Source organism: Falco peregrinus, chromosome 1 (genome assembly GCF_023634155.1).
Source record: "Falco peregrinus isolate bFalPer1 chromosome 1, bFalPer1.pri, whole genome shotgun sequence".
NCBI classification, from domain to species: Eukaryota; Metazoa; Chordata; class Aves; order Falconiformes; family Falconidae; genus Falco; species Falco peregrinus.
Genome location: NC_073721.1, coordinates 33,289,602 through 33,353,109, shown reverse-complemented (window position 1 = coordinate 33,353,109; position 63,508 = coordinate 33,289,602). Strand labels below are relative to the sequence as shown.

Sequence of the window (63,508 nt, the reverse complement as noted above, 5' to 3'; positions counted from 1 at the left end):
GCAATTCTACTATGCCGGAGCAATGCTATAGCTTTGTTTCAGCTGGGAAGCTTAAAACGAATTGCTTGAGGGAAGTGAGAAAAGAGCAAAGGTTTTTAATAGGCATTGGCATGCAGAAGAGTGAAATAGAGAAAACATTTTCTCCTGTTACTCCTCAGCAGAGTTCAGATTTCCTAATTTCAGGCATTAGTGTTCCAAAACCTTTGCAGTGGAAGCTCCAGAGGACTCCTGGGCCAACAGGAGACCCAAGCTGCAAAAAGTTAAGTCTGATAATCCTCACACAAAATTTCCATGCTGGAGTATTTAACATTGTAATTTCCAGCACACATGGATAAACCCCTGCTGGAAGGGTAACACAAAACAAACCCGTTCCCGCTGGATGGGCTGTTTCAGCTCTGGTTCCACATAATAGATTGCATAATACACTGAGGGAAGCTGTTTTTTCAGCATCTTCACTGAATACTCTAGAAGAATTTCAGTGGAAACTGTAATGCTAACAATATCCTATGCACAAAGACAATGGATGAGCAGGCCTACAAATTCCTGACAAACACCCCATCCAGCTGGAAGTGTGGCTATTCTTCCCTCAGGTTTTTATCAACCCATATTTACCCACCCACCTCCCAGACAGTTTTCCTGACAGGCTAAGCAGCAGGTGAGTGATCTTTTCCTCTGTCACCATCCCAGCTCAAGGACTACAAGACAAGATTTTCGCTGCTATAAACGGGACTCCTTTAAATGAACAATAAACAACTAGTCTTAAAACCTTTTTGAATCATCTATGATAAGATTTGTCATTAGGGCAGTTTGTAGTACTGTTGGAAGGGAATCAAATTTTGGTGGAAAGAAGGTTAAAACAAACAGAACAACCAAGTCCCAGACCCTAAGCTGTCTCAGATATACTCCAACAGGGATCCCACCAATGAACATGATTTATGGACCATGGATACAGTTAAAGCCTCACTATAGAGAAATGTTAACTGCTGTGAGTTATATTTGGCTTTAAAAGTGTGTTTTAAGGAGCTGGTCTTTTAGGTCATACAATATATGTGCAAATTTGGAAACAATTTAGCCTACACAGTGTTGGTTTTGATTTCTTACTCTCTTTCTCTGCAAATTCTACAATTAGATGGGTAAGATGGCACATTTTGTATGGATTATTACACTGATAGGGGTTGAAAGCACTTGGCCTACAGACTTGTATCTCACTGCATGCCCAAGGCTTCTGATAATCCTTCAGAAATACATTGTGCATCAAATCTTGTTGCTTCATTAGAGGCATACTTTCTCAGTCTGCTTTCCAAAAGTCTTTCAGGACATCCAGCAGTTACGGGGTAAGCCACTCACAGGTGGTGAGGGACTGATAAACCAGAACTGAACTAGACTTTACTGGCAAAACTCATGCATGTTTGCCTGCAGCTGATTGTTTAGCGCAACTGTTTTCCCTGTTTGGGGTTCCTTCCCTAAAAACCTATCACCCAAATCAACATGTGGAAAGTACAGAAGAGTTGAGCTTCCAATAGAACATTTAGACATTTCTTCCACAGCATTTACTGTGTGCTTTTATACCTAGTCTCCATTCTGTGGACACCAATAATTCTGTGGAAGGCATTTCTTCTGCCTTCTTAAGTATTTGTAAATGCTAAAATGTTGCCATACCATTTTCCCAGGTACCAATAACAACTGTAGATCAAATCTGCACAGGATATGTAATTGATACAATTAATATGGTAAAAATTGTTACTAAAAATTAAGTGTGGACTTACACAGGAAGTATCCTGGAGAATTTATCTCAAAACTGACTGCTGTAAGATATTTCAGTTTCTTACAAAAGCCACCTATAACCAGTCCTTACACATCAATCTCACTGAAAGATGAGACAAGATGAAGGATCAGCTCATGCAGCAGAGTGAACCCATCACTACAAACATCTTTGGAAATTGGTATGTTTTAGCAATCTCTCACCCAACTTGCAGTTAGGTCTCTCATTTATGAACGAGCACCTGAAGAACTGTCCTTCCCACTTCTGTTCTCAAAAAGGGACTGTATTTTTCCTAAATCCCAAATTTGCACAGAGAAAACACAAATTGCATCGTGGTATTTTCAAGGGTTTGTATAAAGAAGCATGAAAAATAGGTATTTTTCCGATTCTTTGTTAGGACAGGATTGTTATTTGAATATCTCATCTGAACTTTTCTTAAGTAAAATTATTTAAGAATTCATTTAACTCATTGTAACAGTACTAGTATTAAAAAAAAAAAAAATTAAAAATAAGCTCCTGCACTTTTGAGCCCTTAACACATGTAGTACAGACAGCAGAATTAACTGACTGTGCGTCCCAGGAAGTTCAACTTATGTCTCTATCACAGGTCACAGCATCAGCTTTTATACCCTTATCCAGGCATAATGCCACTCTCTTTTGCAGAAAAGTGACAGGAAAGCAGCTGTCAGCATTACAACCACATGTGACAATTTCCAATAAATTTCAAAATTAAATGAGCTGCTTTCCAGTGATTCTTTGATGTCATCTAATTTTCTGCCAGTTGGTAAAGTCAGAAGTATCAAAGCAATCTGAATGTTATGGTTCTAAACTTTTCTTCCCTACAAGGAACAAACCATTTTCTGCTTCAGACTTTGAGGGATTATTCAGACAGAGGAACTATTATAACAACAATGAAGGGAATGTTTGAGTTTTGTATCTACTCATAAACCAATCTCCGTTCTTGAAACTGAGATCCCTTAAGCTGTGGTATACACTGAGAACTGATCAAAAGTTGCCCAATCTCAAAGGCTCATTAACACTTCAAGACTAATAAAAGCACCAGGAAAACAGCTGAATTAAACATTTTATTAGTCACCCCACCACCAAGCCCCCTTTTCCTCACAATGAGTTCACATACAGTCTATTAATAATTTTCTTTTCCTCTGGGTCACTCCATAATAAGAAGTCCCATTAAAGTCACAAAAAGAGAGGCTTAAGGGTTTTTTAAGCAGGAAAAACTGAGGCTATATCTATGGTGCCTCCAATGGGAGGGCCAAGGCTCCCTTCATGGCAGATCCACTCACAGATCACACTGTGGTTCTACAAGTGCTTGTGAATGTAGGCTTTGGACCACATGTGAGGGGGTAGCACAGCATCCAACTCTGTGCAGCTGCTTTGTGTGCCAAGGTGGGCAAGCATGGGAACTCAGATACCTGTCACTGCTCTAAGACCAACTTTTTGGTGCAGCATAGGCAGGACCACATCTCACAGTAGCAGTCTCATCTGTTAATAGACAACCACAGTTGAGTATAGGCAGGCTCTGATCTTTAAAAGAGGCTAGACTCTTCTCAAGGAGTGAGAGCAGGTATTTGCATTTGCAGTTATCCTTCAGCTTCAACTTCTTCAGCTGCTTCACATACAGACAGGACTGCTTGGACCCACAAGACAGACCTCTGAACGCTGCAGCCAAAACAGGTGCAAAAACATGTACTTGAAACTAGCCAAGTGAAAAAAAGCTGAAAACTAACAACCCTTTGGAACTATTGGGCTAAACATATTGTGCACAGAATTTGCATAGCACTAGTCAATTTTTCTTTGTCAGAGGAAAAGATCTAGAATCACAAGAGAGTTACTTTTTTCCAGGCATCCTACATCTCCTCTGTCATCAGATGTGTTTTGATTACTTCCCATGCTTAGGGATTTCCCATTCTCCCTCACTGCTGATCAAATCCATTAAATCTCATTCCATCATTCCCTCCACTAGCTCAGTATCACCTCTTCCAAAGAGTGAATGCAGATCTCATGATGCTCTCCTCCATTTTTTAGCCCTACATGATGGAGTCATACCACTGCATGGGAATTTCAGGTTTCAATTAAAAACTCCTAGCTTTCCTGGATGTGCACAATCGCTTTGAAGTATGGTTTGCACGCACCTTTAAAGGCCAAAAGGGAAGCATCAAGCCAAAAGGACCTACCGCCTTCTATATAAGCCCCAAAATTTTCATACACTCTCACTTTTTTTTCTTTGTTGTTGTTACACTTCACTCCTCATATTGTAACAACACTGGCAATACTGCAGAAGTCCCCTCCCTGCAGAGCTGCCCAGGCACCCGTATATCCCTATGATGACTGCCAACAGCAGTAAACAAGCCTTCCAGTCTTACACTCATGCTAAAGATGTAGGTGTTTACTGAAAAGCTTCCCAAAGATTCCCCAAGTGCTTGCAGAGATCTTTACTGCTGCGAGCTGTTACATAAAGTCTTTCGTATCTATGCACTTAATCCAAAGCCCAATAAACTCAGCAGAAAAATTCCCATTAATCTCAGAAATTTTGGATCAAGTTCTACAGTTACTAACACTATGTTGGTTTATAGAGGTAAACCTTCACATCTGTTTGGCTTCTGACACTTATATCACTACCATGTATTTTTATTTCAGGCCAGGAACAAAATGGAATGATCCAAGACAAATTTACTTGGCTTTCTGTTTCTGTTTTATCAAAGCTTCCATTTGTCTCAACGATGTTTAAGTGCATCTGCATCTAACATTTTCAGATCTATGTTCAATTAATCTGATTTCAGGCATCACCTGCCTTTTTTGGTGCAAATCAGGAAGTGTCCCATTCATAGTTTGAAAAACTAGCCCACTCATTAACTTTAGGCATAAGGTATTCTTCAAGTATCAGCTACATGTGTGAAGGAAGTTCCTACTATCGCATTCTTAATGTTACTGTAAAGGGATCCCTCCTCCTTGCATGGCATCTCAGACCTGTGGGTGCATAACATACTGGAGAATTACCCTAGGAAAGTGAGGACTGAGCCACCGTGGTCTCAGCAGTGAAGGTCAAAGACCCAGGCTCCAGACCTTGACCTTGGCTGACTGTGCAGCAGTGCCAACATACCCAGAAAGAGGAGAGTGGGGGGAAGGGTCAGCAGACATTGGAGACAGATGGCCTAATTCATCATCCACCAGAAATAAAAAAAAAAAGCTGTTCCAAGCATTACACATACAGCAATGATTGTAAATTCCACAACTGTGGAGACCTGCCAAGCCATTATACGCATACCCATACTGCAGTTACTGCCCATAGCTCCTGAAAGGTGAAGTCAGGAGAGACCACATAGCATAAAGGGTGATCAGCTCTCAGGAAATTCCTGCATAAAATGATTATCCAAGCCCTGGTGGCATGAAAAGCATGTAGAAGTTAGGGACTGACAATATTACAGTTTATTCATAAACAATACATTTATGCAATGCATAGCTAAGTTACCACGGATGTGATTCTAGATATTATGTACCTAATTAGTTTCTTTCAACACTGGTTATTTTTTTTTTTAATTTTGCTCTTACATAGTTTCCCAATTGGAGCTGCTTGATTGTGTGTCCTGCTAAATAAAGTTCTCTAGTCACCAAGCAGAGTACCTCATAGGAACTGGCAATGCTGGTGACGCCGCCGGGGAGGGATGGCATGCAAACCAGAAGCAGGTTTCCCCAGACCACATTCTTCGGTTTCTCTGCAAAGAGAATGAAGGAGCATCCTGGATCCTGCCCTGGCTTTTTTCACACCTAGAAATTCACAGAGAGCAAGGAAACAGAGTGGCATCAGTAATGCTGTCTGTAGCTCAGGCTGAGTGCTCCAAGTGGTTTTGTGAGCACAGCTCTCCTACAGAGACAACAGCAGCCATTGAGTTGCTGAGTGTCACAAAGCAAGTGCCAGAGAGCTTGATCATGGCCTTTGTCCAGCTCTTTAGCTCTCTTTCTACACAGGCCAATATCTATGTACTACACAACAAAAGAGTTATTAATACAACCTCCACAATCAGCCAGTGTAAAAAGCCACACATAGATCCTAGGGCTCCATTCAGGGGGTCCTTAGGAGTGCATGGCATAAATAACTCCGCAAATTCCTGTCACCAATCTGAAGCTGCAACCCCCTGAGCAGGTCCTTCCTTTTTATTGCCGGGTGACCTTGGAAGGATCAGATAGGAGAAGGGACTTGCTCTGTGCAAGTAGGTTCAATAAGCAAACACACTTGACAATCCAAGTGTCCTTATCCGACGGCCAGTCTCCAAGTTCGTGATTCTGGGTTGTTGGTGTTATGTCAGAGAACCAGCACAACACAGCCTTCTGCTACCTCAGAGCCCCAGGGGCTCCCACGGTGAAGCCACTCCTCTTGAATCAGATGGTCAAGATAAAAACAACACCCTGAACGCCTGGCTGGCCTGGGAGCCTCCTCTCCAATTTTATTGTGCCAGCTGTATCCATCCATGCTTTCCCCTTGTCTCGCTGCACATTCCAGAAATTGGCCCAAGCCGCCTCACTCAGCAACTCAAAAACAAGGAGGAATTCAACAAACAAAGCAGAAGTGTACTGTGCTGAGTACTGCTAGCTGATCCCCGTTCTGACAGGGAACATTTTACTCACTGAAGAGCTACTCTACATCCAGAGAGTGCCTCAGCCTCCTGAGGAAGGGGGAGAAGAGGAAGAACTAAAAAGCAGAAAACAAGCTAGCATTCTCCAGTTTTCCCTGCTTACTCCAGCTACCCACCTGACTATTACTTCATGAAAATGAAGTCATCCTTCTCCGCCCAGTTTGTGGTCTCCCTGCTTTACCTTTACACTGGACACAGAATATTTACACGATCTACCTTGAGCATCTAATTTAAGTGTGATTCTCTTACGGCTTGGACTCTGATGTCTTATGTAGCAGATGGAGATGTCTCCCCCAGGTCATCAGGGGTTCATGTGACCCACACCTGTACAACTCCAGTCATTTTACTTCCTCACTTCTTCTGAAGGAGCATAGCTGTTTGGGTTCCCTTCTTTTATTCACCCTGAATTTTGCAAGAGACCTTTTACAGACTTAATCTAGATGCAAAGACCATTGTGCATGAAAGCTTTTCTGTATATTCCGTAAGTACAATTGTGAACACATCTTTTAGTGTCCTTACTAAACAAGAGATTTCAATGTTGCCATACTTCCGAGTAGTGCATCCATCTACTTACCTAAGTATCCATCTGAACCCCTTTAGCATCAGAGCCATCTTACAAGCCTCAGCAAAATTATTTTTGTGGGATAAAAGAGGATTCATGAAGGCAAAGGGAGGCCTAGTGATTTAAAACTTGGGCTCAGAAGCACTACCTGGTCCACCAGAGCATTTTTCTCTTGGAAATTTTTTCTCTGAATGAACTGGAGAAAAAAAAATTCCCAATAACGTCCAGGATGCAGCGCCCATCAAGGAAGATCAGCTTGAATGTCATCCTCAGTCTGTGTCACCTTCAGTATGACTCACAGAAAAACCTGGGGACCAAAAACACTGGGGCACTGACTGAAAAGCAGTCAAAGAATTATCACGCATAAAACAAAGAGGGCTGGCCAAAGACTTTTTTGAAAGGTGCTACAACCACAACGGTGATGGAATACTTAGCATCTTTGCAAGATAAATAATCAACACCACAACCCATCAAATACCCTAAAATGGTTATCTAGTGGCAAATCTACAGCACAGTATTGTAGGCAAGTGCAACTATGAAAAAAACATCAGGACTCCAGAACTGTCCCTCCCCTGTGTTTTTGAGCCTTTTATAAAAAACAAAATTTAAAAAAGGTGTTTTTTAAAACAGGTATTAGATACCCCCACTGCGCACAAGAACTATGTGTAAATATCTCCTCTACATTACAGTGCTTTTATCACCTCAGTAAGCAAAACCCATGCTGTTCAGTCCCAAATCAGACAAAATATTGAATATAGCACTAGGGTGAAGCAGAAAAGAATATTTCCTTCATATATGTTTTTATATATTCTAAATATATTCATATGTATTCCATATTATTAATATATTTAAATATGCAGTATTATACATAATATACATAGATATTAAAAAAATTATAAATCTCCCTAGCTGTTACAGCAGCTACATAGAGACCCTTAGAGTTTTGGTTTCTGCAGTATCTGTCAGTCTGCAGGTAATTACAAAGCCGTGAGAATGCACTCAGTGCTGTGAACTACAGCTGTACTTGAGGATTCCAGCTACTCAATATTTACAAGTTTGAATTCTAAAACTGACCAGAAATTTCTTCACAAGCTCCAACTTCCCCTCAGTGTAAACAAGGGGGTGAAGTGTTTTCCCCAGCACTATGAGGGCCTGCATCCAGCTGGGCAGACGCTGCTTGGGAACAATGGAAGTCATGGATGCATTTTTATCCTTAAAAGTAAAAAAAACTGAGCTCCATCCAGAGAGACAGAGGCAGATTTTCATTGTGCTCAAAGCTCCAACAGCATCTGCCTACAACCTTCAGCAATATCAACAGCAATTAGGCGTTGCACTTCTGACTCAAATACATGCTCTGTCTGGAATGCCTATTTAAAGCATAGTATACACAGATGCTGTATCACTGAGGTCCTGTAACCCAACAAACATCTTGCCAATACATCCTCTTGGGCATAGCTGCAGGACTGGATTCTAAATGCTGATCCTACGCGATGTAAATCTCATTTCTAGAATGGTGGTAACTATCAGGCATCAGAACCTGAGAACAGGCATGTCATTTCTCATCTTTACATTTCCACCCAGAGGAATAAAGCTATTCAAATGCAAGCCATGACTACGGTAAGAAATTGCCAGTTCTTCTTTGCCTTAGCAAATAGAAGGTTGGAGGTATTTCAGAAAAATAATGTAATTCTCCTAGAAGTGAAGTGCAACATGAAACAGCTGCTGATCCAGTACCACTGAAAACTGATGCTGGGCTCAGCATTGTTACAAACGCTCTTGGGCTAAACTATCCTCTCTGAATACAGTTAACACGTAGCTCAAAATGCAGCAACACAGGAATCCATGGACTACTGAGCAATGATTTTGTCCATCATTGTTACTGCATTACATAAGAAACATTTGTCTTAGACAAAATATGTAGGCAGAAAACTAAAATTAAAAAGCTGAACTTGAGGCAATCAAGGTTAGCAAAAACAAGAGATGCCCTCTCGTGGTTACCGTCAAAAGGTAGCAAACGAAAGACAAACTGAGAAGGGAAAAGTAAAAGACTCACTAAAGGAAGAGTAAGGCAGAATAACTAGAAACAAGGATCTCAGCCTAACTGGCTTCTCTTTGCACTTCACCTGACTGTAAGAAGGAGAAGAGAGACATCATGCCAGGACAGAGGTGAAAAATGCCTCCAGTTAAAATAACGCCCAAATATACTTGTAATTGCACTAAAAGGAAATGCTATGTATTTGTTTTTTTTTAAAACCAAATCCATGTTTTTATAACCCCCTTTGAAAAATAAGATAGTATCACCAGTGAAATGAACTTAAGTGCACGTGTGAAAAGATTTAGGTCTTGTTATTGGGAATGCTTTTACTGACTACTAGGGAAATACTGTAAGCATCCACTATGTCTAATGAGGAATGAGAGTAGATGCTGGAAATACAGGCCTTCCAGGCTCTAAGGTTACCTTTCCCTAGGAAAAAGTAGGAAATAATATCTGAAGACACTCAGCCTGTAAAATCAGCAGGGTTCCACTAACAGTCAACAAAAAAAATTGCCATTCCTCCCCCAGGTTAAGAGCTGTTGTGTATTAGAACCTGGTGCTCCAAAAGCAGAGCAGCTGTTCTTTAGAAGTGCTCATGTGCCTATGGATAAATACACTCAGACAGGACCAGCCCAGAGGACGCCAGCAGCTGCCAACTTCAACAGTCAGGGTAACTCACTTTGTGCCTCCAATATGAGGGAAGAATTTTAACACAAGCTCGTCCCCTCTATTCTGTTCATCCTTGCCTTGAGAGTGATCACCTCCCACACCCATAGGTTCAGCTGTAAAGAGAGAACGATTACTTCATTCACTAGAAAAGTATTACTGGCCATTTCTTATAGAGGAATTTCTTATACTTTGTGACAATTTTTCACCTTTTTTTTTCCTACTGTACCTGTATGATTTTTATATTTTTATTTTTTTTTTCACAAAAACATATGCATTCATTTTCCTGGAACAGCAGAGTTCTACCCAATAAGAACATTTTAGCAAATAAAAATCTGAAAGGCTTTTATAACTTTTTAAATGAAAAGTGTAATTTCCTACCATTTAATTATGTTCTTGTCCATGTAAAACTACTTATAGTTTGTATTTCTCTATTTGCCCAGGATCCTCATGACCATTACAACAATCCCTGGAATTAGGAAAACTTCATATAAAAGCTTTCATTTTACCCTCAACTTTAACAATAAAGTTTTCTTTCTACATTTAGTCCGGTTTGGCTCCATCTCCTGCCCAGAGTTACAAACTACATCTTGTAACGTTTACGCAAGATTAAAAACGCAAAACTTGGAAGTGCAATATTAACATCCATACTAATATTACACAGTACTTGAAGAATGCTTGCTAGAGATGAAAACTATATGAATGATTCAGCTGATAAGTTTCACGTATTGAGAATTATGAAAATGAACAGTTGAACACCTGTATCGTTCAGCAGTTACGTTAACACTGGTATTTCCCAGGTGACTTTCAAGCTTGCAGTAGAAAACACAGCCCCAGGTAGACAGCCAAAACCCAGTTGTGTTTCCCTGGAAGGACAAGCATGACAATAAAAATGAAAATTAAGTGGTAACATTCTCAAATTTCATGTTTCTGGATCATACCACCTGTGATTCTTTTTTTCCAGTGCACGAGGGCAGTAGAAGCTATACTCCTGATACTGACCCAGAATACGACCACCAGCCTTGTATTGCCCTGTTTCTGAGAAACAGCTACTAGAGCCACTATGCAGATCCTGCAGCCTATTATGTCTAAGCCCAGGCGCCCTGGGCATAAAAACTAGGCGCACCGTGCGGCACCCAGGATTTCTACAATTTCTGGGACATCCTACAGTTCAGAACAAGTGTACCGTTTCACTGAATTCTGCCTTAAACTTCCAGGGGGAAAAAACAGTACACTGTGTCCTTGAGTTTCTTCACAGGTAACTCTCGACAAACATTATTTTTAAGACTCTAGGATGAATTTAAAGCACTGGCAGATAGAAAAGGCAACTTGTAAAGTAGGACATTGAGTGGACCAGATATAAACCATCACAAAAAACCCACAACACACACACACACACCTGGGGGGGGCTATCACTCCGATCACTGCATTTTGCAGCAGCTGCATCACATCCTCAGATTTATGCAGCGATCTGATGCAAATTATTAGGGGACAGACAGTAAAGAAAACTTTTCTGTTATTCCTGACATTAACCATGGCCAAAACAAGGTTGGGAAAAACCAGAAACCTCCTTTAGGTTGTACATACTGTCATTTTTTCAAAGCAATTCTTTCTCCTCTGTACAAGGTCTTCCCTTAAAACAACCAAGGGAGATAATTCTGTTTTTCCTGTTTTCATCACTTCTCTCACACAATTTATCTTCCACTACAGTGAGCTGGTATGGAGTTTGCTAAATAACCTACCTTACTCCACCCCTCTTTGAGGCCCTCTTCAATTCTAACTTTATCTTCTAACATAACAACCTAAGCTTGCTGTAGGGCATCCGCAGCACTACACAAAGGCTGTGCTTTGACACCTGGAAATTATTTGAGCCTTCCCCATTCCAGTCCCATGCATGCCAGCATTACTGGTAAAGCACTCACTCAGTGAACCACATTGAAGAATTGACGGCACTAAGATTTTCACTCCTGCAGTAGGTGGCTGCACAAGAGAGGCATCACAGCACTGAGAATGAGTGTGTGGGATGGAGTATCCTCACAGGAAAACAAGGTGTCAACTTAGAAAGTAACCTCTTTAGAAGTGCCACTTCTAAAGGACAGAATGTTTAGTAGACATTTAGTTTTAAACAAAAAATAAACCCCACCCTCCCAAACTTACCTTGAAGAGGGATTCCGACCATCTTGATAATGCCTAAGTTTTGTGCAAGTAGTTCTAAACCTTGGTCTTTAGCAGACAAGAAATTGAAGTGACAGCTAAAGGCTTGTCTATTCACCCTGCGTGGTATTCAGTTGTGTTTCCAATAGTTTGCTAGCTACCTGTTTTCCTACTGTGCTTGAAATGCTAGACTCAACTCACAGGAAAATTCTTAACACAGCTGAAATTCAAGTTATTCAGCTGCATTTAGGCTCTATTATGCTGAGCACTGTACAAAAAACCCCACCTCTGCTCTACTAATCTACTTCCACTTTAACAAGATTATTTGATAAAATTCATTATCAGCCTTAGACGGATTTAGTGACACTTCTTAATAAGCACTGTAATTAGCTTCATGGCCTATGAACTACTTATCTCTTCCAAAATTCAAACTATCAACTGTCAAGTTGATGCCTTAGCAGTGGCAAGCCTGAGTCAGCTGGGAGTGCAGCCTGCTACTACCACAGACAAGTTATGTATCTGCCAGGCACAGATTACCGACACTTTAAGTGTGTCCTTACATGCACTGGATCAAAGAATATGAAACCAGTAACCTGAAGTCTGAATCTGTGGCTATGTTCTTCAGGTCCTTCCTCTGGACTTTGAACACACTTGTTTCACCTGTAATTCAGGAATGCTTTGCTCTGTAGCCACCCTAAATGCATATTCAGAGCTCTGTATGCAAAGGACAAATTTTAATTCCTCAGGGTTTTGAAATACAAAGTCTATTCGCCTGCTAAAAATGTTGGGAGCACTGGGGTTACTTTGGCTTCAATAGTTTCAGGTTTTGTACCCTACTCTCTCTTCACTGAGGAAAGTCTACTATGAAGCTAGTGACTCCCTAGGACTATAGAAAGCTTTGTTACATCACATAAAACATCCTCCTCCTCCTCCTGGCTTAAGACTTACTGCAGGCAGCATCTCCTACACAGTTCATACCAGCTTTAGTATTCTTCTCTTACCCCGCTGTGTGCGGCAACTGTACGTACTTCTCAGCTCAGGAGATCTTTAATCAGTTCACACCCTTCTTCCCTGCACTTCCTGAAGTTAGTGGGGAGCAAGGCTGCTTGCAGATGAAAACCTATTACAGAGCTTTATTCTTCTGCTTTGCTGAGAGTGCCCTACAGAGTAAATGCAATATACTAAGTTCACTGTTTCTTGCTGTACAATTTAACATTACATAAGGTACTTTGAAGGTTATTTTATTTTTACATATATATGCTATTGTAAAAACAAGATCAGTTGTTGCTGCAACTGCTTTGATATCTAAGAAATATATGGCTCATAGTAAAACCTTAGGTTTTCCAGAATACCACATAAATTATTCAATACCACTTTGCCAAAAGGCTAGACAATATGAAGAGATTCACATTTTGACTGGTGACTGCCACTTGGCTCAAGTTATGTTGGTGTCTCGGGCTAAAGGGACACAATGGAGGAATTTTTACACTGGTCAGGGGAAAAAAAAAAGGCGGGGGGGGGGAGGGGGGGAATTGTGGACTGATTTGTCTTGTTACAGTTCCGTGGTGTTTTCAGACTTCTCCGTATCTTCTGATAATTACATTTTTTTCAGCTCAATAATCAGAATGCTATGTATTTGGACAAGCACAGATTTGGCGTGGTTTTCTGCTAGCATTGGAAATGTGCAAAAAAACCCCCACAACGTTGAAACAACAAAGGGGGAGTGAGGTGGGGGAGAAGTAAGAATGACTTGAAAGAATTGCTTTGTCTTATATTTCTGAAATATGCAGCTCCTACATGACCAAACAGTATTTACTCCATCTCAGTGGAAACCTCTAAAGAGAGACAATATAAACAAAAAATTCAATGTATACCCGTTACAGCGATAAAACCAATCATTTTAATTGAAGCCATTAAAAAAAAACCATGTGAGGCAATATAAATGATAAAAGTTATACTTAAGAAGGAATAGCTAGCACTTTCTGAAAAGCTTTAAAACAGCAACAGACACTTTACAAAAGATTTGAGGGAAGAGAGTAAAACTTCCGAACTACGGGTACTGTATAAAGGTAACATTAACAATTATCTTATAAAATACAGCAACAGAGACAAAATGGATACTCAAGCTTCTTGAAACTAAGCCTTCTGGGGTCTTGGTTAAAACGTATGTTCAAAAACTATTTTAAACAAGGACTAAATACTTGTATTTTAAAATTTACAGGTCCCTAGCAATAAACATAGCACTATACACATCTTCCAAACAAGCAGTAAGTACAGTTTTGTTTAGCCATGCGTAGTGTCATCTTCTACAAAGTCTTTGGCCATTTCTGCTGTGATCACATCAATATGACTAACCTGGTGGAAAAAAAGAAGTATACAATCATTACAGTATTCCCTGCAGAACAAAACAGACTTATTTCTGAAGGCTCCAGCAGTCAGCAACAGGCCTATAAGCAATTTCTAATTTCCTTTAAAGAACATGACAAGGGACATCTATAGATATCACAATTCTTTTGGGGGAAGGAGAAAACTTTTACACAAGACTGTAATATAACTAGAAATCTATGACTGAAATAAGATTGATTCACTTTGAACTCTTAAGCCTCAAATGCACGACTTGATAAGGTTCTCAGTAAATGTTGTTAACTAAAACATTGTTTACCTTGTTTCTGAATTTTACACCATAGAACTTGTCAGCTGACTCAAGCAGTTCAGGTCTAAATGTTGTTGTAATAAACTGAGCATGTTCAGCTAGTTCCATAATCATATCTAAAAAAGAACACAGGAATTATTCATTAATGTAATCTTCTCAATAACACAGGACACGTTTTAATATGAGACAGGCAAAGAGTTTGCTATTCCTTATTCAAAATGAGATTTTGGTCAATAAAAAAACCCACACCCACAAATCAATAAAAGGATCCATACCAGGTTTTTATCTATTATAATTAGTTTCACTATCAACTCTGACAAATGCAGCCACTCAGCAAAATCAGTGGGTTATCAGAACTCTGAAGAAAGACAGAGTAAGTAATTTTCCAACAACGCAATGAGTCAGAAGTTACTTTTAAAAAAATCAAACTACACTTCAAAACAGGACTATCTCTACCACACTGAAGTGTAGTAGACACCCCCTTTAGACGCAGTAGATAACACAGCTTCTACCTAAAATCAAGTTCAGGAAAGCTTCAGGAAACACAATGTTAAATTCTAACACACATGTTGGGATATTCAAAAATGTGCTTTTATGATTAAAAGCTTTTGTCTTAAACATCAGGGATGAGAAGACAGACTATCACCTTCAACCACAATGAAGATAAATAAAGGCAGACAGTTACCCGAAACAGCTTTTCTGTGCTGAGCATCCAAGGCTTGGTCAATTTCATCAAACAAGTAAAATGGAGCTGGATCACATTTCTGGATAGCAAATATCAGGGCTAGGGCCACTAAAGATTTCTGTCCACCTGAAAGTTGCTGCATTTCTCTCATTTCACCCTGCTTTCCTGTGAACGATACCTAAGAAAACAATGCCACAGTAAAATGATTTCAAAATATTAAATCACAACATCACTTGCTATTAAGTAAACAGGACCAAGTAAAACACTGTTTTTATAAAAAATAATTAAAAGATAATCTAGGAGTACTGAAACACAAATAATTTTCTTTACCCTTATGCCAACTCCAGTGAATTGGTCTACAGATGGAACACTGCTCTGGGATCCAGATCCCCTTTCACTCTCGGTGCTGCCTTCACCTTCATCCTGGGACTGACTGCCCTCCACATCTCCCTTCTTCATCACTAATGTAGCCTTGCCACCAGGGACTAACTTCTGGAATACTTCACTGAAATTTTTTGACACCTGAAAAAGAAAGTCAATACACCAGGTCATTTTCACATAGTGAAATCAAATGAAGCAAAGCTGTTGTCTGTTGTTTTTTTTGTTTTGTTGGGGGTTTTTTTTGGTTGGTGTTTTTTTTTGTTTTTTTTTTTTTTTTTTTTTTTTTTTAAAACACAACCACACTAAGTATCTGCTTCAAACTGGAGATCCCCATTCATGTGATAAACATGCTATACAGAGCCACCTAAAACACCTAAGCCAACTGTTCTTGTAGTGTGAATATATTCACAAATTTTTTTCAAGGAAATGATAGAACTAAAACATAAAAAAAAGCAGCAAAAGCAAGTATGATTTATTTCAGTAAACTTCAGATGAGATCTCAGCTAAGCAAATGACCTTTTAAGAGAAGACTTTGCACACTTCACAATGAAAACCTTTTGTTAACATTAGGAATTACTTTCACCAAATCTGGAAAACTGATTTGGTGAAGTTTTTTTACTAGACATTTCCCAGTTTGTACGTAGTACAAAGATTCACCAGAAAGGAAGTCTTTTAAGAGGTTTAAAGCAAAGCTAGAGTTGTAATAACAACCAAGATCAGCACCTATTTAAAATGCTAGTCTATTTCTTTGTCAGTATTTAAAAAAAACCAAAACCCACAAACCTCAATATACTGTCTTCTGTTATTATAGAATAGATGTACTTAGTATCTGCTTCTTCCCATATAGCTGCTACATAATGGGACAATTTGATTTCAGTACCAGTGTCTTTACAATTGTTGCCACTTTGTTACCTGCTTGAAAGTCAGCTGAATGGCCTCATATTTCCTGAGCTCAAGGACATTCATCAGCTCCATGATGGATTTGTAGCCCCTGTCCAGTTCCTCTTGTCTTTTTATCAGTTTTTCCTTCTGCTCTGAGAAATTCACAAACTGATCTAAAGCTTTTTTATTAACATGACTGTATTTCTTCAGTTCCGTATTGCACTGCTCCAGTTTGCGGAATAACTGTAAATGGAAAATAATACTGTATTAAAGCGGTTTGCAATTCCAGCCACATTTGACACTCAAGACACTAATATTTCAGGTCGTGAAACCAATCACACTTATTACCTGCTTTAAACTTAAAGTCTGATATTTTTCAAAAGCCTCCTGTGGAAGTGAACCCAACTCCCGAATTTTCTTCATACATTCCTCTTTCTTCTTAAGGAGCATGCCTTGCCTGTTAGTCATTTTTTCAAGTTCTTTTGTATCATGGTTAATGGCATCCATATGCTCCTTCTCCATGTTCTTCCAGCGTTCCATGCTCTTTTGAAGCTCTTTAATTCCTGCTTCTGTTTTGTCAATAGAATTATCCAGATCTGAGATAGGGTGAAAGCACAAAACCCAAAGTGGTAAGACTTACGTGCCTGCATAAAATCAGCAATTACCCAATGAAGTATTTATGAAACAAAAAGATAATCTAAAGAAAGATCTATTAAGTAGTAGAAAGTTAATAAGCTGAAAATCCTTCTCTCTTCTTCCCCATGAGTATATGAATTAAAACAACCCTAACATATATACTAAGGTCGTTTTGTTAAAAGTTTAGAAAGAGAAGCAAAAAAAAAGTTTGAGCCATACAGCTGGTATTTCCTATTTGACAGCAACTTGGTTCTAGATAGGTTAGACAAAATTCAAGAACAACTAAACAAGATCACGCTTGTATGAATATTGCTTCAAAAGTACTATGCTCTGAAGCCAGAAGTCTGTTATAACCAACACATCCTTATTGGTATTACAGTGTCAGTTGTGGATGCTTTCTTTTATGTATAACATGCACAAAATCTTGTTTCACTTGTCTTTTGAAGTTCAAAAAAAATCCATTACACACCAACTACTATAGTGTATTTGAAACTAATGATTACTTCTCATATTATAGTCTATTTCTCAACCAAAATATGGTATATGTGAACTCCCAAAACCATGGAGAACTTTCTTTCCAAAAACCGATGCTACCAACCATCTGACCGTGCCAGTGTATCTTTCACTCGTTTGTTGATAGCCTCAAGTTCCGATGTCGTGGCAGTAAGAACTGTGCCACCTTCTGTTTCTCGAAGCTCATTCAGTTCCTATCAGACAAAGGAAATGCCACTAAGCTTCAGCATGGAGGGCAACAAAAGTGTAAGTCAGACAAACAAGTTATCTTCTGCTACTCTACATATAACCGCATTAAATATTTTAGTAAAGGTTTAGAGAATAGTCAGTTTTCAAACAAATCTGTAACTACAATGGTCCTGTTTATACATACACTGTGAATTTAGAGTAAGATTTGTCAAAAGTTACATGCCTAAAATACTGTGCTGAAATTTAAGTAAGACACTTCGCTGTATAAAGGGAAGCAAAACCCACCACAGATAATGCAGGGTAATGAGTATTTATCAAATTACTAACACATGAAAGCCCTGGAAATAAGTCAGAAACAGACGGCAAAAGTAAATTTAAGAGAAAATCTTTACTTGTTCCACTTGGTCCAAGCGTTTTCTTAGATTCTCATTGAGATATGTTTCAACTCTTGTGATAATGCCTTCTAGTTTAATCCTCTCATTCAAAAGCTGTCTGTTTTCCTGGAGACAAAAAAAAAAATATTTATGTTAATTGCCCTGGCTGACTCCTAAACAACTATTTTTTTACCTTGTTAAAAAAAAAAAAAGACAAAAAGACCCCACTTCACACAATTCTGAGCATTAAAATATCACACAATTTTTCAGACTGTTGCTTTAATTTTAACAGGTAGAAGGAACCAAATGGTAAGCATTTTTGCAGCCATCTACTGTAAAAGTCAACCATACAAATCAGCAGATTTCTTAAACTGTACAGCACCTGAATTCAATTCTTAAACCCAGAAGAGCTTTAGAGAGTCTACTTACAAGGTAGTGGTTTTCTAACAATATGGGCATCTACTACGTGCTTAAAGGCATTGTTTTACTTTCCCACACTGTACATCATTCCTTTCAGGTAACTACTTGTACTTAGTATTGTACGTCCAACTGCAGCAGCAAGGAAACTGATTATTCCAACAGAAATAGCCATAATTCTCACACAATACAGCTGGTAAAATTCACCCAGCATTTGAGAAAAGCATGCAAATACACCTTGCAGATAAAAAAACTCCAAACATGCCTGCCTACTGCTGATGAAACTACTTTAATAACATTATATTCATATGTGACTTTTCATACAAAAGGACAAAAATAAGTTTATTGGAAAGGTACCACATTTAATAGCAAGACGTTTTCATTTCCTTACTTGCTGTAGTTGTCGAATTTCATCATTAAGAGCATCCACACGTTTCTGATCTTCAAGACTGAGTTGAGACAACAAATCAGTCCCCAGTTCTGCTTTTAATGATTCTCTAGTTGACTCCATAGCATGTAAACTTGCCTCCAAGCTCTGCAAACTGCGTTGCTATGGAACAGATATTACACAATCATTCAAACAATCTGTAGATTTGTATGAATTTAACTTTTCTGTTTACATGAACATATTTGTGTATCATATCTCTATTTTATCTCTTCCTATTTCATATTACGATGTTAACCACAGAGGAATGCAAGTTTATCAGTAATATTAATAAAACATTTAATATAAAGCCAGTAACAGCTTTCAATATCCCCATACTATACCTTAGGCATAAATGTCTTTTCAGATTGCTGCCTTTTCTCCTTCAGCATTTTCATCTCTGACAAAATACTGTCTCGAGAGGCTTTGAACTTCCTCTGCTGTGTCTCAATTTGCTGCATTTGGTTCATTAGCTGGTCAATCTCATTATTAATCCATACTGTGGGCTAAGGAATACTTTGTCCTTGTTTTAAAAGGCATTTTATACCTACTAGTACCTTCCACATTTTATTCCATTTGGCATGTTCCTGCAAAACCAAGCTATTCATTTGTACAGGAGAAATCAAGAACCATCAAAAAAAGTAACTTGAGAACCCTTATCAACACCAAAAACAAACAAGGAAAGGTCCATTTAACTGTAAATTTTACAACACAGCACTCTGAACACAGGGATATGTCTGAATATGTAAGATCTGAATTTTTCTTACAAAATACAGAAAAGCAGGTGTTCTATTTAAAAAAAAAAAAAGACATTAGAACAATACAATTATCCCTTACCCAGTTCTGAGGCAAACAGTGTAACTGGTTTGTGGCAATTTTGATGTAGTGGCTTAGGTCATGGTGCAGAGCTTGTGCAAGATTCCACTTTGATTTATGTTCAATTACTAACAGCATGTTACTCCCACTACAATGCATATTTTAACATGACATCAACTTAAATGCCCTAAAAATTAATTCCCCTAAGCAGAGGTTACAGTAAAACGTTTCACTATATACTTATAAACATTTCAGGAAAACCGAATGAGCTACGGAACAGGAAGTTAGCAGGAATGTGTACTTTACTTTCAGAGTAACTGAAGTTTGCTTGTGTTATGTTCTAAAAGTTGCTGTCAGACTGCTGTAATAGCTCTTTAATTACAGTCACTGTTCTACCACAGCTGAAGGGTATGCCACAGAGCACCCTACTTGCATCCTCTGCAGATGCCGCCTCAAAAAGAAACCCAGGGCTAAAGACTTCAGCTTAAATAATAGCAAGAAAGATTTTTCAATTCCAAAATAGTAGTCCTGGTTAAAAATTAAGTTATACTAAAACCAAAGGGTCTAACGGGTAATTGGTGAATTTAACTACAAGCAGCAAGAATTCCAGCTGCCATTCCTAGTTACAAAAAACCGGGTACCTGTACAACATGCACTGGGACTAGTTAAATTACTTTCTGCACAAATCCTTTTAATATCATACACCTACATATCTGTAGGTTAAAAAAAGACCCAAGGAAGGAGAAAATGAATAAACACTTAATTGTAGATACACAAAATGCATCCTGTACATTGCCTACAGGTAACAAACAAGAAAGGTGAAAGACACTCATTATTGCTGAGGCACATAAAGCCAGGTGGCAAATTTGGTCTATGTTTAACAGACCATTTTGACGTTCTTCTACTGACTTACCAAGACATAGGTACATACTTTTAAAGTTCTGTTAATCAGCTGTGGATCTAAGCATAGGCTTCAGTCTTCTGCTTATCTGCTGCCCCAAAAATGTCTCTAATGCACTGCTGCAGGCCAAAAAACAACTGGGTTCAGTTCAAAGGACAGAACGACATAGATAATGGAGAAGAAAATTGTATAAGCCTCCCTTGCTCCTGAATTCTAGATATTGGATCTCGAAAGGACACTGTAGCATTAAAGGGGTTAGAGAAAAAGGTGAGAGTTACTTGAATTTTGTACAATGAGACTGGAAGACCAAACTGTCAAGCAACTTGAAGCTTAATGATATTATAATCGTCTCCATCTCCTCCCCACAGCAGAAGTGGACTATGTAACACACCAATTCAGGACACAAGTACTAAAAATATAATACAAGTCAGAAGAAACAGTGAAGATTAACACAGATAACAAGAATATCTGGTTATACCAGTTACTACACAAACTCTAGAAGGAATAGAAAGCCTCATAATGTGGGGTTTAGCCTCATCTCTAAGCTGTAAAGGTCAAGACAAAATTTTAACAGGGACAGATTACTAAAGCTCCTTTTTCCTGAGGTCTACAGAGCCAGCCACTCTCTGAAGTGACCTACTGGACAAGGTGTGCTTCAATTACTATTTTCCAGTCAGGTCTTCCCAGTATGGAAGTTCTACCAAAAAATTAACAGTAGTATACAAACTATTTCTTAACTAGCTGCATTGATCTAAAAATATTTTTTTTTAAAAAGAATACAATTCAGGCATTTAAACAATAGGTATATTTTAAAATCTGTTTTCAGTGGCTGTACACCAATTTTCACATGCAGGGTTTTTGTTTATTTCTGTTTTACCATTAAATTCTTTGTTATTAAAACCTCTACAGTAACATATAGAACCAGGTTGCATAAGCAATGGTCAAAATGCCACAGCTAATATGTAACATTGACAAGTTAGTCTCCTGTTTCTTTTCTTACTGCAATCACAAAACAAAAGCTTTGTCACCACACAACCTTTCCCCAGGAACAACAAAAGGATATTTTCAATGTTTCTCCGTAAGTTTTCATTGAGCTTTGCTTCAAGCTCACCAAGTTCTTCTTCTGCCTTTCTAACATCTTTTTGCAATTCAAGTCGAGACTTCCTTGTGTCGTAATAACCTCCAGTCAAAGCACCACGATGGCTGACTTGATCACCTAAGAACATAACAGAATGAGATGAACAAAACTGCATGCCATATGCTCTCCATTAATGTTCAGAGCAGTTTCTACAACACAACTTAACAGACTAACTAGAATATTTAAACTAACCTACAGAAGCACTGCAACATTATCAGGAATCACATATGTATATTTACAGTAACTAGGGAAATGTTTATTTCTGTATTCAACGTAAAGTGCATTTCCTTTCTCAAGAACAACAAAGACTGCTATGGTCTCCTTCAAGCATTAGCTGAGATTTTTTTTTGTTTCTGATTAACAGCTGAAACCACGCAGCTTAAAGGGAAAAAAAAATACATTAATGAAAAATGCAATACTTAGCACTACCCATTTAAGAAACAAAATCTTAGATCTTCTGAGGGAGAAAACAAAAGAGAAGCTGAGTAATTAGCAGCATCTGTGGCTCGTAGAGTATACTGTTACTGAAAAAATTAATCATTTCCTCCTCAGATATCCTTAGGAATTTTGTCAGATTGACTTTAAGAAACAAAAAGACAACAATAAGCCTGAAGGGAATCTGTCCTCCAAGAAAAGACAAATGACAAGAGTTATGTATTATTTCAGAGAACATAACCTGTAAATATGTCTGGTACACAGATGAATTCACCTTGCACTTTTCAGTCATTAAGGCCATAAACTAATGTTTAGGGTGTGAATCTAAGTTTGTGGAAAAACACCATAAATACTCCATGAAAACATCCTGTTAAACTGGATGAATCAAATAATCTACTTTACAATTCTCAGGATGGAGACACACAGCTACCAACTTTTAGATCAAACAAAAATTCAACAGTTCGCGAAGAAATCCTGTATTTTTAAGCACTAGACTTAACTGAAGTGCAACTTTGTACATCTCTGTCAAGTACACTATTATTTAAAATAATCTTATTTTGACAATACTAACAGACCATGTTTAATGAGCTTCACATTCCAGGGATCCTATTTTTACAGTAAGTAATTTATAAGAATCCAATATTTACCTTCCAGAGTAATACAATCCATAGTGAAAGCTCTGGCCAGCTGGGTAGACACTTCCATGCTACGACAAATTAGAGTCTTTCCAAAAACATGTTTGAAAGCTTTGTCAAATCTTGGATTGTATCTCAGTTTACTGATCATAGGAATTGCATCCTGAAGCGACAGTTATTTTAATAAGAACATATTGATATAAATACAGCAAGTATATTGCAACTACTTCATATGCAGAATTCAAGAGTGCCTTGGAAAAAAACTACCATCAAGAGTAAAACCAGAATACACTCTACCCTTGTAACAAGAATTTCTAAAAGTTTAGCATATCTCAAAATTCACCGAATATTAACGTTGGCTTCACAATCAATAAACTCCTAGAATGAAGACTTCTGGAGCTGTGTATATCGTTATTTACATACAGGATGTCAAACCCTGAACTCAAAGCACAATATTGTGAACGATACTTGAAGTAAACAGCTGTCAGTTGGTAGAAGGATGACACACTGACTGAACGTTCCCAAGACAAACACATAAACACTCTACGGAAATCAAGTACAAGATTTTGCAATTCTAGCTTTTAACAGCTAGGCTTGAGTCTTAAGGCAACTTAAGAGTCTGCCAGGAATCTCACCCAAGTATTAAACTGCTACTGAAACAAGCTGACTAATTATCATATATTTGCATTATAATTTTTTTCCTCAAAAAAAATTTTATTCTTTTCTGCAGAAAGCAGGATGCAAACATTAACAGTTTTACTAGTAAAGCCCCCCCCCCCCCAAATAAGCATGCAAGGAGTCCTGTTTATTTCTATTTATTGTTTCCTATGTTTATCTGAAGAAAAAAAAGAGAAAAAACTAATTTTAACGAACTTATTCTACCATGATTATTGCAGGAAGAAGTTAACATTCACACCATTAGGTCACTACTAAAATTTCAAGTAAGAACATAGGCTTTCTTGAAATGTATTTCAGAACTATTTTTTAAGTGGTTGTCACTGAACATTTATTTATGCATTTTTAAACATAAAGGCACAACTCATTTCCAGTAACTTTGAGAAACTGTTTGCAGCGGTAACATGGCTCTTTAGCTTTTGTCCATGGCAGCACTTCAACTTAAAGAATTACAATTCAGTAATCCAGGCAATTATTACCAGTTTACAATAAAATTGTATCAACTATTTACTTGTAAGGTGAAGGCAAATACCTGGTAGGAGAATATCTTCCTGTAGCAGGTTTTTTATGCTGAGACACATACATTAGAAGTAGTATTTAACTGCAGACATTCAACAGCAAAGGAAGTGGTGGGCCATAAGCAATATACACAAACAATTCAGAGTATGAGACTTTGTAATTATGAAGTAGAGGAAGGCTCAACAGGAACTCCAACTCACGTTAGTCTCAGGATAAGCAGTATCTCTAACATCCAGCTTGTTCAGAGGGAGGAAAGTGACTTCTCCAGGAAGGTTCATTTTGTTAAATTCCATTAGGATCTTTGTACTGACCTCATCAGAATCCACAATGTGATAAAACAACCTAATTAACAAGTCCAACAAATAAGCAAAACTTTATTGTGCTAAAAGGACTAGCTTATCTGCACAGGAACAGTAAGCATGCAGGTACCACTAAATAATGTTATCAATATAAAACTGCGTCACATTTTCTGTTCAAGTCTCTGCCTCAGAATACGCAAGTAGATACACTCCATTCACTTTCATTAAAATGGGATCAGCCAAGAATTTTGTATTCCACCTTCCAGTCACAAAAGCAGCAAAATGTGCATACAGTGTTATTGTATACACAGCCTTTTTTGGTTCAGCTGCAAACCTGTGCCTTCCATACCGTTTCAATATACCATGTTCAGCCCCCTGCATGGATTCACAAGGTTGTGTCTCTGTACACAACCAGAGACCACACCTATCTGCCTGTGCATGACTGGGAGCAAGCATCAGAGGGACTGAAATAAGTCATCTTTCTTTTGCAAACTGAACTACAGTACGCTTGTTTCTGCTTTTTTCCAAACTAGGTGGGAGGGGGCACAACAGGGTTCAGAGACCTGTGAAGTACTTTGAAGAGACAGCCTTGTTCACAGACGCACAAATGTTTCAGATGAGGGACTAGATCAAATTTGTGGTAGCAATCAACATTTTTATGTGACAGTTTGCAAGATCACCCCTGTCCTCTTTCCTGCCCTTATGCCACTATCTACATTTCATTAGAAAAAGAATTTGTATGACTACTCACAAATTTGAACAGGGGAGTGATCACACAAAAAGATAATCTAAATTAATTTGAAGTATCAGATGCTGCAAGAAGTGCTGTATCACCCAGCAGGCACTTAGTTCTAGAACACACATTACACAGACTCATTAACACTCAACACCTTTTCAGATAGCTTTTAAACAGCAGTTTTTGACAGTTTAGAGACCATCGCCACCCATGTGATTTTCTAGCATTAAGTGAAATAATTCTTATTGTTACCATTAAAACATCACATTGCTTACTGTAGAATTCTCCACACTGGAAGATGCCATTCACTTTATTCGATATAGCTCAGCCTCACCACCAATCCTGGTGTCAGGAGTGTGGGTCTGGGTCTGTAGTTTTGTTTTGTTTTGGGTGGGGTGGATGTCTTTGTGTGGTTTTGGTTTAGGGTTTTTTTTAGACAAGATCAAGGGCAGCTAGGATTAATTTTGAAATAGTCAAAATTCTTCTTAGTTCCTTCTCAAAGGAGTAGCAGTTTGATCATGCTGTATAGAAGGCACTTTGACAAAGAAAGGGTGAGAACTCAAGTTCAAAAGAACAAAACTTTCAGTAACAGGCACCAACAAATAAATTGTAACACTCAGCTGCTTTAACTTAAGTAAAAATAAAGAGCACATAATTACCTGTTGCCTGCAGTAACTTCAACACAGGTGTAGAAAGCTGGTTCACATTCAAAGTTATTCATCACAATGCCATGGTAGCCATTTAGAACATGCTGGTTTATGCCTTTTCGACGGAAGTGCTCCAAAACTTTGTTTATGCTGTCTATACCATTCAAAATGGCCTGTTAAAATATAACTCATTATTGTACTGCAATTAAGATTTACAAGTATACCAATTTTACCTTTAACTTTGTGAAAAGGTCACCTTTTTTGCCAAGTTCCTGCTAACTAACCTACAGCTCTAACAGAACATACCTAAATATTTGAGTCTGCCACTTTTAAGGTTCTTAGGTGTTTGGGTTTTTTTTTAAAAAAAAGCAAAAATATGTCAGAAGAAATTTTACAAGTATTCTATTTCTACCTGGTCTCCTTACCTCTCCTCTATTAACTTGAGCTTACAAAACTGATTTCCAAGTAGTTCTAGAGCTATAAATAATTGAAGGATTTACCTTGCAAATATTATTTTTCCATCTTAATTATGACACTTCTTTTGGTTATGGTCTTACTGTAACGGCTGTATCTTTCAGATATGACTACAACTTGTCCTTTAAGAATGAAAAGAAAAACCTCCACATGGAATTCTCAAATACAGGGTATCTTACCTTTCCTGTTGCTGCTCTGAGAAGCTGCTGTTTCTTTTCTAAATCCTCCCGCTTTGCTGCAAGAGCTTGTTGTTCTGCATTCTCTTCTCTCCATAAGTAACTACAGAAGAAAAAAATTTGAAGTATTTTCAGTGTGAATGAAGTTTGAAAATTTTTTAAAATTATTATTTTTCTCAAAGACTGATAATTTTAGCAGGAAGGCAAAGTGCAGAGTTCATACATGGCTATATTTAAAAAAACATACCCAACAAGCCATGTTAACAACTACACAGTTGGGGTCCTTCACATTAAGTGAGATTCAGACATATTTCAATTAATTACTAACTTTCTTTCGCTCTGTAGTTCATCCTTTTTATTTTTCACTTCATAGTATTTTCTGTCCAGTTCTTCAACACGAGCCTTCACTTCATTAAGATCCTGGTCCAGTTTCTAACACAAAAAAGAAGAACAGTAAGAAACTACAAGTCTCTACGTTCAAAACTTTCTTTTATTCAATACCAAATACTTAAAATTCAGAAACAATTCCTACAAGTGTTTTAACCGATTTACAACAAATTGTAGAAACACTTAAAATAGATACATCTTTAAGGGAGCAGTAGTAAGGTAAAATTTATCAAGTAGACTGCAAGGCAGGCACTGACTTGAAACGTGCACCTGATTATTACAGTGAAATGGCTCACTAAGTCATGGTAAGAAACGGAATCAAACTCGTAACTACCATACACATAACTAAGGGTAATCATGCTCTGAAGCAACATTTGTGATAAGAACACACACACCAGTCTTGTATATCATGCCATACTGCTGTTAGTCTGTCATGGTTTCAGCTGGGATTAAGTTAATTTTCTTCTTAGTAGCTAGTACAGTGCTCTATTTTGGCTCTGAAAAATCTTAGCCTGTTCTCCAGCAGTACTCATACTTTAACACGGCTGCTATCAACAGCATGCTTGTAAGCCAATGCACAGACATGATCCCCTAGCTCACTGAACACTTGCCATTTTCAAAGCAAGGGCTTTGAAAAGCCCTTTTCAGGGCTAGCACTCAGATAATGGTTTTATAGTTACCTATAACTATACTAGTTACAGTTAGAGAACTAGCTGTGTTCCCAAAACACAGCCAAGTTTTCGCAATCTAACTTTGCAAGCTATCCATCACATTCACCCAAGACACCCCGCTTCTGAACAACAAAAAGCTATACAACTCCTAGCCTAAGCATAAATCAACCTTCCTTTAATGAGAAACAGGAAACCAAGACATGTTTTTAAAAGGAATCAAAGGCCATCTCAAAATTTAACCTCTTCAATGCTACGTAATTCCTATTGAGCAGTAGAATACACTTAGTCAGCAGTAAAAGTAATTTCTTTCATTCACCAATCCAGAGAATCATTACTTTGCTAACATTGGCCCCATCCAAGCAGTATTTTAGTAGAACACCATTGCCTTTGTATAACTACATTTCTAGACTTTGTCAAACTGATGCTCAGATTCAGTAGATATATCACACAACAACCAAGAACACTGTCTATCAGCACATGGAGGGTAGCAGGACTGGCGCTGCATGCTCTCCCACTAATGCAGAGGTTTTCACTCCTGTAGCTCCTAGCAGGAGTGGTAGTTTTTGATTATACTGCTGTATTTGCAGTGTAAGAGCTGTTTCTGAAAGGAAATTGAAAATCTAAAAAAAGTTATGCAAATAATACTGACACAGATTAATCTTCTAACATGGACAGGTATGAAACTTCTAACCATCTGTAAGTGTGATGCAAAGGTACAGTGCTTGCAGAACAGTTTAAAAGATCCTCTGTTTAGGGCAAGTAAGAGAAGAGTGAAAGCCACCAACACAGACCTCAGTAATATCTAACGAATTGTTAGCTACATGAAATACCTATGTTGAACACAGCCAAGAGCAAGGCAGACCTACATCTCCTCCTGAAAACTCGGGCCAAACACTCTGCAGAAATGTCATGGTTTAACCCAGCCAGCCACTAAGCACCACACAGCTGCTCACCCACTCCCCCACCACCACAGAGGGATGGGGAAGAGATTCAGGAAAAAAGGTAAAATTTATGAGTTGAGAGAAGACCAATATGAAGAAACTGAAGTGTCCTTGACTTAGTATAAACATTACTTTCCAACAACTAAAACATCAGTGTGTTATCAACATTCTCATACTAAACACAGAACACAGCACTGTACCAGCTACTGAGAAGAAAACTAACTCTATCCCAGCTGAAACCAGGACAGGAAAGTACTAGAAGGGAAGTCAAAATACATAATGAAGTCAGATGTAGTGCTAGAGGGAGTTTATCTGCAGATGCTTTCAATAACATGTTTTTCAGAAGACCACACCCAAAAAGAACCCTTTCTTATAAACAGGCACTGAAGTTTAACTGCCCAAGATTGTTTAACCCTTCTCTCAAAAATACTGAGAAATAATAAGCTAAAAACTTACACTGTACTGTTCCAAGTTTTTCTCCTTATTTGCCTCTGTATCCTCTAAATCCTTGTGTATAGCTGCAATCTGCCGTTTCTTGTCATTGATGGCTTGATCTAAAGACTTCAGTTCTTTTTTTATCCACTTATCCCTTTCTTCTTTGGAAGTAAACTGGCTTCCTCGACCTTGTTTTGCATAAAGATCTGTCCTTTCCTGTGTAGCCTGTGCAAGCCTATTTTGAGAAGGGAAAGACATGCTGTATTGTACAGAAATCTTGAATTTATTAAGGGCAAGCATTAAGAATTACCATGAGAGATTTTGGAAAACATCAAACCAGGCTCAAAAATAAGCCCTAAATCAGTAACAAAGAAGACGATCATGTTATAAACCATGAAGTCACTCAGAAGACTTCACAAGAAGTAATAATAGCCCACAAGTGGTTAAGCTCAAAAATTAATTTCACTGAATACTGTTCCCACCACCCACCCCCAACATAAAGGAGGTTTTTACAGATCATCTGTAAGTACATATAGCTACTCCATCCTCAAACAGCAAGCACAACTCAGTTAACTGCACACTTGGATAGTACTGATTGTATCCTGGTTAGTTTTATTTCAGGTTTTGGGGGTTTTTTAAATGCTTTGACTCCCCATTGCAGAATGCCACAGACCTAGCAATTCCCCTCTCTTCTTTTTCTTTTACACTGTTGAATTTCGGCTCCGTTTCTGCTAATTCTTTCTGCTTCTCCTCAATTTTCTCAAGAAGCTTTTGCCTCTCTTTTAACAGTCTTTTCTGGAAATCAAACAAAGCAGTATTTAAAAGTCAGGTATTATCATAACTGTATTACTAGATAAATACAGACTTCTAAAGAATAATTTAATTGTAAGATTGCAAGATGCCATTGCTTATCCAATACTATGCAGTTGCAACACTTAACAGAAGTGAATTCAGTTCCAATCAGGACAGCAAAGAGATGAAACGAAGCATTCTCAAGAAGCTAAACTATGCAAGCGAAGAACATCTGCATGGGCCAAACAAGCAGGTTCAAGTTAGTGTTACAAACAAACCCCTCCTTCCCAATACCTGTAGCAATTAAGATCAAGAATTATAGGTGCCTGTTCTTGCAACATGCAGAACAATAAATAAAGGATCATAACACAGGTGTCTAGGGGATGTAAACACAGACATCACAAAAACCTAAGAAAATAACGAAAGGCCACATAGTCCAAAGCAAAAACTTCACCGTACAAGTATACTACCATCTGCCAATGACATTTTAAAGACTTCACCGCTGTTACGTACCCTTTGTTCACTGTTGCCAGCTAATTCATCCTGCAGGTCTTTAGCCTTTAGCTCCAATTTAGTCCTCTGTTTAATCTGCTCCTGTCTTTCAGCACTAAGCTGTTCCTTCTCTTCTTTCATAGCCGAAATCTTTGTCTTCAGTTCTCGAACTTGTCGTTCTATTTCCTATGCAAATTTAATTATGTAGTACCTTAAACACTGCATACACATTTCAGTATCTATCAAAACTCACAAGATTATTATTATGCAGATCAAGATACAATGAAACTGTGAAAACCTTCTGTTTCCCAACAGGATGAAAACATTTAATACAATTTAACACTGTTTTAGAACCACCTCCACCCCCCACCCTGCAAAAAAACAAACCCCACAAAGCAAAACAGACCTCTGGACAGTGCCTTGTTAAGAAGTATTTTTACCTCCATTTTATCTCTAGCATCTTGCTGGGCATCTCTCAGCTGCCTAGATTTCTCTCCACTTGTCTCTCGTTTGGCAGAAAGCTGTACAGAAACATCACCAATAGCTTAAGTAGCAAGATTCTGGTTTAGAAGTAGTTCCAGAAAGAAAATAATCTGTTAGATTAGTGAAGAACATTGACAGGATTCTATCAAGGAATGCAAGGACATGTCTGAAAAAAGCAAATAAACTGCTCATGAGATCATGTTATATTTTGTATTAGCCAAGACATTTTACCTCATCAAGCTTAGCTCGTGTTTCATTAAGCTCCTGATTATAAATGGTGTATTCTAACGCTCTCCTCATTTTATCCCATTTCTGATACTGAGCCAGCTCTTCTTTCTCCTCTTCTAGGGTATGCAGTCGCTCTTCAATGTATTTCAACAACTCATTGATCTTCTCTCGCTTGCCCTCTTAGAAAAGATGACAAACAATGTAATACATTCCCTCATCTTTAAAGCTAATGAATCTCCTCCAGTGATTAACAATTTGTCAACAGTTATGAAATGTGAAAAGCAGAACCTGTGTCCAGAAGTTCCCCAAAAAAACCAACCATCCTTATAGCAGAACTGTTGATACTAGCTATGTAAAGCAACACAAGCAGATACTCTCTTGGCTCAGAAGCTTAAAATAATTACAGACTATACTACGTAAACTTTACTGTTTGCATAGCAGTAGGTATCCTGATTTTCTGATAGCTGCCAGCTAACATTCATGTTTTGAACAGCACAAACATCCCTTTTAGTCTAGCTAAAAAGTTTAATTACTCAAAGCACACATTAAGTCACTTATTAAACCTTTTCAGACATTTAAAATTCAAGGAAGAGATACTGATGACAAACAGTTGAAGGAGGAATGCAAAATAATCCAAGGAACTGGTAAAGCTAACAGAATACAGACACGGTGACTCTGAAGAGTCAATGGTGTGGAACTAGGCTAAGGAAAACATTTGCAGATTCACTAATTGCTGAGAAAAACTACCTGAAAGGAACCTATCCTCATTATAATATAACAATAATAGCAAAAGTAACTCCCCTTGAAGCAGAAACTTTGAAAAGGTAGCCCCACCCCACCTCTGGAGCATGTGTATTGTATGTAGTATTATGTGAAAAATTTTAGCCAATCATGTACAATGACTAAATTCCCTGTTTGTTAAACTGTATATAAACCTCCTAAACCCAGGAAAAGTTATGCTAGCTTGGTGGATTTACCATCTAGCACCCATCTCTGCACAGACATGAAATAAATCTCAACTGTGTGTTGACTGGCTTTTTTTGCACATCAAGTGAATCTGATTTTTGGAACAACAGTATGATATGCTCTATATCATTTGACATACCACAAAAAAATCTAGCAATTAGCTTTATTCAAAAAGCCATAAACCTGTGTTGTGGGTTTTTTTTTCTTTTACTGTGGCATAAAACATTCATTTCTTAAAACTGTTTTTACCTGTTTCTTTCATTAGCGAAATACTCTCTTCTTTACGTTCATCATACACTCTGGTACCAGCTACTTCTCTTAGTAACTTCAGCCTTTGAGAGTCAGGAGCTGTGGCCATCTGGTTGATCTAAAAATTCAGTATCTATTATTTCAATAGCCTGCTCTGGATGTATGGCTAACCACAACAGATCAAAGATTGCACTTCTTTTGCTGTGCCTGCTTGCCTGAGGTTTTGGCAGGAAGATTCAGATCCCTAGTATATAAGATAGTGCCTTTTTTTATTATTTTTTTAGACTATTACTTCAGCACAGCCAGTATTCTGCTTGAAATGAATTTTGTTTTTTCAAATGCTACCAGTTATTACTAAAACTCAAGATACCAGTATTACATGAACTGAAGAAATCATCATCCACTCAAAATTATGTTTAGACAAACTCAAACTTGAGCTTTTAAGTCCTGGTGCTAAATCAATTTAAAAACCTCCAAAAAACCACACCAAAATGTAGGGGTTATAAATCTTAGAATAATTCAGGTCATGGAACACTCATTAATCCAACATTAAGTCAGTCATAGAATTAAACTAGACATAAAATGCACTTTCTGCCAATATTCATTTTAATGGCTGCATCCTTTTATAAGGTAACTGTTTCTAATTTGTATTGTATTAAAACCTGTAAGCTGCTTGGGTCTTGAAGACCAGTTAATACAAGCCATGATATGAACCCCTTCCCTGCTGTGTGTTCACTTCTGGTACTTCCACATTTCCATTCATCTTCCACGAAGAGTATTTTTAGTCTCTTAAAAAAACAGCATAGGGATTATGTTTGCTTTGTATTTAAGTATACAGAAAAGCACGTGATTGCAAAAATTACCATGAAAAAAATATTTTCTAGAAATCAACATTACAGACTTTAAAACTTTTTTCTTAAAATTTACATAAACTACTAAAACAGTAATATTCGCAAAAAGCAGCATCTACAAGAACTGCTTCAAACCAAAATGGATTTAGATTTTAGGTTACTTCTGCAAAAATTGAAGTAAGTTTGGCATTCAGAAAGCATGATACTCTTGACAGTGATTTCTTCCACTTTGTGGAAAAGAATCTTACCTTTCCTTGTTTGACAATATAGTAGGGATTACTGCGAGAAAATCCAGCACTTTCAAGAAGATTCATTACATCATTTTTCCTGAAATGTTATTGTGAATCTATTAAAAACACTTACAGCAAAAGTGACAACTGTAAAAATTCTGTAAAGTATCACAACTATACATCACATACTATAATCAGTGTGCAATGCAAGCTCTGTTTGAAGAAGCTTCTTCATTTGACAATAGCTAATCCTAAAATTAAATGAGAGAAAAATGAAAACTACCTAAAATACTACAGCATTGGAAAGAGATTAAGAAAGAAGCATCTCGAAGCAAAGAGGTAGCAAATACAGGTAAAGATATCACAAGGAAGGATAAGAAACAACTTAAGGTCTGGTAACTCTTCTGTTCAAGAGCTCTGAAAAATACTCTAGAAGCAGTTAAACATCATGGTAATGAAAGGATTAAACTGCAAATTTAAAGTCTGCTGTCTATTGCACAAGGACTGATGTCCTTGCTGTCTAACTACCAGCGCTCAGTATTATACAATTGCATTTATTTCAGGCTAGAGATGCAAGTGTTAAGTTTGACTGGAGAATTTTACAGAAATACTACTAGTCTCACCCAGCTAAGTAAAAGAAGTACCTACGTCACCATTTTCTTGTCTAAGAAATATTGGTCCTTCTTCGCTCCAATGACTCTGCGAAGTGAGACTTCCTCTTTATCAATCTTAAGAAAACAAAAGCCAGTAAATTTAACTGCTTGCAGTAGGTATGTATAACTAATCCAGAATTCACAGATTCAAAAAGCAGTTACTATACTGAAGATTTCTACAATACTGAGATGACTAGAGTCTGAAGCATTCATCTGTTTCCAAAGTAGCGTATTCAACTTACCGGTAACCTGTTGTCCGAATTGTCAAAAATAATTTCCACAAATGCTGAAATAACACGAGGACCTGTACCTTCCTAAGAAAGGAGATGTTTTGGTTAGGTAATTCCCATCTTAGACTGATTTTGAGCTCACTCATCTCCTCTTTTCCCTGACAAACCCACTTCCCCTTTCCTCCCAAGGATTTAAGTATCAAAAGCATCTATGTAAGACCCAGCATACATTTTTATTTCTGAAAATCCTGGATACACATTCACCAGTGCGCATTACCAGCGTAACATATTATTTTGTATATAAATTCCCTTTTGCCAAAGGGAAACAGAAGATGTTTAAGGATGTTTTAAAAGTAATTGACTTAAAATATCCACAGCCCAGCAATTTACCATTTTTGCAGTAACATTCAAATGCCTTAGCTTGTTCTTTAGTCTTGTTATACACCTTTCACTTACATGCAACAAAGCCAGTCTCTGCTCTGGGCGAAGATGACTAAACTCATCACTGAGGACAAACTGAATTGCTGCAATAAAACAGTAAAGAAACAGAAGATCTTTCCTTTAGGGAGATATGCAGCAGTTTCTTTAACTCAAAACATAGTTTTACTGTTGTTTAGTACATCATTGCTAATATCTTACAATGTTTCTTCATTAAAAACCTTAATTTGCTGGATCTTCATCACTCAGCCTGCTGTACACCAGAACTTCTCTGAAGTTTCATTATTGCCACCTTTCTACGTAGCATCAATAACACTACACAAGTAGGGATTCAGGAGCTTTCTTCTACAAATACATAGCACCCAGACTGGGTTAAAAACATTGCTAAAATACTTAGTACTGGGCAATTTATAAAGACTACCATCACAAATGCCACTAACACCTTTCACTAGCACCTCCTCTCCTTCATTGATGCTCCTACCCCACAAAATCCCCCTCATAACCATATGTTAAAAAAATTGTATAAAGCTGTGCCATACTGCTATAGAATCAGCTTAGAATTTAGCCACTAAGATTGTCTAAAGCAACTGCAAATACTACTATCAGCTTTGAAGGTGCATGACTTTTAGAATCGGTTTCCTCCTGTAAATACTTCTTTGCCATTTAAGAGTCTCAGAAGGCTCTCAGTAAGAGAACCTGAATACTAAGGGAAAACCTGAAGGTAAGTATTAACAAAGTGCATCGAGATCTGCCTTTCATCACTGTCAAGTAATTACCAACCTGCCACTCCTTGTTGAGGAGGAACGTTTGGTAAACCAACTTCCAGCAAAACCAAAGAAACCTGGTACAATCAGTACCTCCACATTATTATGTTAAGAAATCCAAGCTTACCATAAAAAAAGTTGCTTTTTCCAGATCCGTTTCTTCCCACTGAAAATTAAAACAAAGTATAACCTCAAGTTGACATAAACACTGCAATGTACATTATACATCACACAGAAATGTTCAAGAACAGAACCCAAATAACACAGCCAAACAAAACCTCAAGGGAATGAGACAACATTAGTAGATGCATCACTTAAGTCATTGCCCGAGAACAAGAGAATAGTTCTTTTCCCACTCTAAACACATTACAATGACTTACAAACTCCATCCAACACTACTGCACAATGAGAATAATGGGTAAACCAATCCTATTTATTCCCATCCTTTTATTTTTAATATTGATTCTCCTGGTGAGGTAAGAACAGTAGACCTAAATCCAATTCTTCTGGTCCCAGCATCAATTTTTTATATTTAACCAAAGGAAATCACTTGCCTGTACATTCAGGTTGACTGTATGAACTTCAGGTAGTATACAAACTTCTTAAATACTCCACTTGCTAATTCAGCAATGTTTTGTTTTAAAAAGACCAGAAGAAGTGCCATTTCTATTTAAAAAATAAAGGTATAAGAATACCACACTATGCTAGCATACAGTAATCTGTGTTTATTCTGATGTGTATCAGCAAGGCTCAGTGTCTTATCTTTAAGACCAGCACATACTGTATTAATTTCAAAACTGCTTGCCTTCCAGCTGCAATGAGCATCCCAGGCTTTCCACTGCTTCCTGCCTATATGCCCTCCAGTTTCAACTCATCCCCAAAATTACTTGGGACTGCTATGCGGTCTTTATACAGGCAAAACAATAGCAAAGTTGGATTTTCCCCCCTCCCCCCACCCCTTTTTAAACACTTATACCTGAATAAAGTTTTAGCTCCTGCTGAAGTGACACTACATAATAGGACATGCTATTCAAGTCATATGCACATTTTTTCCAGTCTCAGAGTAAAATCCTGGCTACTAAGTTTTTATGTCCAAAACTGACAGTTTTCTGACAGGTCAGCAGTCTCAAAGTTGCTGCACAATCACTAAAATCAATGCAAATGAAAAGGCACGACCAGGCATCCATGCGCAAAAATAGGAAGAGGTGTGAGATGGACAACAACATACTGTCAGATTAGGTGTTATTTATGAAAACTACACTTTGAAACTTATATTACACTTTTTGTCAGTTCACATTCCAGAGATTCATTCCTCCAAAGCTGAAAGAAAGAGGATTGTCTTCTCTGCAGCAGTTTATAATAGCTAGTGTGCTTAGATATAAAAAATGATCACACCTGCACACACACACAAAAAAAAGAACCCCATACAAATTCTCTGCTGCTGTTCCTGCAAGGACAGTCTTTAAAGGGGGTCTGGCTGATACAGAGATTTGCACGTATGAAGGCGTTTACAGACCTCACTCAACTTCTAAAAACTCAAGACATACTACTGTCACAGTAAAACCGAACGTTAGCATTACTTTGCTCTAAGTGCAATACATCTTGTGGAATGTTACAGACAACTGTAAAAAAGTTTCCAAAACAGAAAATATAGTCATCAAATGTAGGCAGAACGTTAAAAACTGTAAAGGACTCTAACGTGAACATCATCTGAAATAACAATGCACTCTAGTTAGTGTTAAAAGACAAGTATCTGAACTTACCGATGACATTGTGTTTTGAGCTGAATGGGTCCACGATGGTTTGGTCCCTGTAGCTTCGAAAGCCCTGGATGATTACCTAATGAGAAGAGTGAGTTACTTCAGCAACATTCTCAGTGTTCTTGAACTGTAAGATTTTACAGAATAGAATTGTAGAATCACTGAGGTTGGAAAAGACCTTTGAGATCATCAAATCCAACCATGAACCCAATGCACTCAATCCCCTCATCCAGATCACTGACAAAGATATTAAACAGAACTCCATTAAAGTGAACTCCATTCACCACCACTCTTTGGGCTCGGCCACCCATCTAGTTTTTTACCCAGCGTAGAGCGCACCTGTCTGAGCCATGAGCAGCCAGTTTCTCCAGTAGATGCTGTGGAAAGACTGTCAAAGGCTTTACTAAAGTCTAGGTAGACACCATGCACAGCCTTTCTGTCATCCACTAAGAGGGTCACCTTGTCATAGAAAGTGATCAGGTTTGTCAAGCAGGATCAGTCTTTCATAAATCCATGCTGCCTGGGCCTCATCCCCCAGTTGTCCTGTGCATGCCCTGTGATGACGCTCAGCATGATCTGCTCCATAACCTTCTTCGGCACCGAGGTTAGGCTGACAGGCATTTAGTTCTGCAGATCCTCCTTCCCACCCTTCTTGTAGTAGATGGGTGTCCCATTAGCTAACCGCCAATCTTCTGGAACCTCCCCAGTTAGCCAGAACTGTTGATAAATGATGGACAGTGGCTTGGCCAGCTCCTCTGTCAGCTCCCTCAGCACTGCTGAGTGGATCCCATCCAGCCTCATAGACTTTTGCACATCTAAGTGCAGCAGCAGGTCACTAACCATTTCCTCCTGGACTTCCAGGACTTCACTCTGCTCCTGCTCATCCCAATCTTCCAGCTCAGGGGGCTGAGTACCCGGGGGGAAGCTGGTCTTGCTATTAAGGACTGAGGCAAAGAAAGCATTAAGTACCTCAGCCTTTTCCTGAGCTTTTGAGGCAATATTTCTTGGCCCTCTTTTTGTTTCTAATGTAATTGTAAATACATTTTTTGGTTATCTTTTACAGCAGTGGCCAGCCTGGGTTTTATAGCTGGGCTTTCACCTCTCTGATCTCCCTGCATAACCTCATGACATCCCTATAGCCCTCCAGAGTTGCCTGTCCCTTCTTCCAAATGTGGTAAACTCTCCTTTTCCTCAAGTTCCAGCCAAAGTTCTCTGTTCAGCCAGGCTGTTCTCCCTCACTGGCTTGTCTTTCATCACATGGGGACAGCTTGCTCTGGTGCCTTTAAGACTACCTTCTTGAATAAGGCCCAGCCTTCCTGGACCCCTTGGCCCTTCAGGACTTTGTTTTGTTTATATTGATATTTACATCAAATTTTATGATGTTTATTATAATATTTACATCAATTATAATATACTTGGTTTCCCTCACCCTTCCCGCACACACTTCAACCTTGCAGCTCAAGATCAGCAACTTACATCGTAAAACTTGCCCTTCACCTAAGCATCACTTTCAGGACAGACTGTTCCCCCCACATCACAAGAGATGTTGATACTTATCTAGGCCAAAGCATGGTGAACAAGAGTTCTGAGAGTCTATCTGCAACAAACTACACAAGAAGATACATGCATTTGCATCATATTACATACAGGAAATAAAACCCTAATAACAAGCACTTATCCTAGCAGTGCCAGATTTATATTCAATTTTTATAATGCAATCCACACACAGTTTAAAAAATTTTATTTGCAAATTCTCCTAGCAGAGCAACTGCAGACTACAAAAGCTATACCAGACTACCTATTATACATGCAATACAGTCTTTTTTGGTTTAGTTTTTTTTTATTTTAGTGTGGAACCTAAAGGGAAAAGTAAAAAAAAAAAAAAAAAAAGCAAGCTATCTTTGATTTAGCATATTCACTTCCTAAATAGACAAATACAAACCTATACAATTAACTTCAGGAACTATACAGGAAACAGTCATCTAGAAGCAGTATGTCAAATTTAAACTATTCAATTTCAGTAGATTTGAGGTTTGCCAGGCCAAGTAACACACAAGGTACACCTTGTCAATATTCTTATGCTTCAGTTCTGCACAGCAGTGAAACTGATCCAAACTCCATCGTACATACTCCAGAATTAAACAATCTTTTCTAAACACTACAACTGTACTGAAAGACTATACAGTAGCTTTGCTTTGCTCGGTAAGACATCAGAGAGACAGCAGCCATCTGAAAAGTTTTGATGTTTGAAATCTTTCAGCAAGAATGCTTACAAAAAGACTAGAGTTTAATCACTACCTACTTTGGCCAGCTATTCCCCAACAGAAGCAAGATATTGTTAAAATAATGCCAATGTTTCACCATGATAGCTATCATAACCTAAGAATTACTTGTTAGGAAGACAGCAAAATATCTTACAAGGTACTTATTATTACTATGAAGTTTACAGTGTGAAGTTATTTCCACTTTGTTTGCAAGGTCTATTATCCCATCACCATCTTCTGTTTTTCTGAACATGCCATCCCTTCTCTCACATTGATACAAGAATTACTTACTCTAAAGAAAACAAGAAAGAATTTGAAAAACAGAGGATGTTAATCAATCCTTACAGTGAGCAAGACATGGCCTTAGGAGAAGGAATAGATACCACAAATACAACAAGCTAGGAAATAACTTGATAAGCTCAAGAAGAAACAAAGGGGTAAGGAGTCTACAAACAGAAAATTACTGGAACTATGAATGAACTATCCTAACAAGCATACTAAAAGATTCACTCTCAAGCAAATAAAGCCCCCATCCACAGAACTTGCATGGTGAAAAAAATACTGTATCTTTAAATGGAGATGAGGTTCCCAAGAACCAGTGAGAATTAATGTGACATAATATAAACAATTATTCAAAATGTATAAAATGTTTTAGCATGTGTTAAGAGATGTGCTAGCTTTGTGGATTCACCACCTAGCACCCATTACAAAGACAGGAAACAAGTATCCCAACTCTGTGTGTGGATCAGTCAGCTCTTGCACATCGGGTGAAGAGCCCAGATCTGGGATAACAACATCTTCAAGTATTAAAATAACCCACGTTCCAGAAGATGAGCATAATACTTGGTATCTGAAAAGCACATACAGAACTTCAGAAAAAAGCCTTCATCCACCCTGCATATTCTGAAACCTCTTAACTACTTTATTGCCTTCTATAGCCTTGGATCAAGACTTACATTTTAATCTCCAAACTCCAGGAATTATTTCTGGGAAGCAACAAAATAAAGGATATTAGTGGAATCTAATTCACCCTCATCTGTTTTATTCTCATGTTCATACGTTGCTACACTCTCTTCTTTAGCTCCTAAAACAGCATTGGTCATTAAGCACCTAAATTTCTTTTTTCCCGGATGCAATTAATTTCACCTGTTCCGACTTAATTTGGACTTCTGTCTGATTCCATGTATCTTCACTACTGTTTACTTTTGTGCAATTCGAATCTGGAGAACAAGAATTCTTATTCAAAGACTTTAAAGCTATGCGTGCACCAGCAATGATAGACTAATGTACTAAAATATGATCAAAAGGCATCTGAAATACGCCCTAGTCAGCCAGACAGTTGATGAAAACCTGATTTTTATGTAGAACATGCACTTTCAAACAATAATAAAAGTATTCTTCTTAATAAAGATACCAGTACGGTGTCTGAAAGTCAGGTCAATTTTGAGCTCACCGAGAAATGAGAATCCTACCAGGCTTTGTATGAACGTGCACAGGCAGTGGTACTAAGGCAGCCATAAAAATTCAACCATACTGTGCAATATGACTGCAAGGATATACCAGAGAAGTAACATTAAAGACCGCCTCAGTCATAAAACCTGTTTGGAAAAGGTCCATACAAGGACCTTCTTTTTAACTGAACGTTAGCTGTAGATTACTTGTCAAGAATGACTTATAATAGGTTAAATGGTCCATGCCCGGAGGCTTAAGGCATCAACACAATACAAGCCGTAACTGTTGTTTCTACCGGTGGTTCGGGCAGCCAGAACCAGATTGCATTGAAACCCCAAATACAATCACATTACCTCACTGAACAAAAATCAGATTTTAAAAAAAAGAAGTAAAAAATAAGAGAACCCACAACTTTAACACCTGAAAGATGCCGCCTGACTACTAAGGACTACCCTTTGTTTGGGTACAAGCCCCGCGCGGGTGCGAGCCTCCGGGCTGTGGGTCACCCACTGCCTGGGGGGCCGGGACAGCAGCGCTGCTCCCTCCAAAGGGTCCCCACAGAGTCCGCGGACAAGTCCCGGGTCCAAGAGGGCCTCCCCCCAACGCCACTTCACACCTGCAATGAATGAAACCAGTCGGGGGAACCGGGGGAGGAAAGGCACCCGTCAGCCGACACGGCGGACTTACTCCGTGGCTGGGCCGGGTGGGTTTCCCCTCAGCGAGGCCCGCGGTCGCCCCCCCGGGAGAACAGCGAACCAAGCAAAGGCCTTCGGAACTGCCACCAGCCAGCGGGCCTCTTGCTGCGGGCCGGGACCTAGCTCTGCCGCTCACCGGAGGCTGAAGACCCTCTCAGAGCCGGCATGGGGCAGGGCAGAGCAGACCGGGCCAAAGAGCCCCCGCCAGGCGCAGGCCGCACCGCACAAGGCGGGCAGTTTGGACCCCGCCAGCTTACCTGCTTGATGTACATGTCTGGGTGAGAATAGGAGAGGCGCCTCCGCCGGTGCTTCCTGCCGTCGCTCAGCCCGCTCTCACCGTCTCTCCCTGCTACGAGTGCTCGGCGCGATCCCGGGTGTCCGCCGCCGCCACCGCCTCCCCCCGCCCCTTCAGCCTCTCCTGACTTCCCAGCACCGCGCCCCGCTCACCCCTCATGCAAACAAAATGGCGGCGGAGCCTCCCCCATCCCGACCCGGCGCGAACCATTCAGCACGACATGGAGGGGGAGGAGCAGAGCAGCAAACACGCCCTTGCTCAGCCGAAGAAGGGGCACCGCAAAGGACAGTAGGGGTCCTCCTTTCTTTCATACTCTAAAGTGCTTCACTGGCCCTTTCGAAGATGCTCTCAAGCGGAGAGGCGGGTGACAGTGCCCCCCCCTCGCGGTGGTGGTCCCCCCAGGGAGTTGGGAAAAGTGGTTTCTCCCCCTGAGGCGCAGTTTGGGCGCCAAAGGCAAGTGTGAGCCGAGCGGGGGAAAGCGGCGCCTCGCGGCTGCAGGGGGCGCTGCGGGGCCGGGGGCGGTTTGACCCCGGCAGCCTACGCAGTGCCCAGGCCTCTCCTGGGCTGTCTTTTATTGGAGGATCATACAAAAAAAAAAATTAAAAAACCCCACAAACAAACAAAACAAAACAAAACAAAAAAAAACAGAAAGAGGAATTAGCAGCCTAAGCGCCTGCAGCTGGGCCCTAGCGCGCCCCCTCACCCCCAGTGCGCCCGTAGCCTGGCCATCCCGCCAGGCTGCAGGCTCCTAGCTGCGCAGGGCTGAGAGCATAAGGCCATTGGGCATTCCAGGCCCTTCTCCAATTTTTAGCTTATTCAGATCCCGTTTTGCTCCTTGCCGAGCCCAGCCCCTCCAGCGAGACAAGATGAAGCCATGTCCGGCAGGGCCAAGCATCCTTTGGGTGCAAGGTGCCATGGCGTGGGGCCCAGGTGCCCTCTCAGGCCTCGATGCCTCAGAGCTGAGCTCTGTGTCCACTGCAAAAAGCCTGGGCAAAGCCAAATGTGTGCCCGCAGTGAGCTAAGTAATAGGAATGGTGTGAAATATTCTCAGGAAAATGGAAATACTAGCTTGAGTCTGTACCCACTCTTTTATCTCCCAGAGTGCCACTATTCAGTTCCCCTGAGAGGCTGTCAAACACACAAAACAAGCAAAATGAAGGAAGAAAAACAATTTTCTTTTAATCTCTTTCAGTTACAGTAATTTCAGGTGTTATTGTGACAACAGCAGGGGCATGACGTCTCAGAGAAAACACAATTTTCAGTTTGATAGTACTCCTTAAACAATGCAGCTGCAGCCAATGCTTCTATACATGTGATACAATTCCTGTACTGATCCTCTTAACAGTAATAAAAATCAGATTTAAACAGAATGGTCTAGTTCCTACTTCTCCTAGAATAAATAATAGGTGGATAAATTACTTTCATTGCTTAATGGGAAAATCTCCCCAGTCCCAAGCATTCTTAACCACCATGTAATGAAATGATTTTACTAAAGGACCATCAGGAAGTTATTGTTACAGATATCACCTGCACCTTTAAAGAAATGGTTCATTGTTTCTTCAGAAAGCACAGTGCTTAATAAACTAAAGCAATTAATGATTGTTCCACAAACGCATTCAGAATTCAAATTTCCTGCCTGGCTGTTCTGCTTTTACATTTAAATAGCTCAGTTCAATGGTACTTGGGGGAAAACATGTCTCCATTTGCATTTTCAAAATCCTTTTCATTTTAGGATATCAGGGAATTTAAAATCTTTACATGGGTCTCACAACATCTTTCTGGGATGGGTTTGTGTAATGGAATTTACTCTTTTTCTGGGGCTAAGTGAATTACAGATGCCAGTACTCGGGCTCCCAGCAGCCTGCCCCATCCAATGGGACTCACTGGCATGGGGGAAAAGAGAGTTTAGAAAAGAAAGGGAAGTCGAATTCCCCGGTTTTCCTCACAGTACACTTAAAACATCCTATATTTGGTTGAAATAATTATTTAGATTCGGTTTTGTGTAAATATTTGCATATAAGTAAATTGCATAGATTTACACATTCTAGGTAAACTCGGTAATTTTCAAAATCACCCTGTGAAGCACTCAGGCAGGAGAAAACAGCAATATGTTTTATGCATTTGAGACCCCATTGGCACCGCACAGCAGGCCGTGCAGTCTGACCTCTGCTGAAACACTGTATTGGGTTTGTGTGGCCAGGTTTTGGTAGCACGGGGGCTACAGGGGTGGCTTCTATGAGAAGCTACTAGAAGCTTCCCCTGTGTCTCCAAGACGGACTCGCCACTGGCCAAGGCTGAGCCCATCAGCAATGGTGGTAGCGCCTCTGGGATAACATATTTAAGAAGGAAAAAACAATGTGCAACAAAAATATTGTAGGGGAAGAGGGAAGTGGGAATATGTGAGAGGAACAGCTCTGCAGCCCTCCAGGCCAGTGCAGGAGGAGGCCAGAGGGGCTCTAGGCGCTGGAGCAGGGATTCCCTGGCAGCCTGGGTTGAAGCCCATGGCAGGGCAGGCTGTGCCCTCAGCCCATGGAGGCCCACGGTGGAGCAGACCCCCCCTCAGCCCGTGGAGGCCCACGGTGGAGGCAATCCCCCCCTCAGCCCATGGAGGCCCACGGTGGAGCAGATCCCCACCCCGCAGCCCATGGAGGCCCACAGTGGAGCAGACCCCCCCTCAGCCCGTGGAGGCCCACGGTGGAGGCGACCTCCCCCTCAGCCCGTGGAGGCCCACCGTGGAGCAGATCCCCACCCCGCAGCCCGGGCAGGGCCCACCCCCGGAGCACAGGGTGCCCGCAGGGGGCTGTGACCCGCGGGCAGCCCGAAGCGAGCAGCTCCTGGCCGGGCCTGTGGCCCCGCGGGGGGGCCGGGCTGGAGCCGGCTGGGCCTGAGGGGCTGCGCCCGCGGGGGGACCCGCACCGGGGCAGGGCAGAGTGTGAGGAGCCCCCTGAGGGGGCAGGAGCGGCAGGGACAGCGTGTGAGGGACTGACCCAGCCCCAGCCCCTGCACCGCTCAGGGAGGACGGGAGACACGGGGAGTGAAGTTGGGCCGGGGAAGAAGGGAGGGCTGGGGGGAAGGTGTTTATAAATTTTGGTTTTATTTCTTATTATCCTGAGAATGCTAATACATTAAACTAATTTCCCCAAGTGGGGTCTGTTTTGCCCAGACGTTAACAGCTGAGTGCTCTCCCTGCCCTTATCTCCATCCACGAGCCATTCCTTATATTTTCTCTCCTCTGTCCAGTTGAGGAGGGGAGTGACAGAGCGGCTTTGGTGGGCACCTGGCATTCAGCCAAGGTTAAACCACCACAAACCATCTAGAGGTTTTGCCACAAGAAATAGCTGGGATATCTCCTCACTAACATTCTTCTCCTGCTAAAGACCACAGGTGGAGGGACCGCCCTGAGTTAATCATCCCTGTTTCTCAGGGCAGTAATAGGCATCTATTGTTTTTAATTTAACAGGTTCTCAAGTCATTCCTCTTCCTCTTCTGCTTTTAGTACAGGATGCCTTGAGTCATGTTTTTGAGCTTTGCTTTATAGTTCAGAAACTTACTTTCACTTAGTCACAGACTACCAGGGCAAGGATTTAACTCCTCCCCCAAAGAGGGGGTTCAGAGTCATGGGGTGGCCATCAGCTGAGGAAAATTTTGCCTTTTCTCTTGTCTGCTGCACTGACATTGTTGTGCCTGGATGCACCAATTCTTCTTCAAAACGCTGGCTTGAGTCAAAGATCTAAGAGCCAAGATCCTACAACCTGCTGGTCCACATCTGGTGCCCCAGAGGGCCTGCTGTTGTTGAGGTACCAAGAAGTGCATCACCCTTTGTATTATGAACAGGCACAAATAAGGATCTAGGATCTTTTTTATCCCCAGGTGTTTGTTCCCTCTTGAGGACCTTGGATATACAGCATACTTCTGCAGTTTGGAGATGACCTACGTGTGCGTACAGATGTGCAGAGACACCGGGTTATCTTTATTCATAGGAATAAAATCTATCTTACTGATATTTCATCAACAAACACTCCTACCAGTGTGATGTGCTTGCAAAAATAGGAACTGTATTCATTAAGGATTAAGCGGCAAATGATTGTCTAGTTCAAAGAGTGTTTCAAAAACAGGCCCCTGCATACAGGTTTTGTCACATAGCTTTTAGAGATTTGCATTTGAGGGAGTGGAGGGGTGGGGTAGGTATTGTATTTTTTGTTATTCTTTTGGTTTTGTAGTCCATGGTGAAAATATGCACCCAACCCAAGGGTGATGCATGTCGTTTTTATTCTGTCAAGCTGTGGTGGCTGTAGGAGGGCAGAAAGCTGGCAGCTAGTAAACCAGTGCAGTTTATTCAGAACCTGCAAGCATATAATCAGTGCTTGGTACGCATGGAGCTCACCTCGCTTCAGTAGGTGCTGCAGGCTTTTTTCTATGGCCCTGTTTTATAAGTACTGTTTTTCTATAAATAGGCTAGAATTAAAAATAAGCATTAGAAAGGAGAAAGTGGGAACACTGCTTTAATTCGTCTAGGCTTCATCGGCATAAAAATGTAACAGGCATTTCTTTCATGAAGCTTAATGGGAATATATAGATAGGATTTCAAGTCCGTAGTATTTTCTTCTCTCTTCTGAGTAAGATTTCTCTTAGAAAAAACATTAAACATATTGTGGGGGGAAAAGGTGCTTTAAGTGTATTATTAACCTCTTTATTACCACTTTCATTGGTGAACCAGCATGTGTATAAACTGCTTTCATTCATGAATGGTTGCAATCACTGATGTATTTACTGCCTTTTCTAAATGACTGTAGAAACCAGTAGGCTCATCACATCAATCAGTTGTGCTTCATCACTTGAAATCGGTAGGGGAGGCAGAGCACTGCTGGGGACACTTCTCCTTAGTGTTGGTGTCCCAGCAGAGTCTCAGGAGCAAACCAGGGAACCAGGCTTTGGTTGAAACTTTGGTTAGGCCCTGCAGAAAATGGTGTTTACTGGCACTCTGAACACACAACAGGTATGATGTTCTAATTTCAGCTTGTTAAGCAGAGGTGTTGAGAAAATATCTCACCCAAGGTCAAGCAGTGTAGCTGTGGGACAGCCAAGAAGAGCTCTTCTTCTAAACTAGCCATGTCAAACTCAAATCCTAAGGCAGCAAGGGCATAGTGCATCTTTCTCTAACCTTTGAATTCAGTGGAGTTTCTAGCAGGTCAAGTGAGAAAAAACAGCCCTCCACAGACCTGGGCATGCACATCTTTCTCAGTGTATTCAACCCACCAGGCTTTTGAGAAATAAGGAGCACTTACTCTGAAAAACATACAAGCCAACCACACATGGGTTTCCTTCCTAAGAAAACTTTTTCTCTTGAGCACTATTACCAAGCTCTTTTGGTCTTAAAGCCCTGTAGTCGCCCCTGTCACCTTGCAATGCAGGAGTCTGACCCCTCACCAAAACCTGCAGAAATGCCTGTATCCTTGCAGTGAGCAACTGCCTGTCCAAAAATGCAGAACAGGAAGCCCTAAGCCTGCTAGACCCTTAAAAAGCTCTGTTTGATAAGGGGTGGATGTAGTTACAGGTTCAGATGCTGGTTGTACAGCATTATTCCGTGATATCTGTGTTGCAATGTGCAATGGTGGGCACCCATTCCCACCACCTACAGACCCTTTTCTTGCTCTTTTTTGTCTCTGGTGCGGATGTTGCAGCAGACACCCCTGTTCCCTGCCTGCAACCACAGTGGGCCCTGATGGGTGCCGGGGTGATATGGTGTAAGGGGTAATAGGCCATAAGGCATCCATATACCTATGTACAAAGTGCAAACATGCAATCAGTGGTGATAATGGCACTTGTTGCTGTGATGTGGGAGCGATCCTGTGCCACTGGCCACAGCTCCTTTGAGGCAAGGAGAGCAGAGCAGTAGCTGCTCTGCCATTCCTGCCAGCCCAGCTCCAGGAGGCAGCCAGGCAGTGGGTAGCCGTATTCCTCCGCTGCCTGGCACCGTGTGTGCGGATCATTAGCTCTTCTCTGTGAGGCAGCTGCCATGCCTTTTATAAGCTGCTGGGAGTGGAAGGACAGCCACCCTGTCAGGCCCCAGGAGACCTGCCAAGCTCTCCTGTTATTTCCTCACGGTGGGTGCTCTGCTGACCGTGAAAAGCACCCGAGTCTTTCTTTGCTTTATCTTTTCTGACTCTATTCACTTTAAACAACTCAAAACAGCCAGGCAGTTTCTTTTTAAAAATACAAAAAAAAGTTTCTCTTGATCTTTATAGTCCTTTGAACGTGTAAAGGTAAATAATTATTGTTGACTGTTAAGTATTCATCCATAAACCCATTAATCCAACAACATTTTAAGAAAGGTAACATGCTTGTCAAGAAGAGAGTGGCAGGGTAAAACGACGGCGTAAAATGAACAATAGAAAAAGGTTCCTTTTAAAAAGGATGCATTTCATGATGAATGAATCTGCTACAGGTTTATTAAGGGAAAGCAGTTGTTATGCTCATCATCTTTCAGCAGAGCCTCTCTATAAATAAAGCGTGGTTGTGGTTGAATTAATTCCACTTGGTTCACTAATTTTATAAAGCAAGCCATTGCATACACACGAAACAAATTACACGCCTGGGTGACAGGGCAGGGCCATGCTGGCAGCTCTGCCGGCAGGCGGCGTGGGCCAGGCTAGCTCCTGCCACGGGGCAAGAGGGGCCACATCCTGCGGAGGGGGGAAACCGTCCATATTTTTCTTTGCTCTGATGCAACAAAGGGCTTTGTTGCATTTGGAAATTTTGTTAAAGAAACCATTGCTCAGCGGGTTTTCTTTTCTAACCCCCCGACATAGGGAAGGGTCTCCACAGTGGGCTGTTTATAGGGTCAGCTGTATTGGAGGACACCCCCAGGTGCACCCTCAGACCTGTTCTTGGATGGATCAGGTGTGAAGGAGAAGCGAATCAGGGACCCTGGACCCCACAAAGCTGTTGCATCTGACAGCTGCCCCAGTAGTGAGGGTGAGAGCCCACAGCACACCTTAGCTTTGGTGGGGGCTGCCCTGGAGCAGAGCAGGGTTGGCGCCAGCTCACAGGCATTGGGGCAGGGGGTGGCTGCTTTTGGGGGGCTGCATGACATTCCCAGGGGGGCACTTGGCCATCCACTAGCAGGGCTTGGAGACAGTCCTGGGAGGACAGGATCAACTGGTTCTTGTCAAAATCAATCATCAGTGAGGGTGATTTCTGAAGACCTGCCTAATCCCAAACTCCAGGTGAAAGATCACCAGTTCAGACAGCAGTGCAAGCCTGGGAGATCAGGAGGTGAATTAAAAACAGTCAATTTTACTTCCAAAGAATGTCCTCATGTTCAAGTGAGCAGTAAATGCCATCTCAGCAGTAATAGAGCCACACAGACATAAATATATGTATCCCATCTGCAGGACTGGCTGCCTGCTCTGAAGCTGCATCTGCAGAAAGACTGATTTTTTTCTATTATAACAGAGTGGGTGAGGGACGAAGGGGAAGCAGCAGTGCCTGTCCCAGCCTCAGAGGTGTTGCTGGTTGGATGATATCATTGACCAAAGGAATATTTTGCAACCCATTCCCAGCAGTGTCAAGACACAGACTAACTGAGGGCCACAGAGACTCCCTGGGGGAATTAGTGGGTAGATGTAGAGAAGTCTCTGAATGTCTGAGCTTGGCACACATGGCTAGCCAGTCTGTGGGGCAAGAGGCAGAGAGAGCCCATGTGGGCCTGTGACCAAAGCTGCCTCATTTTGGGACAGCTTCTTCAGTCTTTGTGGCCAGTACAGACAAAATTATGTTTGACAGAGATGCCAGACTAGACATCTGATTTCCACAGAGCATCCTGAAATACTGAGAAATCCTTTTCCTCCTGCCTCTGCTCCTCATTAGCACCCTGGAAGGAGGTGACTGCAATAAATTTGTAATTAGATTAGAACAAAAATCATTATTTTGGCTGGCCACATTCACCCAACAAAGTAATACACATCCAAACCAAAGACTCGCATCAGAACCCTTTGCCTGATTTTACTCTCTCTTTGAGCCATCTGTCTGCAGCCTCTAGATCCACAAACAAATGTGATTTTCTAACCAGGGCACCAAAACCAGCCCCAGGAAAAGGCAGACTCCTTTCTGGGAGGCATTTTCACACTAAGGCAGGTGAGCTGCTGACCTTATGGCATCTGACCGACTTTCACAAGATGCAGCAACTTCACCTGACACCGGGTGGCCTCCTCTAAGCGTGAAATTTCCTCCTGCCCTTTGAAGATCAAAAGAAAGCAAAGATAACTTCCAGCGATTTTATCATGGAAACTACAAACCACTGCCCCGGGGATTATCTTGGACCTCCCTCCCTGTTAGCTCTCAGCATTTCTCAGGTTCTTCCCAGGCGGAGCCCAGAGGCAGCAGGACATCCTCCTCTTATCACACCCTAGCTGGCAGGCTTCACCAGTGCAGCTTGTCACAGTCCGGTCCAGATAATGGACATCTCTTTTATATTTCCAGCCCTGCGAGGAAACGTCTCACCATTTATTCTACATGTTCTCCCCTTGCCCTGGCCAGCTGTGCCTGCTGTCTCCGCTGGCATCCCCAGTTCCATCCTGGACGGGGCCTGAAGAGAAGGAAATGGAAAGAGAAACCAAGATGGGAACACTGTCTGAAGCCTGCTGGCAGCCTCTCCTGCTGCCCGCAGACATCCCTGACTTGTTCTGACCACCTTTCCCCAGGATCCTGCAAGCTGGAACATCAAGCAGGGCAGTAGCCAGTAATGCAGAAGCCTTCTGCTTCCCCCTTCTTACCATGCACACAGCCGAGGCATATCCCCATCATATGTCACATTCAAGTCACATTTCCAGTCCAAAAAAGATCCTCACAGCTGGGTTTGGTAATCAGAACTGCCAGGAGCCACTTTAGCACTTAACAGTGCAGGGAACAACATACCTTCTCCTTCTCCCCAGTGGTGGCCCCTGATCAATTCTCGCCAGCATATCCGCCTGCATATGTCATGTTGACTGCCAGAAAACCAGCTGCTCTTCACAGCTGGATTTAGTAAACTGAACCATGTCAATGCTTTAGCACTCGGTAGCACACACATTTCTTGCCACCCACCCAGGGCTCCCATCGCCTGCTTCCTGGCAGAATGGCTGCTCTACCCTGTGGTGGTTGTCTGAAAGTGCTGCCCGATTGGTTTTGTTTTCAACCAAGTAAAACATTATACCCTGGGGGGGGGGGGGGGGGGGAGGAGATCCCCCCCCTTCCCCCGAAAACAGCAAACCCTCTTGTAATATGGAACATATGGCATTACAAGCGCAGTACAATAAATGCATCATGGTAACGAGATTTTGTGCTTAGGATAGCCTTTGTCCGTGGGTCTAATGTGCGTTGCAAACATTTGAGAAGCTTTATGCCTTTCTCAGAATGAGATCAATATCATTATCCCTGATGCAAGGCAGGGAGCAAAGACATAAGGAGGATAAGCCTGTGAGAAAAATTTAGCGAGAAATTCAAGTTCACTCTAGCAGTAAAATGCTTCTTGCGTGAGCAAAGCTACATCAGCAAAGGTCTGCTTTTTACCAACAGAGCAGAAACATCCTTTGCAGGAGAAATGAGCTGTGCTGTGGAAAACACATTTTTGCTGCTACAATTCTTTTCTATATACTCAAGGGATCCATCTGGTCAGCTTGGTCAGTCCAGGTCTCACTCACTTCCTTTATGCCATTGAGAAATGTGACTGTGCCAGCAGGAGCACACAAAGCAGCTGCATTGCTTGCCCTGGAAAGCCAAGGGCAGAGCCCACAATCAATCCCAGACTGCCTGACCCCCTGGGCTCTCCGTTAGCCACAGTAATTGTTCAGGGCAACATGGGCATTGCTAGGGAGACCTTGGGTTGAAAGCATCCTGAGGAGGTGAATTACACAGAGTTCTGCTCCATCCCTGTTAGAAATCTGCTTCATGTTGGCCAGCCCCTCAGGGCCCAGCCGGATGGCAGTTAATGGTCATGCTGGAATTCGTGTCAATTGATTTTCCAGTTAACTTGACTTAACATGATTGGAGGCATCAGAGCAGAGAGGATATACCCGTTGTTCCAGTTTGAGTCCTGTAGACCTCATACTCCAATGCAGCAGTCAGTTTAGTTTCAATTAGAACAAACAGTTTCTTAAAATAAAGATTTAACAGGAAGATTCATCCAGGGCCTGATCCAAAGACCATTGTGTTCAGGAGCCGTCCTCCCCACTGAAGGCAATAGTCTTTGGATCAGGGCCTGGAGGCAGCTCACAATGTATGGGCAATTTAATAACAAGAGATGACTCACTATCAAATGCCGTCTGCTTTACAAAGGAATCTCAGAAATGGAGTATCTGTGTGACAGAAATAAACCACTATTCACACACATAGACACAGAAAAAAAAAATGGGGGGGGGAGGGAGAGTCCATGAAAAACTACATTGTTGTTTCACTTGGGAGACTTAAGCCTGGTCCATGGGAGTAATTTTACTAACATAAGTACCTCAGTAAAACCAAATCTGGAAAAATGGTTATGCCAAAGGGGTTTGAGGTCTTTATCAGTTTGCCTGTCATTTCTGAGCATCTAAGAGTCCCGGCAGATCAGACACCTTTATGTGCTGCCGGTCCTGAAATCCAAGTCATGACTGCAGCAAGCATGGGCTGAGGCTGGGGCAGGGAACCCTACATCATATAGCTGTAGGATTTATACTACAGGTGTTTCCCACGTCCACTCATGTACAGCATGTCTAATGGATCCCATGGATCCTATGCATGCTTTTCTCCTAGAGCTGCTTTCCACCCATGGTCTCCCTAACGTGGGTCCTATTCTGGTTTATGCAAAAAAACCCCAAGAGAAGTATGAGTGCTAGGGCAGTGCTGTCCCTAGGGGGCTTTGGAGCTTCTTTCAACCTTTCTAGTTACCACGATCACCCCTGGTCTCGAGTTACTGGCTTTCTGGGTTTGTTTGATGTTTGTACAGCTCCTAGCACAACAGGCCCTGCTAGGATTCCCAGGAGCTACGAATAATAGCCAGTGACTTCCATGGGGTAGGTTAGTACTTGAAAGGGATATCTAGGGGCCATAAATCCTCTTTAATAACTAGTCAAAGCTGGGAGAAGTGCTGAGAATTTCAGCTATAACCACAGAAGCCATTTCTCTTGATAAACTTTACGTTTCCTGCAAGTGTTCATAGGTGGAATGCATAGGGATGCATCACTGCTGCTGATAGAAAAACAAACCCATTTGGTAAGCCTTACTTAGATGTCAGAGTACTTTGAATTTTAAAGCTGAAATAAACAGGTTGAAACGACCCCACCGTTTATAATGCAATGGTAAAACAAAGTAGGACTTTACAACTGAGGCCCCAGTATCAGAACTTCATTTGATTTTCTCTGATGACTCAACCTATTTCACAAGCTATTTTCATATTCCTTATTTAGAGAACTTACTCATGTCTCGGTAAAAGCCTACGATGTGATAAAGCCAAGGAACCGTAATGTGTGGTACTGGTAACACCTCCCACGCCAAAAAAAATCCTACTTCCATATTTATGTGGCTCTGCAAATTGGTTCCTGCCTTTTTCTCCCCAGAGAGTGAGCTGGCAGCGTGTCTCCTCTCCAATTAGCATGAAGTCATGAAAAATGGAGATAGGGGGTCAAACTCACTATGCCTGGAGCCTCACTTACTTTTGCCGTGTTACAGGCACACTTGGACCTTTGACTTCCCAGCTAGGCAAGTGTTGTTTTGAGCACACACAGAGCAATGCCTGCAGAATACCTTGTTCATTCACACTCTGTCTCCTGAAAAAAGAAGCTCATCACCAGAAGGCAAGATGCTAAGAAGACCTACCTACCTTGTGTTGCTCAGGGACTGGGGATGGCCACTTCAATATTAACTCCCCATGGAGCAGGTGAATTTTTACCTGGATTATCCCGGTCAGGATGTAATTTCTGCCTTTTGGAAAGTCCTTTAATCAGAGAAGCAGGTGAAGCCTTTGTAACCAGTATAGGTTGCAAAACACATCAACAAATGTATGGACTAAAAGAACACATAGGGACACTTAAGGACAACACCCACCCATCCACCCCCACCCCAGATCTCTTCACAATCTGATTTGCAACCATGCAAAGACATGTATTTTTTTGTGGCAGTTTTTTGAAGAGTTTGTCTTGGAGGCAAAAGGAAAGGCAGCATGTGCAAAGTAGACAGGGGCTGAGCAGCAGCACTCATGCTTGCAACATGACTGCTCTTTGCAAGCCTAAAAGAAAGGGACCAAAAGCTATGTGGCACAAGCCCTGTTCAGTCCCACACCAGGGTCTGAAGCAGCTCCTGACTGATGCCAAGGAGTTCAGGCTGTAAGGGTGCACCATCAGGAGCGTTAATGGAGATGCTCACATTCCAGCACAGCCCTGAACCAGCACTTTGATGGGCAGCAGAACCTGCAAAATCCTCTTTTCTGTGATGGTTCTTCTCTGGGTTCAGGTATCATATGGGATAAACTCTAATCAAAGCTTTGCCTAAGGGTACAGCATTCCTGGCATCTTTCCCTTGCTCATCTTTTCTGCTGTCTGAAAGCATCTGGCTATAGCCTTCCTCTTGGTGTTACAGCTACATAGATCTACTTCCCATCAAAACTTTTTTTCTGAGATCCCTATTCCAGGGTTAGCTGGCAGATGGACACAGGCACATGGAACCAGCCAGTTCAGCTATAAAATAACCCCCTAAATCTTCTACCCTGCCCAGTCTGGTGAATTTGCTCAAATAAGCTACAAAACACTGTCAGGGCTGTTCCTTTCTGTAAGGATGGAGGTAACTACTGTGTGCTGGTGTGTGGAAGCAAAAAACCAGGGTTCCTGCCCTGCCCATGAGGGTTCAGACTCACATACCCCCATCTCCCAGGTAGGTGCCATCCTGATTTGTCACACTCACCTTCACACACTGGTGCTTAGGTCCTCAGCTCCTCCCTGCCCATAGGAGCAGGGTGGCCAGAGAGGGAGGAGAGCACATACTCTCACCCAGAGCCCTGCAGTCAGATGGCTGTGATATCCCCTCAGAGAGGTGGGATCTGCTGAAGTGGCCAAGGGGGGAGCTGAGCTGGGGGCAGAGGTCTTACATTAGCACTGAAACAGCAAAGCAGGCACCAGCACGAGCATGGGAGCACATCCCACTATCCTGGATGCTGGGTCTTCCTCCTGTGGGTTGGGACCAGCCAAGCAGAGGGGAATGGTGCCCTGGGCAGGAGCGCAAACCTCAGGCTCCTGTGCACAGGCATGACAACTCCTCTTCAGGCTCCCGCAGGGCTCTGGCCCTCCATCCTCGCTGAATCCCACCCCAGCATCTCTGCCAACGCTATCCACCAACACGCTGTGCTAAAGCTTGGGATCAGAGCCCCACTCCAAAACTAGAGCAGCTGCCTTCCCTCTCTGCTAAATACTCAGCTCCTCCACCTGGCCTGTGATCTTTTCCAGCTGCTGTGGTCAAATTTGCCAAAGCCAGCAGTCCCTCCCTTAACCCCTTCAGCCCACTGCCTTATGCTCTTCAGGTTCCCGTGGCAAACATCACCGGCTCTGCAGGGGGTTTCAGCTTCCTTATACTTGAGAAACTAAGCTGGTCCTTCCCCCAGGAGTTTTATGCTGCTTTAACAAGCATCTTTGGCTGCTCTGTTTCTGTCAAGGCTGTAGGCCTCCATGCTCAGGATGCAACCACTCTCACTAAGCCTAGCAGCCTTTCTGCCTGGGTGCTTGTGGAAGCTGTGAGCACTTTCCAGAGTTCCCCAAGGGGAGCAGTCAGATCTTTCAGAAAATTAATTGAGCTGCTCTTACTAGATCACCTGCTTCACCTCCCTGGCTGCTGGTTCCCATGTTCAGGTTTTCCAGAGCCCAGGCAGGGCTGCTGCCAGGTCCCTGACACAGGGAAGAAATCCAAGGCTCATCTCCAATGAAAGCTTCTCACCTGTCATATTTGCTTCCCTGGGGGTAAGAAGCTACACATTGATAAGCCCCACAGGGCACAGAGACTTGGTAACCAGACATCTACCATAAATTTTGACTCGATAACTTGGAAACACAGATTATAAATGTGCTGCAGTGATGAGCCAGAAAGAGCTTAAAACTCCCAGCCAAAAAGGGGTATGAAATAGTTCAGAGGTGCTGGCACTTGAAATTATTTTTTTCATTAAAAAAAAATGTGGAAAAGATGAGCATTACCCACATGCCCAGGTCCCTAGCATGCCACAGGCCACCCATGGGTGTCACACCAAGGCATGCAACATCCCATGGCATGTGCTTAGGAGGGAAGTGGGGGCCGTGCCTAGTTCAGATTTTCATCTTCAGCAACATGGCAGATCTCATGTAAAAGGTGCGTGAATCAAAACAGAAGTGCCTACAGGCTGCTGGGAAGTGACACCACCGTGACTCATATCATCCTGTTTAAAACAATCCTCCCCCTCACCTTCTGCCCTCCATAGAGATGCACCTTGGACAGTTCCAGCACAGAGCCCACTGTTACTTACCCCCCTCTTCAACCTCCTTAACACCATTTTTGGGCCATGGTGTTTTTCTCAGGTGACCTCTCCCATCACCAAGCTCTGCTGGAGCACTTTTGCAGCTCACCCCAAGTACAACAAACAACTTTCTTTTCCTGACTTTTCCTTTATTATTTTGTACACGCCATAAAAACCATTGCAGGTTTTCTTTCACATTCACGAGATCTCCTGGAAATTATTGCCATTTCCCATACATATTAAAAAAAAAAAATAAAAAGGTCAACAGACAAAGAGACCTGCTCATTCTGAGCTCCCTGCAGACACAGAAGCCCATAAGAGCAAGAGAGAAACCAGTTTTCACAGACAAAGGCTGGCTAGGTGACCACACATGCTAAGCAAGCCACGTAACACTGAACAAGACCACTTGACCACACACGATACACATTGGGAACACTTGGGAAGGGGTAGTGGAAGAGTTGGCTTGGAGCTGAGCTTGTCAGGGTTGGTTTTTTTTTTTGGTGTAAAATCCAGCAGTTACAGTGTTATCTGATGGGAAGTAATTCTGATGAGGGTTGTGGACACATTCAAGTATTCTAGGGCTGTTCTTCTCTAACAGATGGGAGGATAATAGCTCAGCAGGGTAGCCTGATGGCTTCCGCTAAGTCCCCTGCTTTAGCTAAAAGCACATCCAGTACAAAGGCAAATGCAGAAGCACAGGAAATGCCACACCTGAATGGATCCATGGTCTGGTTTGGTATCCAGTTACACTGTGGTCAACTCCTGACACTTGGGAGACTGGAGGAGAGGGGATTTTCACCTGGTTGTGCAACAGTGTCCTGGGAAAGGAGCTCCCTCCCTCACCCCAGCCCTTTGCTCCCTGAAACATGACACAGGAGAGGAAAGGAGAAAAGCCAGAGAGAAAGCAGAACAGATACTCACTCCCACCACCTCTGCAGTTGCAAAGGTCGTGCTTTTTGTTTTGCTTTCTTCCCTGCTGCTGCTGTTTATTGCTTGAAACTTTAAATAAGGGTCTTTTCAAAAATAAAAAGGGAAGGATATGGGAACTGAGAACATACTAAATGGATTTCTCATTGCTCCCCAGGGATCTGAAAATACAGTAGTGGGTGCACACCCTGTGGATAAAAACCTAAAAAAGCACTTTTTTTAAAAAAGGACAATAAAAGTTCAAAAAACCTGCCACATTTAGAGCACTTGTGTCTTACAGTCACAGCATATGGGATGTATGACCCATGACAACCATTCCATCCCAGACTAAGTCGAGGTTTCTCTATTGCACGTTCATGAAATGTTCTTCTTGGGGTCACAGTTCAGATCAGAGGACCACACCAGCTCCAGTCTCCCAGGGTGTTCAGCAGGACGAAGATGCTGTCATTGGGTTGAGTTTCAGCTGGTGGACAGGAGAGTGGATGGGCACAGAACTCAACACTGAGGTAGGAAAGGCAAAGCATGAGCCTTCAAAGTTTTTGCCCAATGTCAGTTCTTCTGCAAAGAAAGACGCAGCTTCTCGTTTGCACGAGGCGACGGCGGGGCTGGGAGTGGAAGACAAGATCTCAGACTCATATTGTAGCAACTGGCCCATGAAGCCAAAGTTTGGTGAGATCAGGCTCCGGCGCTGCTTGATGTAGTCAAAGGCTTCCTCCAGGCACAGCTTCTTTGTCTTCATGAGATATGCCATGCAGATGGTGGGAGAGCGTGAAATCCCTGCTTCACAGTGCACCAGGATCTTTCCCCCCGTTCGTCTGACATAATCTAGGGGAAAAAAAAAGTCATTGTAGACATCAGTTGTCATTGGGGATGGAGAGCACACTGCAACATGCACCCAGCACTGGAGGTGGAGCGTGGCACACAGCCAGTCCACCAGCAAGGAGAGGTTTGCTCTTCTGTTGGCTACTAAGGGTAACAGATTAAAAAAGAAGGGGGACAAAACCCAGCCTGAGATGGAGCAGAGCTGCAGATGACAAGAGGTTTCAGAATCTGTGGATCCCAATTTGGTTCTTTCTGTATTTTTCAGGAAAGTCCTTCCCTGTCTCATTCCCATGTGTCTATTTCTCTTTGGAACAGCTGATTTTGCAGGGCATTGTGAGACAGAGATCAGGTATCTGGGCAATGCTTGTGTTTGCTGTACCTGCATTTCTCTGTCTGTGGCTCAAAGTTCTGACCCAAGCCTAGCCTGGCTAACCCTCCCAACGTCAGGTCTTTCAAAAGCTACAGACTGCTTTCTCATCGGCTTTGCTAGGAAAACCAGAACTTTTCTTTTCTATAAAGTCCCAACCTAACTCCCTGCTTGGCCAGTAAGCAGCAACTGGCAGCAGTACCAGGAGTTGAGCCCTTGGTGGGTACCCTTGGGTGGAGAGGCTGAGCTCACTCCCTGGGGCCTCACCACAAAGCACACAAGAACTGGTAGGCAGTTGCTAATTACAGCCTGGTCAAAGGATGCTTGGACTTAAGTCAGGATATAAAAGGCTTATGCAAAGCACCCATTTTACACAACAGGAGCCACTGTGGTTACTCACACAACACAATGATTGTTATTAGATTAAAGAGAATGTGCTTAAAATAAGTCCTTTCCACACAAAAATACAGTTCAAAAATAGATGTTCTCTGCTTTATTGACTTGAGCAATATGTTCAAGCTCCAATTTATGGGTAACTGCGCTGAGTGTAGCGCTCAGTGAAACAACACAGAGCTGAGCAAGTTATCATTTGCCTGTCTTCAATTGTCTGCCGGGGGACTGGTGCCACCATGACCAGTTAAATATAACTACTGCACAAAATAAGATGTGGATTTGAGTCATCCCCAGCATCTACACCACACACCCAATTTAAAAGAAAGTGAAAACTAAAGTCATCCTCAAAATCTGGGAAATTGTCAAATGACTCAACTACTATCTGAAGGGGTTGGGGATGGGACAGAAGAGTGCTGTGAACTACCATTTTCCCCAAAAGCTGTAAGAAGCCTCTTACGGGGTAGGGTTCAGAGAGCACCCTCAGGTGAAGTGTTTGTAATTTTGCCTGCACTGTTGAAGGACTCAAACTCAGCTGAGCAATGTCAGCTGGTCTGTAACTGGAGTTACGTTTTGTTTCTCTCACAAATGTTCCTGGAGAGTAACAGCACTGATTTCAACACCATCTCCACCCAGGCTCAAGCTATTCCACCCCACTAACCCACCCTGTGCCTCTCAGGCAGGAGCCTCTCCCTTGCGCTGCCTGGCCCAGCTGGTGTGCTGCTCACCTACCCAAGAAGGTTTGGGAGGGGATGGCCTCCTCGTTTTTTATGTATTGGGGTATTTGATTAAAGGGTGAGATAGCCAGCATGATCAAAAGGAGTTATGGAAAGAGCTCTGTGATAAGGGGAGACACTGGATTTCTAAGACCCTGACTTGGGGATATTGCCTTGCTGTCCTGAGATAAGCTGACTCTGCTTCACCTGGCTTTTACAGGGTCTGCCATGCAAGTCCAAGGAACCAATGTGGTTTTTTCCTTTACAAGAATCAATAGACTTTGGTGTTATTCAATCACGCTTCTTCACTCCCTGTCATGCTGAAGTTACACCTATACTTGCTTTGAAAAGAAAATAAAGCTGACCAGCTCACTGCCCTGTCTGCCTGACAGCAGTCAAGAGGAGGATTTTCCTTCCCTAGCCTTCCAGCCTGGACAGAGGGACAGAGACCTTGCTCCTCCTACCTTCCTCACAGAAATCCCTCTGCCAGGAGAGATGCTGGGGAAGGAAGGGAGCTTAAACTTTTGCTGTGACATCTAGGAACATAAAATTATGTGTCCTTCCCACCAACATGTATTTTAAAATAAATTAAAAGACATGAAGATTTGGATGTTTGTTAATTTGGACCTACCGATGAAGTCAATGGCTTCCTGGAAGTGTGAGCTGATGTCTGCCGTGTGACTGTCCTCCACTGGGATCCACTTGTAGCAATACTGGTCTTTGAAGGACTCAGAGCTTTTCCTGGAGACATTAAGCAGGGCTGTGATGTGCAGGTTGGCAAGAAACTCGCACTTGGAAGCGTGATAGGCACTGCCAAGGTAGAGAAAAGGCAGGATTTCAACTGGACCACCCTGGAAGAGAAGGAACAGAAACATGTAACTCCTTTTCAAGGGCATTTGAGTCCTGATACTTGAGAGAGGGGCAAGGGAGCCTGTGTGGACGCCCGCTCCCTCCCTCCCTGGTGTTTTTGGACCCCATTGCTGCCAGTCAGTGAACCACTGCAATGGCAAAGCCCACACAGGAAAGGTTTTAATTTTCTTGTCCACATCTGTGAGGTACAAAGTCAGATTCAGCCCACTTGCATGCAGGATATCCCTGGCTTTCTTTAAAGCGCTGCCCCTTGGGGTGCACCTGAAGTGTTTTCATATGTGAGGCCTGCCCCCTCTGAGGCTTTTCTGAAATATGGGTGAGGTGGCGAGCTGTAGCTGAGCAGGGAGGAAGAGGATGGAGGAAGAGGCTGCTCTAGCTTAGCCCAGGGCTCAGCCCCTACACTCACATCTCCAGAGGTGAAGCAAAGCAAAAAAATTGGAACAAGGCTCCCCGTCTCCCCACACCTCCCTAGGGTGCAGCACCCTCTGCGTCATCTGCCCCAAAATGTCATCTCAGTTCCTCCTTCCTCAGCACAAACGAAGGCTGGGTGACAAGACCGCAAAAGAAAAAAAAAGTCACCACCTGACACAAGGGTTTTGGAGACCGCAGGTAACTTTCCATGATGCGCAAGAGCTGCTACCAGCCCCCAGCTGTGAGCTGCATGCCCACGCACAGGGGACAGCCAGGACCGCCTGGCGTGGGAGGCGCTCCCAGGGGGGCAGAGGGGCATCGCTCGGGGGCTCCCCCAGCGCCAGGGAACGTGCATCCTGGCGGAAGCACCCAACCGCAGGTGACATCTCAGGGCACACGCGTTCCCTGGGCCAGGCAGGCACAAGACGACTTCCCCTGTGGAAACCCCACTCCCCCTGCCCAAAGGTGGCTGCCGAGAGATGCCGCCTCTTCTCAAAGTGGCCCCACAGCCCCAGCCCCCTCCGCCAGTTTCCTTCCTCATGGTTCACACTGCCTGACTGTGTGATAAAGACGGGTCACAAGTACAGTTTTAGGGCCAGATAGGGTGGGTTTCCTTCTTCTGTTGCCTAATTTTGGAGCCAGGCAAGAGGTGATGCTGACCAGCAGCACACACAGGGCCCCTTGTTCGACACACAGGCTGCCAGCCAGGACTGCGACAGCTTATTGACGGTCTGTGCAGCATGAGGGCCACCAGCACCCTGCCAGCTTCTAACAAAGTCCAGTGGCAGGAGGGAGAAGACCCAAGGGGAAGGTCACCCACCACAGCTGGGACACACACCTGGTCGTAAGCGGGTTTGTGGTTGGCACACTGCTTCTCACAGTGGCCGGCGAGGTTTCTCTCTGCCTCAGTCCTCTCTGGGGAAATGAGTTTTCCATCCACGCAGCACTCAGGATATTGCGAGTTAAAGGTTTCATATCCCCCTAGGGAAGGGCAAGAAAACAAAACAAAACACCTAACATTAGTATTTGCACTTCCAAAAACTGGTTTAATTAAATGTGGTAGAGAAATGAAGCTCCAGTGCTTGCAACACAGTGGGGTAGTGCTGGTGCTGCACAGCGATGGGCCCCAGGGGGGTTAGTGCATGATAGCGCTCCCCTGGGGAAATGGGTCTGTCTAAAAGGCTTTGGGCACCTGAAGAAAAACCTCCGATACCACTGACAATTATTAACTTGCCAAAAGCCAGTGGATCCAGATTAAAACTGCTAGCAAATGTAATTCTGTTGAGTCTGGCAACCATTAACCCCAGCCCAGTACAGCAGCAATTAAACTCCCTCCCCCAGGTTTTATGTAAGCACTATTTCCAGTGTTTGAGACTCAGATATCTGTACGCCAGAGTCATCTTCTCTAAATCTGTCATTACTATATAGGCTGTGACAACATAAGAAATATTTTATTTGCATTTTTGAATGGACAAACACAAGAGTGGGATGCTTGCAACTGTCATTAATCACCACAATGCACAAGACAGCGAGGTAACGAAGACAACCCCACTGAAACCATTCTATTAAATAACAGCTATAAAACTTAATGAAATCCTGTGACAGCATTTGACAACTGAATAGCCCCACATGAGCTATTCTGCATGGTTAAGTACTGCATTTGTTTCATTCAGTGCGCTGCTAATGAAAAGGAATTAATCCTATTATTACATTGTTACTCAAAGTTTGTCGTCAGCTAAATCGTTGCCTGTTTCCAGGCTGAGAATACACTGCAGAGGAGCACACAATCTCCAAAATGAACATGAATAAGTCAGGTAGCAGAAGCAGCCTGGAAATGTATGTGGTGTGCCACATGTCTGCCACCTGTGCTTTTTCAGAACAGAAAGGCACCGTGAAAGCTCTTGAACAGCTAGATTCAATAATCCTGAGCACCGCCTTCAAGTAAACAAGGCTCAGAAAGCAAACGCTCCAATGCGATTCATTCACCTGCAACTGTTTCGCCCTGATAAGCGGTGTTGGTGTGGGTGCCCTGGTGCAAGGGTTTCGAAACAAAGGAAGCGCCGAAGATCTGAGCGGCCACAGGGCCCCCGCCACCCTCGCTGCCAGGGCTGCCTGGTACAGCTACCACTGACATTTCAGCCCTGTAATGCCGGTGTCACATTTGTTTGTGGTGTTTGAGCAGATGTATGCTCAAATTCATGACGTGCTACTGTCGCCCACTCAGTCCTGCCGTGGGGTCCTCATGTTGCAAGTGGCTGGCACAATCCAAAGCTCACTGAACATGATGAAAGTCTGTTTTCCATGACGGAGGGCAGGAGAGTGACTTTGCAGTCAACTGGCACAGGGTACCTGCACCTTTCCTCCTACTCCCCAGCCACATTCAGCCAGCTCACCCCAGAGCTCGCAGCACGAGGCAGTGGGATAAGCAGCCAAGTGACCATGGAGACCATAAGGGGGATTAATAAAACGGATATCCCCAACAACTGGGTTGATAAATTGATATCCCCAACAACTTGCAGTCTGAAAAGCCAACACACACAAGCAACTCTCCAGACTCCTCTGCTCTCCTCATCTCCAACTGCCCTTTGTGGTGTGGGCTTCTAAATCCTCATTTTGCGTAGCTGACTTTAGCTCCCCTTTGCCCCCCAACCACTGCCATCACATAGGAAAAAGATGTCCAGTTTATATAAATAGCCACTATCCCCATTTACGTCCTGTGTTGGTTTTACTCTTGAATGAACACAGAAATCCACAGGAGCCAAATCAGCATGTGTGTTCAGACAGACATGCATGTCTCATGTCTCTGGGGCA

The 63,508-nt window shown here is 41.9% G+C and overlaps 2 protein-coding genes and 1 long non-coding RNA gene across 3 annotated transcripts in view; all 3 read right to left on the bottom strand.

Moving 5' to 3' along the window:
• Positions 1–3,453: 3,453 nt before the first annotated feature.
• LOC129784422 (uncharacterized) lies at positions 3,454–12,820 on the bottom strand. The gene is made up of 3 exons (XR_008747138.1): positions 10,437–12,820; positions 9,691–9,793; positions 3,454–5,548 (listed from the first exon to the last, which is right to left on the bottom strand). It is a non-coding gene; the product is annotated as an uncharacterized LOC129784422 (long non-coding RNA).
• Positions 12,821–13,708: 888 nt separating this feature from the next.
• On the bottom strand, positions 13,709–41,874 carry SMC3 (structural maintenance of chromosomes 3). The gene is made up of 29 exons (XM_005239251.4): positions 41,675–41,874; positions 37,010–37,085; positions 35,374–35,412; positions 34,501–34,568; positions 34,057–34,128; positions 33,810–33,889; positions 33,180–33,258; positions 32,081–32,198; positions 30,869–31,044; positions 30,595–30,675; positions 30,176–30,340; positions 29,544–29,665; positions 28,892–29,105; positions 26,765–26,868; positions 26,440–26,539; positions 25,799–25,959; positions 24,305–24,446; positions 22,923–23,073; positions 21,766–21,918; positions 19,330–19,481; positions 18,953–19,111; positions 18,163–18,270; positions 17,667–17,775; positions 16,781–17,028; positions 16,463–16,675; positions 15,500–15,691; positions 15,170–15,347; positions 14,494–14,600; positions 13,709–14,186 (listed from the first exon to the last, which is right to left on the bottom strand). The coding sequence occupies exons 1-29, from the start codon at positions 41,687–41,689 to the stop codon at positions 14,115–14,117; spliced, it is 3,654 nt and encodes a 1,217-aa protein (XP_005239308.1). The 5' UTR covers positions 41,690–41,874; the 3' UTR covers positions 13,709–14,114.
• Positions 41,875–56,328: 14,454 nt separating this feature from the next.
• The window catches only part of DUSP5 (dual specificity phosphatase 5), a 10,176-nt gene continuing 2,996 nt past the window's right edge, over positions 56,329–63,508 (bottom strand). The window contains exons 2-4 of the mRNA XM_055789984.1: positions 61,536–61,678; positions 60,048–60,267; positions 56,329–57,946 (exon numbers count right to left, since the gene is read on the bottom strand). Coding sequence (XP_055645959.1) covers positions 57,546–57,946; positions 60,048–60,267; positions 61,536–61,678 — 764 coding nt within the window. The 3' untranslated portion in view covers positions 56,329–57,545. The remainder of the gene's footprint in view (positions 57,947–60,047; positions 60,268–61,535; positions 61,679–63,508) is intronic.

What these genes read in the sequence shown, in the direction of transcription:
- SMC3 (XM_005239251.4), bottom strand. An exon ending in AGAGACTGGCTTTGTTGCAT is followed by an intron (nt 34,129 to 34,500) that starts GTAAGTGAAAGG and finishes CTCCTTTCTTAG; the next exon opens with GAAGGTACAGGTCCTCGTGT. An exon ending in TTCGCTAATGAAAGAAACAG is followed by an intron (nt 31,045 to 32,080) that starts GTAAAAACAGTT and finishes ATCTTTTCTAAG; the next exon opens with AGGGCAAGCGAGAGAAGATC.